Source organism: Scyliorhinus canicula, chromosome 5 (genome assembly GCF_902713615.1).
Source record: "Scyliorhinus canicula chromosome 5, sScyCan1.1, whole genome shotgun sequence".
In the NCBI taxonomy this organism is placed as follows: domain Eukaryota; kingdom Metazoa; phylum Chordata; class Chondrichthyes; order Carcharhiniformes; family Scyliorhinidae; genus Scyliorhinus; species Scyliorhinus canicula.
In genome coordinates, this window is record NC_052150.1 from 108,878,682 (window position 1) to 108,950,770 (window position 72,089).

At 47.0% G+C, this 72,089-nt stretch overlaps 1 long non-coding RNA gene across 1 annotated transcript; it reads right to left on the bottom strand.

The window, feature by feature from the left end:
- Positions 1-3,221: 3,221 nt before the first annotated feature.
- On the bottom strand, positions 3,222-58,887 carry LOC119966183. The gene is made up of 2 exons (XR_005460691.1): positions 58,676-58,887; positions 3,222-4,365 (listed from the first exon to the last, which is right to left on the bottom strand). It is a non-coding gene; the product is annotated as an uncharacterized LOC119966183 (long non-coding RNA).
- Between the last annotated feature and the right edge of the window lie 13,202 nt (positions 58,888-72,089).

Consider the following 72,089-nt stretch of genomic DNA (forward strand, 5'->3'; position numbering starts at 1 on the left):
CGGGCAGGGGGGGCTTCATTAGGGGCTGGGGGCACTGTGGGTGGGAAGTCCGGGGAGCACGATCTACCAAAGTGGGGCACTACGTTTCCGGTCCAGGTCTGCAGGCTGAGTCCGCCATGGAGCACGACTGTTATGGCATCCTGGACTGGTGCATGGTCAATTCCAGCCGCACATGCCCTGGACTCCCAACCATAAGTGAATTAACCAATAATTTGTACGTTTTTCTGAGATCTTTGACTCTCGACGGCACCAATGACTTACAGGCACCAGATGTATAAGTAAAACTAGGATGTTGTGGCCATTACGGAGACATGGATTTCACAGGGGCAGGAATGGTTGTTCGATGTTCCGGGGTTTAGATGTTTACAGAAGAAAGGGATGTAAAAGAGGAGGGGGAATGGCACTGTTAATTAGGGAGTGCACCACAGCTGCAGAAAAGGAAGTAGTTGAGGAGGGTTTGTTTACTGAGTCAGTATGGGTGGAAGTTAGAAACAAGAAAGGAGCAGTCACTTTACTGGGTGTTTTCTACAGAACCCCAATAGCAGCAGAGAGATAGAGGAACAGATTGGGCGGCAGATCTTGGAAAAGTGCAGGAGTAACAGAGTTGTTGTCATGGGCGACTTCAACTTCCCTAATATTGACTGCAACCTCCTTAGTGCAAATGGTTTGAATGGAACAGATTTTGTCAGGTGTGGACAGGAAGGATTCCTGACTCAATATGTAGATAGGCCGACTAGGAGGGAGACCATATTGGACTTGGTGCTCGGCAACAAACCAGGCCAGGTGTCAAATGTCTCGGTGGGAGAGCATTTCGGTGACAGTGACCACAACTCCTTGACCTTCACCATAGTCATGGAGAGGGATAGGAACAGACAGTATGGGAAGGTATTTAATTGGGGGAAGGGGAAATTATACTGCTATTAGACAGGAGCTGAGGAACATAAAGTGGGAACAATTGTTCTTGGGGAAATGCACAACAGTAATGTGGGGATTGTTTAAGGATCACTTGCTACGAGTGCTGGATAGTTTTGTCCCACTGAGACGAGGAAGGTATGGTAAGGTGAAGGAGCCATTGATGACAAGAGAAGTGGAGCTTCTAGTCAAGAGAAAGAAGGAAGCTTATGTAAGGTTGAAGAAGCAAGGATCTCACTCGGCTCCAGAGGGTTACAACGTAGCCAGGAAGGAACTCAAAAATGGACTGAGGAGAGCTAGAAGGGGGCATGAAAAAGCCCTGGTGGGAAGGATTAAGTAAAACCCAAGGCGTTCTCCACTTAAGTGAGAAATAAGAGGATGATCAGAGTGAGAGTAGGGCTGAGAGTAGGGATAGTGGAGGGAACTTGTGTCTCAAGTCTGAGGAGATAGGGGAGGCCCGAAATGCATATTTTGCTTCAGTACTCACGAGAGAGAGTGACCTCGTTGCTCATGAGAACAGTGTGAACTAGGTTAATAGACTCGATCAGGTTGATATTAAGAAGGAGGATGTGCTGGAAATTTTGAAAAGCATCAGGATAGATAAGTTCCCTGGGCCTGATGGGATATACCCATGGTTACTATGGGAAACGAGGGAGGAGATTGTTGCGTCGTTGGCGATGATCTTTGAATCCTCACTCGCCACTGGAGTAGTTCTGGATGATTGGAGGGAGGCAAATGTTGTTTCCCTGTTCAAGAAAGGCAATAGGGAAATCCCTGGGAATTACAAACCAATCAGTCTTACGTCTGTGGTGAGAAAAATATTGGAAAGGATTCTAAGAGATAGGATTTATGATTACTTAGAAAAACATAGTTTGATTAAAGATAGTCAGCATGGCTTTTTGAGGGGCATATCATGCCTCTCAAGCCTCATTGAATTCTTTGAGAATGTGACGAGACACATTGATGAAGGTCGGGCAGTGGGTGTGGTATATATGGATTTCACTAAGGCATTTGATAAGGTTCCCCATGGTCGGCTCATTCAGAAAGTTAGGGGGCATGGGATACAGGGAAATTTAGCTGTCTGGATACAGAATTGGCTGGCCAAAAGAAGACAGCGAGTGGTAGTGGATTGAAAGTATTTCGCATGGAGGTCGGTAACCAGTGGTGTTACACAAGGATCTGTTCTGGGACCTCTGCTCTTTGTGGTTTTTATAAATGACTTGGATGAGGAAGTGGAAGGGTGGTTTAGTAAGTTTGCCGATGACACAAAAGTTGGGGGAGTTGTAGATAGTGTTGAGGGTTGTTGCAGGTTACAACAGGGCATTGACAGGACGCAGAACTGGGCTCAGAATTGGCAGATGGAGTTCATCCTTTATGAATGTGAAGTTATTAATTTTGGAAGGTCGAATTTAAATGCTGAATACAGGATTAAAGGCAGGATTCTTGGAAATGTGGAGGAAGAGAGGGATCTTGGGGTCCACGTACATAGATCCCTCAAAGTTGCCACCCAGGTTTTATGGTTGTTAAGAAGGCGTATGGTGTGTTGGCTTTCATTAACAAGGGGATTGAGTTTAAGAGCCGCGAGGTTTTGCTGCAGTTTTATAAAACCCGGGTTAGACTTGGAATATTGTGCCCAGTCCTGGTCGCCTCATTATAGGAAGGATGTGGATGCTTTGGAGAGGGTACAGAGGAGATTCAGCAGGACGCTGCCTGGACTGGAGGACATGCCTTATGAAGAAAGGTTGAGGGAGCTAGGGCTTTTCTCACTGGAGGGAAGAAGGAAGAGAGGTGACTTGATAGAGGTGTACCAGGTGATGAGAGGCATGGATAGAGTGGATAGCGAGAGACGTTTCCCCAGAGTGGAAATGGCTGTCACAAGGGGACATAATTTGAAGGTGATTGGAGGAAGGTATAGGGGAGATGTCAGAGGTTGGTTCTTTAAACAAAGAGTGGTGGGTGTGTGGAATGCACTGCCAGCAGAGGTGGTGGAGTCAAGTCATTAGGGACATTTAAGCAACTCTTAGACAGGCACATGGACAGCAGTAAATTGAAAGGGTGTAGGTTAGGTTGATCTTAGATTAGGATAAATGGTCGGCATGACATCATGGGCTGAAGGGCCTGTACTGTGCTGTACTGTTGTATGTTCTATGTTCTAAAACACTTTTAAAAACTGTTTATTTATAAAAAGAAAAGAGATTAACATTAAATGGAAATAATAAAACAATGGTCTACATATCTAACTATTCCCCAAACCCTGTCCCATTCTCCACCCAGACACACACAAGACAGACACACAGTAGGCAGGAAGAAAAGGTTAAAAATAGTAGGAATTTATTTTTATTCGTTCATGGGATGAGGGCATCGTTGGTTGGGACAGAATTTATTGCCCATCCCTGAGAGGATTTAAGAGTCAACCACATTGTTGTGGATCTGGAGTCACATACAGGCCAGACTTGGTAAGGATAACAGACTTCCATCCCCAAAAGACATCAGATTACCAGATGGGTTTTTACGACAACCAACAATTCAAATCTCACCATCTGCTATGACTGGATTCAACCCCTGGTCCCCAGAGCATGACTGTGGGACTCTGGGTTACTTGTCCAGCGATAACATCACTATGCCACTGTCTTCTCTAAGCAGATTGAAGGGGCTGAGTTGCATCTTTGCTACTGAGATGGTAGTCTTTGTCATCGGCAATCTCAAAATCATTGACTAATTTAGGTCTTTTAAAATATGCTTTAAATCAGACCTCGCAGACTGCAGGAATTCCTCTGGAGAGTCTCCTTCACTTGTGCAGGACTCGAACAGATCGACTCTCAGTCTCACTCCGATCATACCAGAATTCTCGACTTGAGAGTACACAGCAGGTTCACCTTCCACTCTGCCTTTAAGATGCCTTTCCAGGCTTTCCAGCTGTGGTATAGAAAGAGAGGAAAGGGCTTGGATGTCAGACACTTTTTGGATTCTCAGGAGAGATATCAGCTTGGGCTTTCCCCAGCCTTTCTCACAGAGGTTTTTCTTGCACAGGCTTGGCTGGAAATAGTGTTTGCAGCATTTAAATCAGGAGATAAACCTTCCCAGAAGTATCCAGACCTGCTCACTCCAGTTGAGATATCAGAGAGAGAAGAAGATCTAGCCTTTCCAGGAGATATATTTAACAGGCTTCTACCCAGCTCCTTCTCAGAACAAAACTGAAAGCAAAAATGGAACCAGCCTTCTGCTCCAGATTCTTCTGAAAGCCTCTACCAACCCCAATCGAAAACAGAAAATGTTCCAGAATTTCAGCAGAGGGGATTGGCTACTAACCAAGTCCATCAAAATGAAATCACAAGCTACGTCACAGAGCACACCGCATCAAGGGATGTGCCTAAGCCAGTTCAAATAACAGCTTGCAGCAGGGATGTCCAGTTCAAAACAAGAAGTCTGTAGTTTTAAAAGCAGCCAGCAAGACTGGAATGAAAAAAAAACAGGATCAGAAAAGGATTTCTCAAGATTACATACACTAGTGTTTTTTTTTTAAACGTGAACCAGGCGTCATGATCACTGACAGGGAATAAGAAGGCAACCCTCCTCTCCACCTTGTATTAGGGTTGATAAGGGGACAGTTCCAGGTGGCCATGGGGGGGGGGGGGGGATATTTCAAGGGTGTGAGGATGAGGAGGGGGGTTAATCTGGGTTGGGGGTCATGGCTGGTGTGTGTTGTCCTGAAACCTGCAGGCTGTGTATTTTTTTAAGGTTTCAGAGCACAGTACCATGCTGCAGGTTGTGTTATCAGGAGTTGAAAATAAGCGCTGAGTTACTCAGCCATCAGTGGTATGAGGTATCTGTGGGTGTGGAACTCATGAAGTTGGGGGAAGGGTGTTATGAGACTGAGGGTGGCTGGCCTAATGGGCTGGTTGGATGAGACCCCCAAAAAGGAGGCAGGATGGTGATCAGCCTGTGTGGGTTGAAGGGGGGGGGGGGGGGGGGGGGGGGTTGCGTGGGAAAGGTGGGTAGGTGGGAAAGCATTGAGTGTTTGTCCAGAAGACTTAAGTATAAATGCCCGACAGCAATAAAATCTCGGGATGCTTCAGCCTGAGTGATTATTAGTCTTGGTTATCCCTGATTTAGAGAGCAATTGTACCCTCTAACATTCCTGAGACCCATGCTCATCAAAATAATTGACCACCATGAGTTAACCCTTAAGATCAGTTGGCCATATTCCCAAAGTCAAGGATATATTTGAAACTCATTTTTCAAGGTGAAAAGGTTGGTTGGAGTGATAAGAGAGGAAATGTGTAAGCTTAATTGCCATATCCCTGCACCTGTCAAAGAGGAACCATTAGCCCTCAAGGTATATGTAAGTGTCCCGTTGATTCTACCCATGAGGGATGGATGACCATTGGAACAGCATGTCAGAATCCCCAGCAATGGGGCGGCACGCTGGCGCAGTGGTTAGCACTGCTGCCTCATGGCATCCAGGTCTTAGGTTCGATCCCGGCTCTGCGTCACTGTCTGTGTGAAGTTTGCACATTCTAACCCATGTCTGCGTGGGTGTCACCCCCACAACCCAAAGATGTGCAGGGTAGGTGCTGTTGCTCGTTATGCTTTCCCTTAATTTGCTCTGTTTTAATAACCTTTGCTCTAGAGTCGCCATGGTATCTTTCTGATACCACCACAGGGTTTAAAACCAAGTACTGATCAATAACTCAATACACAAATTAGTAAGTTTGAAATTAATACACATTTATTATACACACAGTCAATTACTACTCATGCATAAACTCTATTTGCTAAACTACTACTGCTACTAAAAGCCAATACTTAGCTTCGAGTGGCCCACCAGGTCAGAGGAGCAATGGCCTTTGTCCGGTTCTGATTCTGCTGGCTTCGAGCTGGTATGGAATAGTAGCTAGGAGCGTCTATCTCATAGCGTGCGTTGACTTGAGACTTACTTGGTTGGTGCAGCTGCTAGGCAGGTCTCTCCTCACTGACAGCCAAGGCCAAGAGTTCTTTCGAGAGCTGCCAAGAGAGCGAACTGAACTTGGGGACTCTATCTTATAGGCCCCAGTGGTTTTGTGCCCTTTTGGGCGGACCCCGGACTTGGTCCCAATTAATTGGACCATGTTCCAATCGTTCTTATCGATTTTCTCCAATACCGGATTTGTTCCCCGATTGCTGCGCGGGCCCTAGGTGGTCGTTGGCCTGCCTTTGTCTTAGCTTCCGCTGGCGCCGGGGAGTCTGGCTTGGTCTCGATTGTTTTAATGTTGTTTTTTGTCCCTGGAGATAGCTCATTAATATGTTAATAGCTATTGGTTTCAGTTCTGTCTGGGTTCTGCAAATCTTAATACACAGGAAACCTTGCACCTGCTTGTGTTCTCTGGTGTTGTCCAATTTTCCCTGCACTCCTTGCGAGTGTCCATTTGGAATCGGGATGTGGCCACCCCAGGTGGCTACAGTGCATTGGCCAAGCTAAATTGCCCCTTAATTGGAAATAAAATAAACAAAATTTATAAAAACACCAAAAAACACTCTTGCAAACTTGGCACCATATGGCGTAGAAGGACACACGCTCAACGGCAGCCCTCAACGTCTACGTTATGGGATAATTCCAGGGCTCAAAAGGTGAACCGTGTAGCATCTCGCAGTTATCTGCCCACATTCATGAGGTCAAGGGTGCACTCTATACCAGGGCATCAGACTACATTATTTTCAAACTGGACCAGGCCCATCAGGAGGAGAGGGCTGTGGGATTTGGCACCATAGCTGGTATCCCACAGGCGCAGCGGGCTATAGATGGCACTCATGTGTTTCTATGCATCCCATGGCATCAGGAAAATCCTGTTTATTAGCAGGAAAGAATTCCACTCATTTAATGTCCAGATGATCTGTGACCATCAGCTGAGGATCATGTATTTGTGTGCACATTTTCCAGGGAGCGTGCATGATAGCTTCGTCCTTGGGCAGCTTCAAATCCCTGAGATATTTGAGGGTCATTCCAGGCTACATGGATAGCTTTCTGGGGACAAGAGTTAACTGCTGAAGTCTTGACTGATGATGTCAGTGCGGAGTCCTGAGTCCAATGCAGAAGCCCATTACAACAAGGCTCAGTGCCACCTGATCTGTGATTGAGTGGTTCAACAGGCTGTTTAAGGTGTGCTTTGAGCCTCGATAGGTGCATTGAGACCTACAGTACAGTCCCAAGAGGGTTTCCACATCATCATGGTCTGCTGTGCCCTACATAACTTGGCGCAGCAGCGGGGCAACGTTCCTGACGATGATGACCAGGAGGAGCAGAACGTTTCCTTTGATGAGGAGGAAGTCTAGGAGGGAATGGAGGGGGAAGCCGAGGAGGAGCTGGAGGATGAAGGCCACGCAGGGTGAGGGTTTGAATGGGCAGGATGCTGGTGCTTCCTGTCCTGGAAGCCTACCAGTGTCTGCAATATGGTCCAACCCTTCAGCCATGGTCGTAAGGAACTGAGCCAAGCTTTGTAGTTTACCACTCAAGTTTCTGATGTCTTTCCTCAAGGGTTCCACTGCTGACGCCATCCTCGCAGTGTTGACCTGGGTGCCACGCAATGCCGTGATTCCTCCTGCAACTAGAGGTTTTGGGACTCCTCTATTCAGCCTTGTAGTCACAGGAATCTGTTGGTATTCTCGGCTCTGCCTTTGCATTTCCATCTGCTAAGGGACAGATCTCTCCTAATGCATGGCACCTGGCTAGGGCACAGCTGAGCCCTGGGATCCAGCAGAGCTCCGACTGTCCAATCCCTGGGTCGCTTCTGTCTCCACCTGTTGTGCATCAGAAGTAGTATGATGCTTATCAGATAGTGAGCCAGAAGCCTGTCTGCTATGTTCGCCCACCAAGGTGTGTGTTTCTGCGATGGTGGAATGTGCAAGTGATAGCTGTGACGCATCATTCATGTCCTCCTCGGTGATCTCCTCCGAGGTGGTGTCGAGGGGGCCCAGGAAAGACTTCTGGTTGATGGTTGAGGCTCATCAGTTGATGTTCCTGAAAGGCAAGGGACATGGTTTTACTACATGGCTTGGTCAAGGTTTTGGACATCAAAAAACTCACTTGAGGCTGATTAGCTGGATGAAGTTGCAATAGCTCCTCACATTTCTGTTGCAGGCCAACCCTGGTGTATGTGCAGAACTGCTCCTGGTCAGGGCAGCATGAGGCACTGTGGTTAGCACTGTTGCCTATGGCGCTGAGGACCCGGGTTCGAATCCTGGCCCTGGGCCACTGTCCGTGTGGAGTTTGCGCATTCTCCCCATGTCTGCGTGGGTTTCACCCCCACAACCCAAAGTTGTGCAGGTTAGGTGGATTGGCCACGCTAAATTGCCCTTTACTGAGAAAAAAAAATAATTGGGAACTCTAAATTTATATTTTCAAAAAATGCTCCTGGTCCTCTCCTGCAAGCTCCACGGCTGTCTCCTCAGAAGGAGTCAAGATCTTTAGTTCAGGCATTCCAACTCCCATCTTCTCTCTCTCTCTCCGCGGCAATCCTCTCCTGCAGGGACATGAAAAGGGACTAAGTGAGCCGGACGCCTGGCAGGTCACATGTTGAGGACAACTGGTATGTGTGGGCACTGCACTTAAGCAGGTTGTGGTCCTGATGAGAAGCGTCAGGGGCTTTTGGGCTGATTCTGAGAGGTCGGGTGCTGGGAACTTACGCGATGGCAGCATGTGGGTTCAAGGTGACATCCCAGGGCTGATGGAAGGGTGGAGTGCCAAGAACGTGCAGACTCCGCCCAGACAGTGACCCAAGCAGGGAATCAAACCTGGCACCCTGGTGCTGTGAAGCCACAATGCTAACCACTGTTCTTCTCAGTGGAGTGCCAAGAACATTTACCCATGTCGATCATAATAGCTTTTTAATTTTTTTCCTACATTGAATCCTCATCCTCTTGGTCAGGTTGCTGGTGCTGACCAATGTTGCCACTAACTCCCAGGAGGGATTAGTAAGCTTGCTGGAGGTCTTCTTGCCAAAACCTTCAGTGGCAGGCGATGTTGCCGGCATTGCGTGGCACCCACGCCCACACTGCAAGGGTGGTGTCAGCCGTTGAAAGCCTGAGGCAAAACATCAGAGCCATGACTGGTCAATTCATGGTAAATTGTTGCCTGCCTCTCCTCCATGTCATCCAGCAATCGAGTGAGGGCGCCCTCCGAACATCTGGGAGTTGGCCTTCTTGCTGGCTTGAGTGAGAGTGCAATGCCCCCTTGATTGAAATGCTCAGATGCCCCAAGGGTTGGCAAATTCAACACATTGCGCCAAGCATGTCGCTTTTCACATGGGGAAAATACTTTATTTCTAATTGTTTAAAATTTGGGATTCGTTTTGGGACCGGTGGGATTCGCACCGATTTTCATGCCGAAAATGACACGTTGCCATGGTTTCCAGAAAATTCCGCCCAACATTTCATGTTGATGACCTTTTATCAGAACAGTAGTGAAATACTATTGGGCAGCACGGTAGCACAGTGGTTAGCATTGTGGCTTCACAGCACCAGGGTGCCAGGTTTGATTCCCTGCTTGGGTCACTGTCTGGGCGGAGTCTGCACGTTCTTCCTGTGTTTGTGTGGGTTTCCTCCGGGTGCTCCGGTTTCCTCCCACTAGTCCCGAAAGATGTGCTGTTAGGTAATTTGGACATCCTGAATTCTCCTTCTGTGTATTCGAAAAGACACTGGCATGTGGCCACGAGGGGCTTTTCACAGTAACTTCATTGCAATGTAAGTCTACTTGTGACAATAAAGATTATAAAAATAAAATAAAAACAGTTGGGGCTAATTTTCACGTTCACTGGCAAACAAAAGAAAGAAAGATATGTGTCAAGCTACACTTTCACAGATTTCATTAGTGAACAAACTGGTATATATTAATCAGAATTTTCAGCAGCCTCATGGCTATAGCTAGCTTCCAAACAGTAGCTTGTTCCCAAAACGTCTCTGTGCCTCAGAGCCTCTCTCACCATGGGGTGTGATTTCACACTATGAATCCCGATTGTCACACAGACCATGTAACACTTCTTCTGCTGTGTTGACCTGAAAGGGGTGATCATCAGATCCCTCCCCCTTTAAGTCCTTTATACAATCTTTAAAAAGTAATTCACTCAGTTCTAAATTCTAACTAAACATTATGTACATTAGTCGGACAATTATAAATCGCATCTTTGAAGGGGTTTCCTATTTCTTGTGGAGCGGCATAATTCTGTTGTCCAAGATGCTTCTACAGTAATTAACATCAAGAGGAACTGCAGGGCGGCATTGGCGGAGTGGATAGCACTGGGACTGCGGCGCTGAGGACCCGGGTTCGAATCCCAGCCCTGGGTCACTGTCCGTGTAGAGTTTGCACATTCTCCCCATGTCTGTATGGGTTTCACCCCCACAATCCAAAGATGTGCAGGTTAGGTAGATTGGCCACGCTAAATTGCCCCTTAATTGGGAAAAATAATAATTGGGTACTCAAAAATTTTTTAAAAGAGGAACTGCAATAATGAGTACCCCTTCCAAACAGGCGATTCATCGCTATTTGCTTCCATGGGGACAGCAATAACAAGTCATTCACATATTTTGGTGGGCGGCATGGTAGCACAGTAGTTAGCACTGTTGGATCACAGCTCCAGGGTCCCAGGTTCGATTCCCGGCTTGGGTCACTGTCTATGCGGAGTCTGCACGTTCTCCCTGTGTCTGCGTGGATTTCCTCCGGGTGCTCCAGTTTCCTCCCACAAGTCCCGAAAGACGTGCTTCTTAGGTGATTTGGACATTCTGAATTCTTCCTCAGTGTACCCGAACAGACGCCGGAGTGTGGCGACTAGGGGATTTTCACAGTAACTTCATTGCACTGTTTATGTAAGCCTACTTGTGACAATAAAGATTATTATTTTTTTAAAAGGGTTCGAAAACATGTTTTGATTGCAACACTGACTGCTGGAGTGCCTCTCGACTCATTAAGCGGTCTACATATTGAGGAAAGATTCATCCCTCCATGTTCACTTGGTATGAAAGAGATCTGGTCTTAGAGATAATAATGATCCAGTGTCGAAGTTTCTCAAATATACGGCTTCATTTACCATAAATGATTGTGCTGTAATATACGAACAATGGCTTGCTTTCTGATTATTTTGGCTGACTTCGATCCTCACTGTTAAATTTGGAGACACGTGGCTCAGTCTCGTTCTGAGATGACTAGTAATTCTGCTGGTTTAACTCCCGCAATTGTATCTGGAGTGGTACGATAGCGAAGGAGGAATTTGATCTTCAAGCTTCCTTCTGATCGTTTCTTACTAATAATAATAATTAGAATAACCTTTATTAATGTCACAAGTAGGCTTACATTAACACTGCAATGAAGTTACTGTGAAAATCCCCCAGTCGCCACATTCCGGCGCCTGTTTGGGTACACTGACGGAGCATACAGAATATCCAATTCACCTGATTTGCACGACTCTGGAGACTTGTGGGAGGAAACTGGAGCACCAAGAGGAAATCCATGCAGACATGGGACAATGTAAAGTGTCAACCATTGAATTACTGGTGGAATTTCATGACGCCAAAGACTATTGATGGTCCTTCCTTCTCAATTTATGAGTAGCCTTTTTCAGCCTTTGGGAGGGTTCTTGATACATACCCTATTGATCTTTCAGAGCCATCATCCAGCTCATGGAATAACACATCACTAATCCCATATTGAGCGGCATAACAGGTCAATATCAGTTCTTTAGATGCATGCAAGTGCAATGTAAGGTTTGAAGAATTCAGCAATTGCTTTACTCTGTTGTAAGCTTCCTCTGGGGGAGACTTCCAAGACCAACAATCGTGTTTTTAGCAGAATATGCAAGGGAGCCAATACCATCAATAAGTTTGGTTAAAAAAAACTTTCATTGTAGTTTGCAATCACCAAGAACAATGTGAGTTCAGTTGTGTTTGTCGAGGCAGACACCTTTTTTAAAATCATGTTGGCCTTGTATTCCACAGGGTGTAATCCTTGTGATTTACAAGGTGCCCCAGGCAGGTCACCTCAGTGGCTTGAAAGGTGCACCTCCCTTTGCTGAGGTAAACTCCAGTCTCCTGAAATCTCTTTAACACACCCTCTATGTTTGCTAGATGCTCGGCCTCTATCAGTCCAGTTTTAAGGACATCATCACAGTATACTACAGTCCGCAGTAGCCCCTGTAGCAGACTCTCCATTGTCCTTTGGAATAATGCACATGCTGAAGACACACCAAAAGGCAGGCCTGTGCACTAGAACAAGCCTGTATATGTCCAGGAAGGCCTATATGTATGTTTATCGTGACATAACCCCGGGTAGCATCATCTAATTTGAGTTGCTGGTGCGCATGACTCATATCAAGCTTTGTGTAAAATTGACCTCCAGCCAGCTTTGTAAATAGGTCTTGAATTCTTGGGATTGGACATTTATTCAACTTGGCGGCCTGATTAACTATTAGCTTATAATTGCCGCAAAAGTGGATGGTCTTGTCTGGTTTCAATATGGAGCCTGTAGGTGATGCCCATTCTGAGAGCCGAATTGGCTGCATCATGCCCGGTACATCCAACCTGTTTAATTTAATATCCACTTTATCTTGTAAGGCATATGGTACCGGTCTTGCCCTAAAGAATCTTAGCTTGTAGTCCTTTGATTTTACCTAATTCATCACAGAAGACGGTCTTGCATTTTCTTATCAGTTTGGCCAGGCCCCTGCCTGACCCACTTCAACTTGATTTCTTTCAGGCGATCACAACTGAGAAGGTTTGGTCCTTCACCTGTCACTATTATCACTGGGGGCTGGGTAGACTGTTGTCCATAGCTTACAGGTACCATTGTGGTGCCTGTTAGTTTTAATGCCTCTCCCGTATGTCTCCAATTTGGCAGAAGCATTCTTCAAGTCCAATGGTTGGATCCCTCCCTTAGGTATTGAACTGTATGCTCACCCATCACAGTGGCTGATGCCCCTATATCCATTTCCATCGTAAGAGATTTCCCATTTACCTGTAGAGTTACAGTAATTGGGTCTATCTTGCCTGTTTTCGATTAAACAGAGAGTGAATACCAGAATCACTGGTGCTTGGTTCTTCCATATTGTATACTTATAACATCTTGGTTGATTGATTACTCGCCGATCTTGACTTAGCTCTGCACTGCTTTATCAAATGTATTCTTTTGTGACAACAAAAACACTCAGCCTCCTTCAACCAACATGATTTGGGAGTGTAGTTACCTTCACATCATTATTGACTGATTGTCTATTACTGACTGGTTACTTATTCTGTACCTTTTTGTTTTGTTGGAGATTGAAATGGTTTCCTGCTTTGCGGCTCATTTGGAGGTCTTGGCACCATGGATGGCTGCAGATTCCTGCTCTATCTGGTGAATGGCACCATTCTATGTGCTCTGCAGCTTTTATGCACCCTTTTCTGCACTTTCCATGGCCAGCGTTATCTCCATTACTTGTTTTACATTTATGTCAACCTCAGCAAGCAAACTGTGTTGAATAGCATCATTGTTCACCACATAGACTAATCTATCTCGAAACATGTCATTTGGGGTGGCTCCAAAATCTATTCACCCAAAGAGAGGCATTCTGGTGAGTACTTTTTTTCCAGAGTTCGGTTAAAACAGGATACTCACAGGTGTTGGGCCAGAGGCAGTGTCAGGATTATTTATCATCATTACCAGATGTAAAAATACACTTTCACGGGCATCATTACCAAACAAAAAAGGTATTTTTGAATAGGAATTGGACAGCAGCCTCATGGCTGTAACTAGCTCCCAAAATGTCTCTCTGCCTCGGAGTCTCTCTCACCATGGGATTATTCCATACTTTGGAGTCCTGATTGGCCACATAGGCCACGTGACCGTACTCTGCTGTGTTGTCCTGAAAGGGGACAATCACCACAACTTGTATTTAAATTGTGATTTTCACAACAATCAGATGTCTCAGACCTTTTTACAGCCAGTGAAGCACTTTGAAGTGCAGTTCAAGTTGTAATGTAGGAAAACCTAACAACTAATTTGCACACAATCTCCCAGAAACAGAAACATGATAACGACCTAATTTTTGTGATGCTGATTGACTGATCAGTAATATCCAAGAACACCGAGAATAACTCCCTTGCTCTTCATTAAACTAACCAAGAGATCATTAACATCCTCCCAAGCAGGCTGATCTGATCTCAGTATAACATCTCATTTGAAAGGCACAGCTTTCAAAAGGACAGCACCTCCTCAGTAATGCACTTTCCAATAATTTATAATTGGCCTGAGTATCCTCGGGCTCCAGAGAAAGAAGAATTATTATTTTTTTAAATTTAGGGTATCCAATTTTTTTTTTCTCCAATTAAGGGACAATTTAGTGTGGCCAATCCACCTACCCCGCACATCTTTTGGGTTGTAGGAGTGAGACCCACGGAGACACAGGAAGAAAGTGCAAATTCCACACGGACAAGTACCCAGGGCCGAGATCGAACCTGGGACCTCAGCACCATGAGGCAGCAGTGCTAACCACTGTGCCCTTGAGGAAGACAAATTATTACCATGTTTCCTACTTAAATATTATTCACAGTGGTCATCCTTCAGTTGCCTACAGGTATCATACTCTGGGATTTCTTCACTAAACCTCTCCAACTCCATCTTTTCATTTAAACACTTGAGACATTCTTGAAAACCCACCACATTGACCTAGATTTTGGTAAACACTTGCACAATTTTGCTTCTTATCTTGGTATCCAATTGTTTTTATATCCCTTATATCTTTGTGAAGTGCCTTAGGATGTTTTTTATATTAAAGTTTCTATATAAATGCTAGTTGAGGAAAAATAGAGTTGATGACTTCAGAGAATAAATTGGAGCGAAGACACTTAAAAAAAATAAGAGCCTCAAGGAAATACATACAGCAGTTATTCAGATTAGCCAGTCCTTGATAGTACATACCCTTCACATGGGAAAAAGGTAGTCCTGCCAATGTTCAGGAATAGTTCACGTTTTACTCCCAGGTTTATGATAGCATCTTGAAATTTACTCAGTAATACCTTGGATCGGGATGAGGGCAACCCTCGCGTTAAGGTGCAAAACTGGGGAAAGGCAAATTACGAACGCATTGGACAGGAATTTAAGAATTTGGATCGGGTGCAGCTGTTGGAGGGTAAATCAACATCGGACATGTGGGAGTCTTTTAAGCGACAGTTGATTAGGATTCATGAAAGTCACGTTCCTGAAAGAAGAAAGGATAGGTATGGGAAGTTTAGGGAGTCTTGGATAACGAGGGATATTGTGAACCTCGTCAAAAAGAGAAAGGAGGCTTTTGTACGGTCAAGAAAGGTGGGAACAGTCCAAACCCTTGAGGAATATAAAGAAAGTAGGCGGAGTTTTGAGAACTTCGGTAAGGCCGCACGTAGAATATTGCGCACAATTCTGGTCGCCACACTACCAGAAGGATATGGAGGCTTTGAAGAGGGTGCAGAGGTGGTTTCCCAGGATGTTGCCTGGTCTGGAGCTATGTGGAGAGGTTGAATAGATTCGGACTATTTTCATTAGGCAGGCGGAGGTTGAGGGGTGACCTGATAGAGGGCTACAAGATTATGAGGGGCATGAATAGAGTGGATGAACAAGCATTCTTCCCAAGGGTGGAGCGGTCAGTCACCAGGGGGCATAGGTTTAAGGTCCGTGGGGCAAAGTTCAGAGGAGATGTGTGAGGCAGGATTTTTACGCAGATGGTGGTGAGCGCCTGGAACTCATTGCCACGGGAGGTTGTGGAAGCAGATACATTAATGGCGTTTAAAAGGCATCTTGACAAACACATGGATAGGATGGGTACAGAGGAGTACGGCATAAGGAAGTAGGGAGGGTTTTGGCAAAGGTTGGTATCATGACCGGTACAGGCTTGGAGGGCCGAAGGACCTGTTCCTGTGCTGTATTGTTCTTTCTAATGTTGATCTCCATATTGTGTAGAAATAGCATATGCTGTAATTTTGTGCATATTCCATTCTCTCCTAAACTGATATGATTTCACTCCCAGACAATGGTTTTCTTTTGTCTCAATTATCATTTAATTTGTGCCACTCTTTTTTGATTAGCTGGGATCATGTAGCAATTTCTCATCCAAGAGGACAAACTGGGAATCAGCTTCAATCCTGTTGTAAGTCGTCTACCACTCTGTAATCAGCTGCCATGAGGTTTGTGTGAACAACCTCGGATAACATGCATACAGGTTTTCATTTCTTCTTCCCCGTGGAGGCAGACCTTCTGCAGACAGCATGGATGAGTTAAACTCAGCATGTGGGAATAACAAGCAAACATTCATCCTGTAATCTGCTGCACAAAGTCTTGAAATACCATTATGCGACACCACCATACCAGCTGTTATCAATGTGCATGGCCACTCCTCCAAAATTGACATTTCATTCTTCAATTCCAGTTAATAATTAAGCGTATTATAGGAACTTCCATTTTTTTAATACAAACCCTGCAGTGCAGAATGAGACCTTTCAGCCCATTGAGTCTGCACCGACTCTCTAAAAGAGCCCCCTACCGAGGCCCACTCCCCTCACCGTATCCCTGTAACCCCACCTAACATGCACGTCTTTAGACACGAAGGAGCAATTTAGCTCAGCCAATCCACCTAATCTGCAGATCTTGGGACTGTGGGAGGAAGCCAGAGCACCCAGAGGAAACCCACGCAGACATGGGGAGAAAGTAGAAACTCCACACAGTCACCCAAGGCTGGAATCAAAACTGTATCCCTGGCGCTATCATTCATACATGTGGATCACTGAAGTAGCATTGCATACAAACCCATGACTTTGGAGCCCAATTGCTACATACCAAAAACAATCTCAGAGAAGATTAGAGTTGCTGGCAGGAGATTCATACAAATGCAAGCATCCACTGTCATTTAGGACTCCTGAATTCAACATTCTACAAGAGAATGCCTTTCAAAGAAAGAGCACAGCATGTCTGCTGTTGACAACCTCTGAGTATGACAGTATCTCCAATGAACTATTACTGCTGCATCGGTTAAAAATAGAAATATTAGCACACAGTCAACATCATTAATAAGACTCAATTAGAGGACGATCATCAGGAATTTCTGGTGGAGTCCTCCCTTTCGCTTTGCAACATTGGTGGAAATGGAGGACATTCGAACTGCACTTGATCTCCGCAGAATGACGATTTTGATTGGCTTGTTCAACGTGATATCAGCGGAAATCCTGCAGAAACATCGCTTATCTCCTTTCTCTGAGGTTTCCAGAGAAATGGTGAAGGCAATCGGTAGAGCACATTTATTAAAGAATAAATTTCATGAAACATTCTACCTGGTCTAAATGATAAAATTGACTTTTTCTCTTATAGAGCAGGAGGATCTTTATACATATAAAGCTGCAACAACGGGATCAGCATGGATCCAAATCAAAACACTACGAGAGGTTTGACTGTGCATTTCTATCGCAGCACGGTAGCACAAATGGATAGCACTGTGGCTTCACAGTGCCAGGGTCCCAGGTTCGATTCCTCGCTGGGTCACTGTCTGTGCGGAGTCTGCACGTTCTCCCTGTGTTTGCGTGGGTTTCCTCCGGGTGCTCCGATTTCCTCCCACAGTCCAAAGACATGCAGGTTAGGTGGATTGGCCATGATAAATTGTCCTTACTGGCCAAAACTGGTTAGGAGAGGTTATTGGGTTATCGGGCATAGGGTGGAAGTGGGTTGGTGTAGACCCGATGGGATGAATGGCATCCTGTGCACTGTATGTTCTATGTTCTAATGTGCAAACTGCACAAGGACAGTAACCCGTGGCCAGGGCTGGGATCGAACCAGGGTCCTCTGTGCTCAGCTCTGCGCCACCGTGCATGTTCTTCAAATTTATTTCTAACTTTCTCCAGTTTCGTTGAAGGGTCGTCAACCCAAAACATTGGCCGTGATCCAGCAGACTTGAGTTAAAGTCTGTTGAACAGCACGTTTAGCGGGTTGCTTCTCAGCGCTAAAGACTCCGCTATTCAACGGCACTTTGTCATTTGTTTTTGTTTTTAACTTGGCGAGTAATTCTCCATCGAGGCCACTCTTTAAATCATTTCCTGCACTGGCGAGCTCATTTTTAAAGGCAGCCCCGATCTTTCAAACCGCCTCTGCGCTCCCACCTCAACATCAGGATCCCCCACTTCACCCAATTTACCTCTTTCGGGTTCTCGAGCAACCCCTCACCCCACATCTTGTGGGCATGGGCCCCCTGGGTGCACCCCTGTTATTGGCAACCTGGGCCCCTTGACAGTTTCCCTGCCACTCTGGAAGTGCCACCTGGGCACCTTGACACCACCAGCTTGGCACCCTGACAGTGTCCCTACCAGTCTGGAAGTGCCACCTGGGCACCCTCGCAGTGCCATGGTGGCACTGTCAGGATGCCTGGGTTGAATTCTCAAGGTGCCAGGCTTGCAGTGCCAAGGTGCCCTCATGCCAGGGGGAGTGCCGAGGTATCACCCTGTCCTAGAACACCCGGGGCCTCAACTACCCAACTCCTAAGGTGACATCACAACTGGCTCATGACTTGGTAAAACCAGTACCAAACAGCGCCAGTTGAGGCCTCACTTGGGAGGCCGGTCAATCGTGGCCCCAGGTGAATTGGTCAAGAGCATATTTAAATGAGCCAAATATCTTGCTAACCATTTTTTTTCCAATTGCAAAATGACTACTTGAATTGCTGAATCAAATTGAAATGTGTGCAGCAACAAATCTTTCACAAACATCCAGCTGTCATCTTTCACAGTTGTAGAATAAAAGAGTTGTGTTTATTCAGCACCGTTTTTTGTAATTATTATTATGACAACTGCACTTCCTAAAGCATTTAACAGCCAACGAAGCACTTTTGAAGTGTGGTCACTATCGTAATGTAGAAAACACATCAAAACCAAGGGCTCATCTCGCCGCTCAGTTAGACATAAAGGTCACATGGCACTAAAAATAAAGCAATGTCAAAGTAGGAAATTGACAATTTTTAAAAAGTAATAATGATCATCGTTAGAGTGCTAGAGGCACAGAGTCTGTTTGCTTGGAGGTTAGTCAATTCCTGAAAAATTCCCAGCCTCTGGCCTACTTTTGTAGCCGCAGTATTTATGTGGCTGGTCCAGTTTATTTTTCTGCTCAATAGTGGTTTCCAAGATGTTAAGAGTGGGGTATGGTTAGATTTTCTCTTGTTGGCGCTGGTTATTGCCTGCCACTTGAGGCTGGCATTTGCCAGTTATCAAGTCTGAATTAAGCCTGAACGTTGTTCAGGTCTTGCTGCATGAGGGGACTGAGAGGAACTGAAAAATGATGTATTGTGATATTAAATTAATAAAGCATACCAATGATATTTAATTTTATAATATTCCGAGTTGAAAAAAAGTTGCATATAAATTGTGCAAAAGATGTACATCTAATGTAAGATTAACAATTAAAATTTCTATTCCATTCCATGAAAATTGTCTCTTAATGGCTCAGTTAATCAGAGGTCGTGTGTTCTATCTTTAAATCTGTGCTGAGCTAACTGTGGCTGGGCTACAATTGGGCTCAGCATCCCTAGACTGGGAGAGAAATAATACTATAATAAGCGTTGCTAATTCTGTCTAATACCCTAGGAGAGCATACGTATGTAGATGTCATGTGAGGACAGGATCAGGCTCAGATGGGGAAGAGCTTACTGACAGTGTCATATGTGATTAATGGTCATATGCAAAAGATCCTGGGAGTCAACTAACATCCACAGAGACTCTGCAGGAATCAGCACCTTCACTCTAAGAGAGGCATATACCCTTTTTAAAAAAAAAAAAATTATTCCTGGAAACCTTGCTCGCTTCTCCTCTGCATTTTCTTAACCTTTTTAAGCCAGTTTTCTCTTTTCCAAATGGTGACATTCATTTCTATTCATTATTTTCACATGTCATTTTGTAGTTTTATAGTTTTGCATTAATAATTAACATAACGTTCTTTGATTTTCAAACAATGTTCATTACTTAGTGAGTTCAAAGCAGAGCATCCCGTTTGGTTGCCCAATTAGAGTAAAATCAGCTCTGACTTAAAAGAAGTAAAAATTCAACTGGAATATGCTAAATTCAGCTTTGATATTGTGCAGTAATTAGTTTTGAGCCCAAAAGCACAATTAACAGTTCATGATCATCTCTATTTTACTTTGGGTGGAATGATCCTTTATTTTTCAAGTGTCATGCTCTGACTGAAACTCGGCATGCAGCTCTCCAGCTGCGGAGTCGAGTTTTAGTCCAGATTTTGAGCCTCTCTGAAAAACAAAATTCAGGGTGCGATTTTCACCCCACGTTGGCCATCAGCTGGTGGGGCGACATGGGCAGAAAATCCCGCAAGAATCAAAAAACACAATTCTCGCTGGCGAGATCACACTTTCCAATTTTCCATGCCCCTCACTGGTGACTTGGCAAAATTTCCACTCAGAAAAGGCAGGAACATCATTTAAATACATTTTAATATACTTCCCGCCCCCCCACCCCTCCCCCCCCACCCCCCCCCCCCCCACCACCCACCCCCACCCCCCCACCGCCTCATGATTCCCCCTCACTGAATATTCATACCTAGCCGACATGACATCACGACAGTAAGGTTTACAATGGGCTCCGGAAAGTGTGAATCAGTCGAGTGGATCCCTCCGGGGTCGCTAAGGTAAGTTTCGCCTCCGTGGGGAGAGCAACATGCCAGCACAGGTTGGTACTGACCCAGCACAGGCTCGAACTGCCAATTTGGCACTGCGAGGTTTGCACTACCAAGTCTCGACCACCAGAGTGACGGCATAAACCAGGCCCCCAGATTCTCTGTGCTCTGAGTGCCAGAAAACCTGGAGTGAAAACTCGGCAGTGCAGCTGGAGAGCTACACGCTGGTTTACAGTCTGAAACAGTAACAAGTCTTACAACACCAGGTTAAAGTCCAACAGGTTTGATTTGAATCAGTAGCTTTCGGAGTGCAGCTCCTTCATCAGGTGAGTGATGAAGTAAATTATGGTCTGAAAATGAAACCCTGACAAATTTTGGGACAATCTCACCCGGTATTTCTTTCACAAATTTGCACTTATTGCTGTATCCGATCGCTAGATGAACAATATACTTGAGCAGAAGCCATTCAAAACATCACTGAAGTCTCCTTCTTCTGAAATGAACTCACATTAATTTCTTGAGGGATGGAAGGATTGATATTCTTCCACATAGATCTAATTTTGTAAAAATTGTTTCTGATCCCATAAATAATTCACTCTTTGATATCACTAACCATATTATCCCTCCTCATCCATCACTACCTGTCTGCAGATTTTGACAGAGATGACTACACCATTCTCCTCCAATGCCACTCCTTCATTATCCAGCTCAGTGGGACAGTCTCACCCAGTTCAATCACTATCTTTCCATGATGTGGAGATGCCGGCGTTGGACTGGGGTGAGCACAGTAAGAAGTCTTACAACACCAGGTTAAAGTCCAACAGGTTTGTTTCAAACACGAGCTTTCGGAGCACGGCTCCTTCACGGATTCACCTGAAGAAGGAGCCGTGCTCCGAAAGCTCGTGTTTGAAACAAACCTGTTGGACTTTAACCTGGTGTTGTAAGACTTCTTACTATCTTTCCAGACATCTTCAGAAAATCACTATATATGTTTTTTCTTCTGACTTCGAGATCATTATTTCTGTCGTTCTCCTAAAGATTGAAAATTTGTCCTCCAATGTCCCATCTACATGCCCCTCAAAAATAACATCTGAAAACAAAGCATCAAATTCCACATGTGCATTGATATCACCCAGCTCTATCTCACCACCATAACCCTGTTTTGATCATTCCACTCTCTGATTTGTCATGCTGCTTGATTAGCATGCTGTATTAGGTGAGCAGAAATGTTCCTCAATTAAATATTGAGAAGAAAAACCATTGTCTTTGGCCCATACCACAAACCTCTGATCGCTGGACACTGACTCCACTAATCTCCCAGTTAACTATCTGAGACTGAACCAGACCATTTGCAATCTTGGCTCGAATTGAACCTGAGCTGAACGTCTGACTGCATATTCTCTCAATCATTAAGATAGCCTACCTCTACCTCTGATCATTGCATTTTCATCCCTTTATCAACTCATTCACTGCTAAAATCTTAAGCTTTTGCTAACTCTAGACTCCTCAGTTCTAATGTTCTCCTGGCCATCTTCCCAACTTCCAACCTCCATTATTGTAAACTCATACAAAATTCTGCTGGCCCTATTCCAACTTGTACCAAGTCTCTTTCATTCATCAACTGTGCTCACTGACCTACATTTGTTTACAGTTGGGAACGCCTCAATTTTAAAATTCTCAACTTTGTTTTCAATTCTCTCCCATAGAGCCACCCCTCCCTCTTGCTGTAAACTCCTCTAGCTGCACAATCCTCCGGGATTCTGCACATTCACAATTCAAACAGCCTGTGCTGTGCTGGCCAGTGTCTATGAGAAGTTCTTGAGCACCAATCAGAGTCTGAGTGAATCAATGTCCCTATCAGTAGACAATGGAGAGCGATATCAGAAAGTGATTGGTTGAGTTCCCTTAGATTGGAAAAAAGCTGATTTGAAGTCGTCGAAGTGACTAGGAGGGAAAGAGGCAGCAGCCAAGGTGAAGATCTCCTGTGTTTTTGCGAAGAAAGCTGAAGATCTTTACAAAAAAAATTGCAGTTTTATTTGACCTTGACCTAGGGTTGAAGAGGACAGGTCCATAGCCAAGCAGCTTGCAGCAAGGTGAGGTCATCGAGTGAGGTGCCGTGCAAGGTGTTGGTCATCGAGGGGAGCAACGGGCTGACTCAACCCCCAGGCCGGGATTGAGGAGGGTTGGCATGCAAAGCCATAACCAGGCAACCTGAGCCAGCAGCGAGGCAAGGTCATTGAGGGGGGAAAGATGACACGACACTTAGGCCAGACTGAGGTGGGCTGGACAGGCCATAGTCAAGCAACCATCAGCAAGCTGAGGTTGCCAAGGTGAGGTGCAAGGTGGGACAAAATTGGAAGGGGGTCAAAATTGCAAGAGGGGTGGCACAACTGGGTGAAGGGACAAAGCTGGGATGGGGAAATAATACTGCAATGGGAATAATACTGGGAGTGAGGGGGCAATGCTGGGAGAGGGTTAAAGCTGAGAGAAGGGACAAAGTTAAAGTAGGGAGCAAAACTAGGATGGAGGTAAATTGGGAGCGAGGGGGCAAAGTTGGCAGGGGGTAAAGCTGGAGAGAAGCCAAATTGGAGGTTGGGGGACAGAGCTGGAGAGGAGGGAAAGCTTGAGGAGGAGCAAAGTTGGAGGGGGGCAAATCTGGAAAACGGGAAAAACTAGAAGGGGGCAAAAGTGGAAGGCATGTTTTTGCAAGTTACAAAGAATTAAAACAGTTAAGCAGTGACCAATTTGTATATTTTTGTGGCTTGTGTTCTGTGGGTCGAAAGTGGGCAGGGTCAGGAAAGGCATAACGTCATTGGGGGGGGAGTGAAGTGACATCATTAGGTGGGGCATCAGAAAGGAAGGTGAGCACATGCCCCACAAAGTGTAAGTCCGCCCCTGCTCTGGGCATCTAAATTGGCCCTTGCCTCCTGTGAAAACCTGGAGACCAAGTGAAAAATTCCAGTTGGCATCCTTGCATTCTCTAATTGACCTTAAATGGCCCTTAATTTCTTGAATTTACCACCTGCCGCACCCCCACCCTGCTCCCACCCCACAAAGTCCCATCTGTGCAATGGTGCTATTTTTAGTCCTCACTCACAGTTTTGGCAGCTGAATATCCAATCCCTTACACTTGCCGCCTGACCTGCTGAGTATTTGAAACATTTCCAGTTTTTATTTCAGATTTCCAGAATCTGCAGTATTTTGTTTTTATACTATGTATTGATTGATTCATCCAAGATAATTTCTTTTCCACATGTGGCATACTCATGATTGTAACAGCACTGGTTCTCAAAGTGTTTTAAGCTATTTCATACCCCATGAAGGGCATTTTCAACTTTTAAGTCTGTTCCTAACCAGATAGTTAACCAAAACCTTTTCAACGAGAGCTAATCAACACTCTTACTCTCTTTGATGGGAGTCTTACTTGGCACAAATGTGGTGGGTTGAGGCAATGGGAGAAATGTGAAGGATTTTTAAAAATGCAACGGGCGGGATTCTCTGATCCTGAGACTAAGTGTTGACGCCGTCGGAAATGCCGTCGTATTTCCCGACGACGTCAACACGGCCCCAGGACCACCAATTCTGGCCCCTACAGGGGGCCAGCACAGCGCTGGAGTGGTTCACGCTGCTCCAGCTGCTGATCCGGCTGTGGAATATATGCCGGGGGATGTGCGAATGCGCAGTGGGTCCGGCGCGAACCCACGCATGCCAGTCCCATCAGCGTGCATTCCGCGCATGCGCGGTGTCTCCCTTGTCTGCGCCGACCCCACGCAACATGCCGCAGGAGTACAGGAGCCACATCGGATGCCACCCCGGGGTCGGACTCCACCCCACCCCCCACAGGCCGCAACCCAACCCTTCAATGCTGAGTTCCCGCTGGCTGAGAGCAGGTGTGGACAGCGCCGGCGGGACTCGACGGTTCCACGACAGCCGCTTGGCCCATCCCGGCCCGAGAATCGGCGGACCGGCCGCGTAGAGCGGCCCACGATCGGCGCTGCACCAACCACGCCAGCGCCAATGGCGCCGATTCTCTGCTCTGCGAAGAATCCCGTGCCAGCATCGGGGTGGCGTGGCGCGATTTGTCCCTTCACCCAGATGGGTGGTGAAAGCAGATTCAATATTAACTCACATAAAAGAACTGGACATTTACTTGAAAAGGAGAAATATGCAGGGCTGTAGGGAAAGAACAGGAGAGTGTATCAAAGATCCCAAACAGAGATGATGGGCCGAACTGTCTTTTTTTGGTTTATGTCTTTGAGTTCATGTATCTACAGATATGTCTATGAATAAATCTGGAGAACCTCCTTCGATAAAGCAGGAGGCTCCTGGGAATACACAGGCAAATAGTCAGAATATTGGAGCACTGCTGCTGATTTAAAAATTTGCAACAGCCCTTAAATCATAGCAAAATGAAGACTTGGAATATCCTCACCTCTTAACGAGTGCAGATTTTGTCAGTGCCACTGAAGTTTGACACCTGTAAAGTGTACGATCCCGTGTTTCAGCAGTAAGATCACTGACCTGAAATGTTAACAGTGTTTCTGTCCTAACAAATACTGCATATCTGCTGTACGTTTCTAATATTTTCTTTTTGTATTTTAGATTTGCAGCATCTGCAGTATTTTATTTCTGTCTAACAGTCCATGTAATCTCCACCACCAGTTCTTTAAGAACCAGTCCGAGTGTTCAGAATGCCTCGAGCTCTAATCCACAACAGACTGGCTTATTTGGTTTGGACTTTCAGGGGACCGGGTGAGAGATCCTTGAGAAATAATTCACTGCCACCCAGAGATCTGATCTCATATGTATTGCTGGACACACTGAGCGTCCACAATTGGAAACATGGCTGAAAGTGGATGAGGCAGTGGTCTTTAAGCGCAGTAAGAAGTCTTACAACACCAGTTTAAAGTCCAACAGGTTTGTTTCAAACACGAGCTTTCGGAGCACTGCTCCTTCCTCAGGTTAAGCGCAGTGCCACATCCTGCCATCCGGGATTTGCCCCCAACCCATGCTCCAGTACGAATGACAGTAAATGTAACAAAAAAGGAGTAGATCACCCACTGCGGCCTTGCTTAAAATCTTCAATTATTGACTGCCCCGCCCTACTCCTGTGACAATGCCCTTTGAATTTGACCAGATAAATAAATTCAGTTTGAACTTGATCATTTGGGTGGTCAATTTACAACTGACTTAGGTCTGAAGATAAAACTTAGTGGGCGGGATTCTCTGATCCTGGGGCTAATTGTTGACGCCGGAACATTTTATGACGGCATCATCTGGCCCCTAGGATCAGTGATCCTGCGCCACACAGGGGGCCAGCACATCACTGGAGTGCCTCACGCAGCTCCCGCTGCCGATACGGTCGCCAGCACAGCCGGCGCGAGTTTGCGCATGCGCGCCACGGCTGGCATGAATTCACGCATGCGCAGGGGTTGCCTTCTGCGCGCCGGCCCCCGGGCAACATGGCGGAGCCCTACAGGGGCCCAGCACGGAAGAACATAGCCCCCCCCCGGGATAAGCCCACCCCCTGATCGGTAGGCCCCGATCGCGGGCCAGGCCACCATGGAGGCTCCCCCGGAGTCGGATTCACCCTCCTCCACACCAGGATGGCCCCCGCAGCATGAACGCCAAGGTCCCGCCGGATAGGACCAACACGCGAATGGCACCGGTGGGACTCGGCCGAACTCGGCGGGCATTCGGCCTGTCAAGCGCGGAGAGTCGCCTGGGGAGGGGGGGGGCGCATTGAGCGGCCTCTGACCGGCACGCCCGGGCGCCATTGGCGCCGATTCTGACCGGAGATTCATCGGAGTGTTTCGCGTAATTCGCGTCCCCCCCCCCCCCCGCCGATTCTCCGGCCCGGCGCGTGGTCGGAGAATCCCGCCCAGTACCTTCCTTTCTTGAGGACAATTGCCACGTTGTTGCCAATAGCCTGTGGACTTTGGAGAATCCAGCAAATAAATGGGGGAACCTCATACTTTGCTGTTTCTGATCAAAATGAACAAGTTAACCTTGATGGGTGTGGCATGGTGGCAGAGTATTTAGCACTGCTGCGCACAGCGCCAGGGACCCGGGTTCAATTCCGGCCTTGGGTGGCTGTCTGTGTAGAGTTTGTACATTCTCCCCGTGTCGTAGCGGGTTTCTTCCAGTTGCTCCGGTTTCCTCCCGCAGTCCAAAGATATGCAGATTAGTGGACTGGCCATGATAAATTGTCCCTTTGTGTCCAGGAATGTGCAGATTAGTTAACGGAGTTGCAGATATAGGGCGGAATGGGTCAGTGCAGACTCAAGGGCCGAATGGCCTACGTCTGTTCTGTAGGGATTCTATGATTCTATGAATTCCTATTTGAAAAACAATAATTTAAAAAATAAAGAATGATACATCTCCACACTACAAATGGTCTTATATTGTAGAGATCCCTCGGGATAACATTGAAAGGAACTGGAGGCAGAAGAGGTGAAATAATGGTTACTTTGACTGAAAAGTACTTTGACCCTGTGATTCAATGTTTTTTGCATGCATGTTTGCAAAAGGTGGAACAGTTCTATAGCCAGAGCCAGGAAAGGGTATATCTTGAAAATTGCCAAGTGTCTGTGCTTATGCCTGTGAGCCTGGCTTTTTGATAGTGGTGGGTGTAGATTGGTGCAAATGAATCTTTTTGGTGATCCTTTTTTGTTCTCTTTTATTAAATCTAATGAAAGACAGCAGCGAATTTAATCACCATAACTTTCTAATCAATGCTATTCAATAAGTGCAGCTATAAGAAATCTCTGGTCACTGGCCTTTGAATGTTTACTCATGAGTCCCCGGCTGCCGTGCACAGTAAGCAGCAGGAATTTGCACAGTAACCAATTTATTGGTTATTAGCATCAACCTAATGAAAGCGCTGCCTATTCTACATCAGAGAAAGGAATGTTAGTGAACAACCAGGTCTGCTCTTTCCAGTGTTGTTTTATTCAACAGTGACCTTATTATCTGCCCAAATTCCATATCCCGCTCGCGCATTTCGCAATTAGTCCCCGGCTGCTGGAGGTTTTTGCCTATTTCAAAGACATTTTCAGAACAATAGCAAAATTTATCTGTTCTGAACTGTTTGAAGTAGATTTAATCCTTTTAGTTTTCCTGTTCAGTAATTAGTTAAATCTAAATCCCAGTTGATCTGGCCAAGCGACATAAGAAATAATGTTAGGAAAATTATGTACGGCCAGCAGTAGGCAGGAAACTTCCAAATCAGTCCTCCCGCAAAAAAAAAGTATAAAATGCAAAGATATGGATACTGGCTGTATGGCAAAATGGCATGATTACATTGCCTTCTCCAACTCAGAGGCACTGGCTGCCAACTCCAATTAACTCGGCAATATCCTTTGTAGCTATTTCAATTCTAACGACTGCTGAAAAAGCTTCTCAAAAGCTCAGTTACATTTTATTTTGAACTGGACAACCAAGCTGATCCCAGGTTTAAACATGTTCCCTGCTAGAGGATCTGAGCACATCCTGGGAAAGAAAGAAAACCACCTTCCTGCTGCTGCTGGTGCTCCCGGGACCTCAGCTAGATGTGCACGCATATATTGCAAGGTCAGGGTTAAAGGATTGTGATGCTCCTCCTCAGCAATAATGTGATTGATGTGACCATCAATTCACAAGACATGAGATTGGAAGTGAACAGTGGTTTTAATAATCTTATAACAGAGCCTGCCTGCGACGAGATGAACTGCTGATCTTTATCCTTCCGGTTAGTGGGAGGAGCCATGGGTGGAACCATGGGCGGAGCCAAGGGTGGAGCCCAGCACAAACTCCTCATCTCCCACTATGGGCAGAGCCGTGCAACTGCACCTATACAGAGCTCACAAAGACACAATACATATAATACAACACAGTGTGAATTACTAGGATTAGAATTCACCACATTCACCCCCTGTTAAAAAAATAAAGTCCGGCGGGCGTGATTGGTCTACAAATTGAGCCGGTCCGGCGGCTGAGTCATCCTCTGGCATCGGCAAAGCACCGGGGTTGCAGCCTCTTCTGGTGGCTGGGTGGTGGCGGATGGTGAGGGTACGATGGCGGACTACCGGGGTGATACCGTCCGAGCTAGGTACCCGACTGGTTCGACTGGCGATGGGGAGCGCCGGGAGCTCATAGGCGTGGGGGCATGGGGCACGGGCAGTGAACCTGTAGGTGCAGGGGCGCAGGGCGCGGAGGGTTGGGTGGGGTGTAGTGTGAGGGGTACCTCGGCAGTAGTGGAGGTAGTTGGATCCTGCAGGCGCCGGGTCCCGGAGGGAAACAGTGTCCTGACCGCCGTCAGGGTATTCGATGAAAGCGTATTGGGGGTTCGAATGGAATAATCGCACACTTACCATGAGTGGGTCAGTTTTGTGTGCCCGGATACAGAGCCCACAAGGACAAAACAGATTAGGGCGAGAGAGGGCGAGGGCGAGGCCGAGGACAAGGGAGGGCGCCACCAAAGGCGAGAGAGGGCGACACCGAGGGCGAGAGGGGGCGACACCGAGGGCGAGAGAGAGAGAGTGCAGGAGAGCGAGTGCGGGAGAGCACCGAGGGCGAGGGAGGGCGACACCGAGGGCGAGAGCGGGCGACACCGAGGGCGAGAGAGGGCGACACCGAGGGCAAGAGAGGGCGACACCGGAGGCGAGAAGGGGCGACACCGGGGGCGAGACCGAGGGTGTGAGAGAGAGAGTGCAGGAGAGCAAGTGTGGGAGAGCACCGAGGGCGAGGGAGGGCGACACCGAGGGCGAAAGAGGGCGACACCGAGGGCGACACCGAGGGCAAGAGTGGCCGACACCGAGGGCGAGAGGGAGCGGCCACGAGGGCGAGAGAGAGAGTGCAAGAACACGAGTGCAGCAGAGCAAGTGCGGGAGAGGGCCCGAGAGAGCGGGTCCAAGGGAGCGGGTCCGAGAGAGCGGGTCTGAGAGAGCGGGTCCAAGGGAGCGGGTCCAAGGGAGCGCGTACGAGAGAGCGGGTCCGAGAGAGTGGGTCGGAGAGAGCGCATCCGAGAGAGCGCGTCCAAGAGAGCGCGTCCGAGAGAGCGGGTCTGAGGGAGCGGGTCCAAGGGAGCGGGTCGGAGAGAGCGGGTCCGAGAGAGCGGGTCCGAGGGAGCGGGTCCGAGGGAGCGGGTCCAAGGGAGCGGGTCCGAGAGAGCGGGTCCGAGAGAGCGGGTCCGAGGGAGCGGGTCCGAGAGAGGGGTCCGAGAGAGCGGGTCCGAGAGAGCGGGTCCGAGGGAGCGGGTCCGAGAGAGCGGGTCCGAGAAAGGGTCCGAGAGCGGGTCTGAGGGTGCGGGTCCGAGAGAGCGGGTCCGAGAGAGGGTCTGAGAGAGGGTCCGAGAGCGGGTCTGAGGGAGCGTGTCCGAGAGAGCGGGTGTCCGAGCGAGCGAGTGCGAGAGCGCGAGCGCGGGTCCGAGAGCGGGCCCGAGCGAGTGAGTGCGAGAGAGCGGGTCCGAGCGGGCGAGTGCGAGAGAGTAGGCCCGAGAGAGTGGGTCCGAGAGCGCGGGTCCGAGTGAGCGAGTGCGAGCCCGAGAAAGCGGGAGGGGACGCCGAGTGAGGTTAGCAAGGAGTGGAGGTTAGGGGCCGTGTGAGCCCAGGGCGAGGGAGATAGTTTGCCGTGCAGGGAAGATAGGGAGCGAACAGTGTCTTACTAGATCAGGAAGTACGAAGCACTCGGTACTCCCGGAGTCGAAGAGACACGGTGTACTGTACCCATTGATTTTAATGGACATCATCGAACTCTGGAGGTGCTTCGGGCGCGACTGGTCCAACGTGACTGCGTTGAGTTGCGGGTAGTCGGCAGCTCGATCAGCTGTGCTGGAGAGGCCCAGTGATGACTGTCCACTGAAGTCGTAGTCTTCGACGTGAGTATTAGAGGTTGAAGAGGATGGAGCCCAAGATGCCGCCCCCATGAGTCGCACATGGCCGGCCGCATGGAGGAGGATTGCCAAGATGGCCGCCCCCATGAGTCGCACATGTCGGGTGGCGGCAGAATCGGCATACAGGCTGCAGCATTTCGGGGCTGCGGGCCTGTGAGTTTTGGAAGCAAGTGCTCTGGGCTGCGTGAGAGTTTGGAGAGGGGGATTTCTTCGCCAGGCAGACCCGGGCATAGTGTCCTTTGCGACCGCAGCTGCTGCAGGTCGCGTTACGGGCCAGGCAGTGCAGCCGTGGGTGCTGGGGCTGTCCACCAAAATGGCACACTGGGGCTGCGTAGTGGATGGGTGGCCGCGCGGTGCAGACCTGAGGCAGTCACTGGTCGGGGGCCCAGGATGGGGTCGCTTGGTCCGCAGGGAACAAGGTGAGGCTGCGAAATGAGACCTCAATGGTGGTAGCCAATTCTACCGTGTCCTCTAAGTTCTGGGCCCCTTTTTCGAGTAACCGCTTGCGCACATAGTTTGACCTGAGCCCTGCCACGTACCCATCTCGGACAGCGAGCTCCATATGCTGTTCGGCTGATACAGCTTGATAATTACAGTCCCGAGCCAAAGCTTTTAAATCCCACAGGAATTCATCCAACGACTCCGCGGGGCGCTGGGTCGTAAAAATGTGGTGCGCGTAGACCTCGTTGATGGGCCTCACGTACATTCAATCTAGAATGGCTAGGGCCTCTGTATACGAGGTAGTACTGTTAAGTTGAGTAGAGATACGGTGGCTCACCCTTGCGTGCAGTAGACTGAGTTTCTGCTCCTCTGTAGTTTCTGATGTGCTTGATTCAGACAGGTAGGCCTTGAAACTTCTGAGCCAGTGTAGAAAGATTTATTTCGCCTCTGCAGCCTGCGGGTCGAGTTCTAGTCGATCAGGTTTGAGGGCTGATTCCATAGCAATTTTCTTCAAGTTCCCTAAGACTATTAAATTGATGTGACCATCAATTCACAAGACACAAGATTGGAAGTGAACAGTGGTTTTAATAGTCTTACAACAGAGCCTGCCTGCGACGAGATGAGCTGGCAGCAGGCTCACAACTGCTGATCTTTATACTTCTGGTTAGTGGGAGGAGCCATGGGCGGAGCCAAGGGTGGAGCCCAGTACAAACTCCTCATCTCTCCCTATGGGCAGAGCCGCGTAACTGCACCTATACAGAGCTCACAAAGACACAATACATATAATACAACACAGTGTACAGAGCTCACAAAGACACAATACATACAATACAACAGTGTGAATTACTAGGATTAGAATTCACCACAGTGATAATATTCACAATCCCAGAATCAAATGTAAAAAATAGCCACTTGACCAAGAGACCAGCAGTAATTGGTAACCTGTTCAATTCTAAATGAGAAAAAGGCTCAGGTCGGAATTTTGAGCTGTGACACGGAGTGGGAAACAAGGTAGGTGGGCGCACTAATTGTCTGGGTGGAAAAATGTCTTCCCAATGGTGGGGTGAAAGTTGGGCGGCGGCAGATTGTGCTTCTTGGTAGCACAGTAGCATGGTAGTTAGCACTATGGCTTCACCACGCTAGGGTCCCAGGTTCAATTCCCAGCTTGGGTCACTGTCTGTGCTGAGTCTGCACGTCCTCCCCATGTCTGCGTGGATTTCCTCTGGGTGCTCCGGTTTCCCCCCACAAGTCCCGAAAGACGTGCTTGTTAGGTAATTTGGACATTCTGACATCTCCCTCTGCGTACCCGAACCCTCACCGGAATGTGGCAACTAGGGGATTTTCACGGTAACTTCATTGCAGTGTTAAAGTAAGACTATTTGTGACAATAAAGATTATTATTATTGTTATTATTATTATTGATGGCAAGCAGCAGGAAGCAGTTTTTAATGCATTGACATGTTATGCATAATTATTAAAACACAAGTTTCTTGGAGTAAATTATAGATTTGCAATTAACTCCACAGCAAATGAGAAACACGTCTTCCGATTGATGACTTGTTAATGGTAGTCTGCAATAGACTAATTATTCCTTCTGGTGGATTTGGGCTGAGTAGGAGCTGCTTTTTCTTGGATAGGAAGCTTTGTTGACCAGGGGAGAGAAGGTATTGGTGCATTGAGATTGGGTGTCAGCTGTGCAAGGAGGAGGGGGGCATGGCTGATGAGATGGGGGGGGGGGGGGGGGGGGTAGAGGATTCTGCCAGCCTTGCAAAGGCTCATGGGGGGCCTGAAGCAGGAAGCTGGACTACACAGGAAAGGCCAATCTCTATAGACAGGAGAGCAAGCGTGATTGTGGGGAGGTCAAGTGTTATAGATGGAAGATTAATGGTGAGGGCTTGAAAGTCAAGAGTAACAGAGGACAGGTCATAGGTAATAGAGGGTGGGCCAATGTCAGTAGTGGATGGCAGGTCAAGCGTGCCGACAGGCTGATCGATAAGGGTCAGCACGAGAGTGAATAACAGTTGTCAGGGTGATGGAGTGAGGGTAATGTCAATGGAGAATAGTTGACTGAAGATGGATGCGAGGTGATGGTTTCTAGCTCCAGGATCAGTGTTGGAGTATCCAGGGACATGGCTGTATCAACAGAACGAGATCTCCAATGAACAGGTCAATCTAGAGTGGTCCACAGTGAGGTGGGTGGAGACCAAGATGCTAAGTATAGTCAAAAGTGCTCAAGTCAGGGGGAGGGCCTTAAAGACTGTGCTGACCTTTGCCTGCCTTGTGTCTGTAGTTCACCTCAGACAGACAAGATGGGTCAAAGTGAGCCCAGTGATGGTACAATGGCACATAATCAAATATACCACAGGTGGAATAACTAGCTGCAAATGTCAGAGAAGTAATGTCAGAGACAGTTGAGGATGTCACAGATTTCTGTCATTTACCTACGCCAGCTCTTTCAGGGAGAGACATGACCTTGTGGGTTGGGAGACAATCCAATGCAAATATCTTTAAAGGTCACCATTGCATTCAATTTCAACATCACTGGATCTTTGCAGGGATCCACTGAGGACATGTGGCATCTCACAGTCAGCTATTCAGGAATGCATCAGGGAGGTCACCAAAGCCTTGGTCAGAAGAGCCCAAAAAACCTATGAGATTTACCACAAACCCTCGAGGCAAGCAGCCAGAGCTGTGGGTTTCACTGCCATCGCTGAATTTCCACAGTTACAGGGAGTAATTGATCACACATGTGGCACAGATAGCTCCCAGGGATTATCCAGTGGCTTTCATAAACCAAAAAGGCTTTCACTCACTCAGTATGCAGCTAGTGTGTGACCATAGCAAACAAATCCATTTAGCTCACTTCCCAGGGAGTTCTCACAATCCTCATTAACTCACTCTCAGATACCCCAACTGTTTTCTTCCTCTCAGCAACTGAAGAGGTTGCTCCTGGGGACAGGGGAGATCTGCAGAAGACCTGGATCAGGGTACCTGCGTGGAACTCACAAAGTCCAGCAGAGGAGAGTTACAATGCGGTTATGCCTCAACAAGAGCAAAATAGAAGGTGATGTTCAGCTACTTGGGTTGTTCAGGTGGAGCACTGCAGCATCCATCACACAGAGTCCCCATTATGGCCTGCTGCACCAGACACAACTTTGCGCAGCAAAGGAGTGAGGAATCTGCAGACACAGAGATGAAGGAACTGGATTCCTCCTCAGTGGAGTTGGTAGAGAAAGAGCCTGATGATCCTGAGGGATTCCAACAAGAGTGAGGCCCTTGTAAGGTCATAGAAACATTGAAAATAGATCAGGTGCAGGCCATTCAGCCCTTTGATCCTGCTCCGCCATTAATTATGATAATGGATAACAAGTTCAATACCCTGATCCCACCTTTGGTTTGTATCCCTTGATCCCTTTAGCCCAAGAGCTATATCTAATTCCTTCTTAAAATTACACAACACTTTCTGTCGTAGCGAATTCCACAGATTCACCATTCTCTGGGTGAAGAAATTTCTCCTCACCTCAGACCTAAAAGGTTTACCCCTTATTCTCAAACTATGACCCCTAGTTCTGGACACCCCCCCCCCCCCCTCCAAAATTGGGAACATTCTTTCTGAATCTACCTAATACTGTTAAAATGTTACAACTATTTATGAGATTGCATCTCACTCTTCTAAACTCCAATGAATATAATACTAACCAACTTAGTCTCTCCTCATATGGCAGTCCCGCCATCCCAGGAATCAGCCTGATAAATCTTCACTGCACTCCCTCCATAACAAGAACATCCTTCCTCAGATAAGGACACCAAATCTGCACACAATACTCCAGGTGTGGCCTCACCAATGCCCTATACAATTGCAGTAAAACATATCTATTCATGTACTCAAATGCTGTTGCTATGAAGGCCAACATACCACTTGCCTTCTTTACTGCCTGCTGTACCTGCACGCTTACTTTCAGTGGCTGATGCACGAGGACCGAAGGTCTCACTGAGTATCCACCTCGCCCAACTTACACCCATTCAAATCTGTCTTCCTATTTTTGCTACCAAAGCAGATAACCTCACATTTATCCACATTATACTGCATCTGCTATGCAGGTGCCCACTCACTCAGTCTGTCCAAATCCTGCTGAAGCATCTCTGCATCCTCCTCACAGCTCACCCTCCCACCCAACTTTATATAATCTACAAATTTGGAGAAAATATATTTAGTTCCTTCGTCCAAATCATTGACATATAATGTGAACAGTTGGGGCACAGGACAGGTCCTTGCCGTACCCCTCTAGTCACTGCCTGCCAATCAGAAAAAGCCCCATTTTATTCCAACGTTTCGCTTCCTGTCTGCTACCTAGCTTTCTATCCATCTCAAGACATGACCTGTAATCCCACGTGCTTTAATTTTACATATTAATCTGCTATGTGAGAAGTTGTTGAAAGCTTTCTGTAAGTTTAAATAAACCACATCCACCAGTTCTCCCTGGTCAAATCTATTGGTTACATCTTCAAAGAATTCCAGTAGATTTGTCAAGCATGATTTCCTTTCGTGAATCCATGTTGACTTTGTCTGATTACACCACTGTTTTCCAAATGCTGTGCTATGAAATCCTTGATAATGGACTTCATCAACTTCCCTACTACTGACGTTAGGCTCACTGATCTATAGTTCCCTGTTTTCTGTCTACCTCCTTTTCTGAATACTGGGGTTACATTTGCTACCCTCTAATCTAGAGGGTAATTCCAGAGTCCAATTCCACCAGAGTCCAAAGAATTTTGGAAAATGACCACCAATGGATCTATTATTTCTAGGGCCACTTCCTTGTATACTCTGGGATGAAGATTATCAGGCCCTGGAGATTTGTCTGCCTTCAAACCCATTAATTTCATCAAAACCATTTCTTTACTCATACTAATGTCGTTCAGCTCCTCACTAAAACTTGTCCTTCTCAGAACTTGCGGTACATTATTCATGTCTTTCTTATAAAGACAGAAGCAAAGTACAAATTTAGTTCCTCAGCCATTTCTTTGTTCCCTGTTATGAATTCCCTCTGTTAGCACTGTTGCTTCCCAGCACCAGGGACCCAGGTTCTATTTCCGGCTTGGGTCACTGTCTGTGCGGAATCTCCACATTTTTGCCGTGTCTGCGTGGGTTTCCTCCGGCACTTCCGGTTTCCTCCCACAAGTCCTGAAAGTCGTGCTTGTTAGGTAAATTGGACATTCTGAATTCTCCCTCAGTGTACCCGAACAGGTGCCGGACTTTCACAATAACTTCATTGCAGTGTTAATGTAAGACTACCTGTGATACGAATAAAGATTATTATTATTAATATTATAAGGGCCTGAGCACTACATGCTGGCTTGCCAGACAGGTTCAAAACCCTTGAACCAACAACGGGTGACAAACATAGAAACCTGCAGATGTCCAGGGACTCAGAGATGCCACTGCTTCCGAGACCACATATTAGATAGCGTTTTCATAGCCTTGCACCACTCATCATTGGTGGTCCCTTGTAAGTTTGCCATAATCATTCAATACAAATGAACAAATTTTTTAAACAGTGTTCTTCAACCTTTTTTTCCGGGGACCCATTTTTACCAACCGGCCGACCTTCGCGACCCACGCTGGCCGACCTGTGCGACCCACCATTTTCACTTACCTTGTTTGCTGCTGACAAAAATGGAGGAAATGGTTTTGGGTTCCTTTGGCCCTCGTACACGATCCTCCAATGGAACCTGTAGGATGAAGGTGAAGCCTTCCGGTGTCGGAAAGTATGGAGTCTCCATCTGTCCAAAGTTCTGCATTTTTCTGGTAAAATTTTATCAAATATAACCCCCCCCCCCCGAAGTTGTAAAAAAAATGAATTAAAAAATGAAAAAATAAAAATTAAATGAATAAAATAAATGAATAAAAAACCCCCGAACTTGTAAAACAAATAGCTGCGACCGTTTTTTTTTAAAAAGCGGCCGCCTTGCGCATGCGTGCCCGATCATCAGTGCGCATGCGCATAGTTTTGCGCATGCGTGCCGATGATTTGGCACGCATGCGCAGTGCGGCCGCATTTTTTTTTACATGTTCGTGGCCATTTTGAAAGCCGCTTGCAGCCGGTGTTTTTAACAGCCAGCTGCTGCGGCTGTTGCGCGCAGATTTGCGCGATCGGGCGCACCGCAACGGACGGCTCCGCGACCCTCCCGACACCTTCCCCCGACCCACCGCGGGTCACACCCCCAAGTTTGACAATGCCTGATTTTAAACTATGTATTTAAACATAACTTTTCAGGTCCATTGAATGAATAAACACTGTGCCGCCTTCGTACCATCAGAATTGTTTTCAGTTTTCATTTCCTAACTCTGTGCCTTGGTGCAACCCCAACATCTACATGTGATGTGGAGGGGCAGCTTGTAGAATGCTGTACCTCATTAACTAAGAAGACCTTGACATCTGGTAGTCTAAGGTCTAGACAGCTCTGACCTGCTAAGGGTCTCCTGCAGAGGTAAGGATTCACCCTCTTTGGCCTCACCCGCTGGAAACAATGGGGTCATTGGCAGAAATAAGGAGGAGCGACTGCTCACCCTTGGAGCTCCATGAAACGATAATCCCAAGGTGTTTGATTGGTGTGCCTCCTACCTGTCTGTGCATGATAGCATGTCTCTGATTCCAGGACAAGAAAGGGCACCTGGACGAAAATGAAGGTGCCTTGTTCCCCCTCTCGCTAGCCACTGATATATGGAGCCTATTGCCAGAGTGATGAAACGCAGGTCCGAGTGCATATCTGGCAACCATTGAGTGTTCTGCTGGACCTGGCTCTCCACTGAGGTTACCAGCCTCTCCCCACAGGAAGACTTTCACTCATATGCCAGAGTCATGGCAGAATATAAGACTTGGATGCACTCCTCCAACCTTTAGTCATGGTTGCACACGTGTCGCGTCTTTTCGTCCGGCGTCACTTCGTCCAACGACACTTCGTCCACGTCTTTTGGTCCAACGTCTTTTTGTCCGCACGTCTTTTGGTCCTACGTCTTTTTGTCCAATTATCCAATTACAAATTTAGCTGGACTTACCTGGTGATTTTTCTTAACTAGAAATAACTGCAAATTATCTTCGATGTAGTGCAGTAACACAGACAATATGGAAAACATTGCAAACATTGTTAGAAATACTTGTTTAGAGTTCGAATGCTCTTATTTGACTGTTAAGTGCATGAAACTAGAAAGTATTTGCGCGTACAGTTTTGTGGGGTTGCGTTTAGGTGAAAGGCCAATGTCTGATCAACGGGACCAACCCTTTCCCACAAAACTTCATAAAATGTAGCCGATTTAATTTATTTTTAAAAATCTGCGAGGGACATGCAGAGCGTTGTCACTCACGCCTGTGAACTTCTGTTAAATGAACGTTTGATAGTTCATTAAGGGAGGCATATGCAGGATGAGACCGAAATGTCAATTCCGGTGATTGACATTTTAAAATATATCCATCATTTGGGGCACTGGGGCCTGGCATATTTTAATGCAAAGGTCTTTGCAAAATGTGAAATGACAGCTTTGCGTTTCGCAGATATTAAACTGATTGTCGGAAGGAACTTGGTTCCCGTAAGTACACTAACACAGCAAAATCTGAATCAATCCGTACATGATCGGAATATACATTATTCAATATAAGATTTCAACCCTCTGCTAGGTAAAGTGCAAACACCCCTCTTGTAGAAAACACATACGAAAGGTGTATCACAAGGAATGGCGTGATTATGACAAATTGCAGCATCGGTTTTTAGTGATGTCCCCACTGCTAGTTACAGAGCCGGATCAAATTTAGACTGAGTAAATGTTCTGTTTATATAATCCCTATTTCAATAATCCACGCAGAGATCAACTCTGGCAATATAAATCAAGTTACAAAAAGTCTTTGACAAAAAAAATCATCCGACAAAAAAACGTAACAAGTCACAAAAAGTCTTTGACGAAAAAAATCATCGGACAAAATGACGTTGGACCAAAAGACGTGCGGACAAAAAGACGTTGGACCAAAAGACGTGGACAAAGTGTCGTTGGACGAAATGACGTCGGACGAAAAGACAGCACCGGTTGCACATGGCCTCCGGCATCTCTGCCATTTGTTCCTATGTTCCTCTGCTGACTCTGCATCTACAGCAAGTTTCTTAGAGCCATTTCTAGAGGCAAGTCATCAGCACAGGTCTCAGCATGGGCCTTAATTTGCTCCAACAGTTACCCAACTGTCAGATACATCAGCTGTCACATCCTCCCGCGACTATAGAGACTTGAATGTGGTGTGCTCCCCGATTGTGACCCCAAGTCTAATCACAAAATGCGAAACCGCCATGGAGTAGGTGTAGCTGAATGATGTGATAGTGCATCCGCTTACTGGCCTGTGTCATCATTCTCAGAGGTAGAGGTCTGCACACTGAATTCACTCTCTCTCCTAGCTATGAGGGCCTGGAATGGAGAACACAAAGAATTAGCTGACGATTGTGTACAGTCACTTTTCCAATCGCTGAATCACATCTGTATCCTCTCTGTCCAATACTGAACACCGGGTTGGACATATCCTCACTCTGATGCCCTGAAACTCCGGCCTCTCCATCTGCACAGTTCTGCAGCCTCCTCTTTTGTGGGCCTCAATGTTTGGATGACTGTGACAACCCCACCTAATATTGATGGATCTCTGGAGTTATGTGCTCTTTTTTCATAGAATTTACAGTGCAGAAGGAGGCCATTCAGCCCATCGAGTCTGCACCGGCTCTTGGAAAGAGCACCCTACCCAAGGTTAACACCTTCACCCTATCCCCATAACCCAGTAACCCCACCCAACACTAAGGGCAATTTTGGAGACTAAGGGCAATTTATCATGTCCAATCCACCTAACCTGCACATCTTTGGACTGTAGGAGGAAACCAGAGCACCCGGAGGAAACCCACGCACACACGGGGAGGATGTGCAGACTCCGCACAGACAGTGACCCAAGCCGGAATCGAACCTGGAACCCTGGAGCTGTGAAGCGATTGTGCTATCCACAATGCTACCGTGCTGCCTTTTGTCCTGCAGACAGATAGAGGAGTGTCATTTCAATGGGTGCACAAGGCCTTTTTGAGCCTGCAGGCTTATGACAGTTCCTGCCAAATCCCACAGTAAGTGTTTAACCCAAGCACTCTCCTGAAATTGTTCCAACTTTCATACCATGAACTGGCTCCCACATATTTGGTCCACCCCTTCCATTTGGTGCTGATGTTTAGAACAGCCGGGATAATGATGCTGGATTGCAGGGGGCGGAATGCCTGTCCGCAGTGCTCTTTAAACATGATGCCAACACCTTTTACTCTATGGGGTAATAGCAGGACTGGCGATTTCCTGCCCACCTCCACAGGATAATTGGCTGGGCCCATCGCCACTGATTAGATAATTGAGTGGCCATCACATGATTGTGCATGGCTAACCATTCTGCCTCCGAATCAAAGTCACCTGTCAGGACACTAAACACTACCACAAGATTTCGGCTTCAGTTTCAGAAGAGAGGAATGGTGTAGATAGAGAGGATAAAATTGACAATCGAAAACTAAGTAGGAATAAATAAAACAATAGAAACCCTATTCACATAAATTTGCTACTTTTAAAAAATTCATTTAGGGCTGTGGGCTTCGCTGGTTAGGCCAGCATTTATTACCAATCCTAAGGTGCCATTCAGAGGGTGATAGTGAGTTGCCTTCTTGAATTGCTGCAGTCGTTGAGGTGCACATACTCCCACTGTGCTGTTAGAGAGGGAGTTCCAGAATTTTGACCAGCGACAGTGAAGAAACAGATATATATTTCCAAGGTAGGCTGGTGAGTGACTTGGAGGGGAACCTCCAGGTGTTGGGGTTCTCAGGTATCTGCTGCTTTTCTCCTTCTAGACGGTAGTGGTTATGGGTTTGGAAGGTGCTGTCTAAAGAAACTTGATGAGTTACTGCAGTGCATCTTGTAGATGGCACACATGGCTGCCACTTCATCGGTGGTGGAGGGCTTAAATGTTTGTGGAAGGGGGAACAATCAAGCGGGTTGCTTTGACCTGGATGGTGTGGAGCTTCTCGAGTGTTGTTGGAGCTGCTGTCATCCAGGCAAGTAGAGAGTATTCCATTACACTCCTGAGTTACTCGCCGTATGATTCCTTGCCTTTGACCTGCTCTGGTCGCCACAGTATTAAAATGGCTAGTCCAGCTGAGTTTCTGATCAGTGGTAATCCCCACTATGTTGATTGTGGGGGATTCAACCATGGTAATGCAATTGAATGTCAAGGGGTTATGGTTAGATCCTCTCTTGTCGGAGATGGTCATCGCATGGCACTTGTGTGGCATGAATATAATTTGCCACTTGTCAGTCCAAGCCTGGATATTGTCCAGGTCTTGCTGCATTTGGACATGGACTTCTTCTTTATCTGAGGAATTGCGAATGGTGCTGAATATTGTGCTGTCATCCATAAACATCCCCACTTCTGCCCTTATGATGGAAGGGAGGTCATTGATGAAGCAGCTGAGGTTGGTTGGGCCTAAGACATTATCCTGAGGAACACCTGCAGTAATGTTCAGGAACTGAGATGATTGATTTCCAACCACCACAACCATTTTCCTTTGTGTTTGATATGACTCCAACCAGGAGAGTTTCCTTCCGATTCCCATTGACTCCAGTTTAGCTAAGGCCCCTTGATGCCATATTCGGCCAAATGCTGCCTTGGTGCCAAGGGCAGTCACTCTCACCTCACCTCTGGCATTCAGCTCTTTTGTCCTTGTTTGAACCAAGGCTGCAATGAGGTCAAGAGGCTGAGTGACACTGGGGGAACCCAAACTGAGTGTCCCTGAGCAGGTTATTGCTGAGTAAATGCCGCTTGATAGTACTGTTGATGACTCCTCCCATCACTTTGCTGATGATGGAGAGTAGACTGATAGGACTGTAATTGGCTGGGTTGCTTTTGTCCAGTTTCTTGTGTAGAGGACACACCTGGGCAATTTTCCACATTGCTGGGTAGATGCCAGTGTTGTAGTTGTACTTAAACAGCGCAGCTAGGGATGCGGAAAGTTCTCGAGCAGAAGTCTTCAGTACTATTGCTGGAATATTATCAGGGCCCATAGCCTTTGCAGTATCAATGCTTTCAGCTGTTTCTTGATATCACATGGAGCAAATCGTATTGGCTGAAGACTGGCATCTGTGATGCTGGGGACCTCCGGAGGAAACCGAGATGGGTCATCCACTTGGCACTTCTGGCTGACGATTATTGAGAATGCTTCAGCCTTTGCACAAATGTGCTGGGCTCCTCTATTATTGAAGGTGGGGATATTTGTGGAGCCTCCTCCTCCAGTGAGTTGTTTAATTGTCCACCAGCATTACGGTCGGATCTGGCAGAACTGCAGAGCTTAGATCTGCAGCGTTCATTGTGGAATTGCTTAGCTCTGTCTATTACTTGCTGCTTATGCTGTTTGGCACACAGGTTGTCCTGATTTGTAGCTTCACCAGGTTGACACCTTGGGCGGAATTCTCCACAAGGCCCGACGCCGTCGTGAAACCCGGAGATGTTCATGACGGCGTCGGAGACCGCTCCTTGCCCCCTATGCCCCCCCAGGGGGGCTAGGAGGGCCGTGCCGTAAATCTCGGCCGCAGGGCCTTGTCACTGGCGTCAAGGACCGGCGTGCCGAGAATGACGTGGCCGGTGCGCCTAATGACGTCAGCCGCGCATGCACAGGTTGGCTGGCTCCAACCCGCGCATGCGCGGCTGACGTCACGACGGCTGACGGCTCAAACCTGCGCACGCGCGGTTGCCATCTTCCCCTCCGCTGCCCCGCAAGACGTGGCAGCTTGATCTTGCAGGGCGGCGGAGGGGAAAGAGTGCGTCCCATTGAGACGCCGGGCCAACGATTGGTGGGCACCGATCGCGGGCCAGTCCCCTCCTGAGCACGGTCATGGTGCTCACTCCTCTCTCCGCCCTCCACAAGCCCCATACTCACCTTTGGCGCGCTGTTCACGCCGGCAGCGACCAGGTGTGGTTGCCGCCGGGGTGAACCGGTCGGGAATGGCAGGCTGCTCGGCCCAGCCGGGTCGGAGAATCGCAGGCCACCGTTTTTGCGATTCTCCGAGCGGCGTGTCGCAAAACGCGACACGCCATTTTGGGGGGGGGGGGGGTGGGAGAATCGCTGGGGGTGCCAGAGCAGCCCTCCCGCAATTCTCCCCCCTGGCGTGAGAGCGGAGAATCGCGCCCCTTATTTTTTGGAAGCTTGATGTTGCTCCTGGCATGCTCTCCTACACTCTTCATTAAACCATGTTGATCCTCTGGCTTGGTGGTAATGGTAGAATGGGGGATATGCTGGGCCATGAGGTTGCAGATTGTGGTGGAATACAATTCTGATGCTGCTGATGGCCCACAGCATCTCATGGATGCCCAGTATTGAGTTACTAGATTGATTTGAAGTCTATCCCATTTAGCACAGTGGTAGTGCCAGACAACACGAACAGGGTATCCTCAATGTGAAGAGATCACTTTGTTTCCACAAGGACTATGCGGTGGTCACTTCTACCGATACTGTCATTGACAGATGCATCTGCAGCATGCAGATTGGTGAGGATGAGGTCAAGTATGTTTTTCCCTCTTGTTGGTTCTCTCACCACATGCTGCAGTCCCAGTCCTTCAGGACCCGGCCAGCTTGGTCTGTGTTGGTACTATCAAGCCACTCTTGATGATGGACATTGAAAACCCCCACCCAGAGCATGTTCTCTGCCCTTGCCACCCTCAGTGCTTCCTCGAAGTGGTGTTAAACATGGAGGAGTACTGATTCATCAGCTGATGGTGTCTTGTACGTGGTAATCAGCAGGAGGTTTCGTTGCCCATGTTTAACCTGAAGCAATGAGATTTCATGGGGTCGATGTTGAGAACTCCCAGGGCAACTCCCTCCCAACTGTATACCACTGTGCCGCCATCTCCACTGGGTCTGTCCTGTCTCACTGGCAGGAATGGTGATAGTGGTGTCTGGGACATTGTTGGTAAGGTATGATTCTTTGAGTATGACTGTGACCAGATTCAGGCTGTTTCAGATTCTGTGAGACAGCTCTCCCAACAAGTTAGGAGGACTTTGCAGGGCTGGGTTTGCTGTTGTAGTTTCTGATGCTGTCCGGTTTCATTTTCATCGTGGTTGAATACAACTGAGTGGCTTGCTAGGCATTTCAGAGTCAATCACATTGCTGTGGCTCTAGAGTCACATGTGGGCCAGATCAGGTGAGGATGGCAGATTTCCTTCCCTCAAGAGCATTAGTGAACCAGATGACAATCAACAATGGTGTCATGGTCATCATTAGACTTTTTAATTCCAGATATTTATTGCGTTTAAATTCCATCACCTGCCGTGGTGGGATTCAAACCCGGTTCCCCAAATCATTATCCTGGATCTCTGGATTACTACTCCAGTGACAATATCACAATGCTACCGACTCCCCACTCCGGTGTACTTAAAATCAGAAGGAAGTAATTTCTGGGAGTGCATTGCAAGGTTGCAGCACATTTGATGATGTCATCAGCTCATATGCTAATCAACCAAGTTCCAACATTGCTTTATGTACAACAGTGAACAGATTCCCACATCTTTTTACGATTTTGTCAGAATGAAGGGTAGGATTGCTTTTATGATCTTGAATGCACAAACTGAAATGGTGGTGGAAGAAAATGTAATAGTTACTTTCAAATGGGAGTTGGAGATATTCTTGAAAAGAACATATTCCAGGGCTCTGGGGGGGGGGGGGGGGGGGGGGGGGAGGGGGGGGAGAAGAGCAGGGAAGTGGGACTAATTGGAAACTTTCAAAGAGCTGACACAGATACAGTGGGCTGAATGGCCTCCCCTGTGCAGTAAGGTTCTTTGATTTTTACATGTTAATGTATGTTTATGTGTTTCCCTTCAGTGACATGTAGTAAATATAATTCTCTCAGAGCATTCCTGGTATTATGCAAGGAAAATTTGGATCCCTCATTATTCCAACATTATATTTTCCATCTGATTCCACATGTTTTTATATTTCTCCCAGATTCAGCTGTTAATTTACTAGTTCACCTTTGGTTCATCCAGGAAACTCCCAGATTTAATTTGTAGCAGATGGTAATTTACCTGGGGCTACATTAACACTAACTCTACAATTGACAATAGCATACCTGGGTTTGGTAAATTAGTCACGTATTGACTGCTGATCCTTATCCAGTGACCCCTTTGAAGTGTATGTCAGATGATGGAAGTGATTTGATTTGAATCAATTTGAATACCCTAACAACAGTCACTGTTATGACTCACTAAGAGTAACTGGAGGAGTTAATATTAGTAAGAAAAAAGTACTGAATTAAATTAATGGGACTAAAAATGAACAAATTCCTAGCACCTCATGGCCTACATTCTAGGTTCTAAAAGATATTTGCAGAGATAATGGATGCATTGCTTTTGAATGAGGACAATTTCAGTGGCTTCAATGTTCCTCTATTATTAGGTTTGACAAAGGGTCACCTGGACTCAAAAAGTTAGCTCTTTTCGCTTCCTACAGATGATGCCAGACTTGCTGAGATTTTCCAGCATTTTCTCTTTGGTTCCTCTATTATTAGTTGGGTGGAGAGCTAGTTTGTGATGCAGAGCAAGACCAGCAGCGTGGGTTCAATTCCTGTACTGGCTGAGGTTATTCATGAAGGTTCCGCTTCTCAAACTTGCCCCACGCTTGAGGTGTAGCAATCCTCAGGTTAAATCATCACCAGTCATCTCTCCCCCTCAAAGGGGAACAATAGCTAATGGTCATCTGGGACTATGGCAACTTTACTTTGCTTACTTGCTAATTATCATTGAATCATAGAAAGCTTGCTGTGCAAAAGGAGGCTATTTGGTCCATCGAGTCTGCCCTGACCCTCCGCAAAAGCACCTTGTCCCCATAACCCTACTTCACCTTTTATTTGGACACTAAGGTGCAATTTATCATGGCTAATCCACCTAACATCCCACATCTCAGGAAGGACATACTGGCACTGGAGCGTGTCCAGCGGAGATTCACACGGATGATCCCTGGAATGGCGGGTCTAACATATGAGGAACGGCTGAGGATCCTGGGATTGTATTCATTGGAGTTTAGAAGGTTAAGGGGAGATCTAATAGAAACTTACAAGATAATACATGGCTTAGAAAGGGTGGACGCAAAGAAACTGTTTCCGTTAGGCGAGGAGACGAGGACCCGTGGGCACAGCCTTAGAATTAGAGGGGGTAAATTCAGAACAGAAATGCGGAGACATTTCTTCAGCCAGAGAGTGGTGGGCCTGTGGAATTCATTGCCGCGGAGTGCAGTGGAGGCCGGGACGCTAAATGGCTTCAAGGCAGAGATAGATAAATTCTTGATGTCGCGAGGAATTAAGGGCTACGGGGAGAATGCTGGTAGGTGGAGTTGAAATGCCCATCAGCCATGATTGAATGGCGGAGTGGACTCAATGGGCCGAATGGCCTTACTTCCACTCCTATGTCTTATGGTCTAATGTCCAAACTCTACACAGACAGTCGCCCAAAGTCAGAATCGAAACTGGGTCCCTGACGCTGTGAGGCAGCTGTGCTAACCACTGTGTCACTGTGCTGCCCATAATGGCCAGATCTTTCTTTTTTATCTCCTGTGTCAACAAAGAACAGGCTGTCACCTGTCTTTTCAGACACAAGATTGGTGACCATCAGCTTCTGCGGCTGAACATTCTCCAGAATTCCCTTCAATTTACTCATGCGTAACCTGCTCTATTTCTTCTTCTTGTTCTTGTTGAGCTGCCTGCCCTTTACACCAGGTGTTCCCTTCTGCCTCCATGAGGCTTTGCCTCTGTATTGGTACGGCAGGAATCCCAGTGGAAGAATACGATAACTCTGTTGGGAGATGGAGGGAGCTGTACTTGATGACATACAATGAAAATATTACATAATTGACTTAACTTGGCAGCTTCTATTCGTTGGTGCATTCTTTGAATGGAAAAACAATACTTTATCACTGTCTCAGAATACTGTAATAGTAGCAGCATTTTTCCGACAGTGGTAAAATACATTGCCACAAAAGCACAGAAATGCTGTCACCATGTTTACTAGTTTACTTGGGAATTAAGAAGAACCTGGGTAGCATAAGTTTGAAAGTACGAGAGTCCCAGAATGTGAGCTTATTTTTGGTAAGAATTAATATACACAGCATTGTTTTTTATTCTCGCTTTTTATCCATGACCTATCTCAAAAGACCATTATTAATGTGGAAGAGAAATAGGAGCAGCAGGAGAATATATGGCCCCCTGTGGCTGCTCCATCATTCAATAACATTGTGTCTGATTTTCTACCTCAACTTCACTGTCCCCTGCTGATCTCCATTTCCATGATTCCCTCAGAGTCCAAAAATCTATCAATTTCAGCTTCAGAACATAGAACGTACAGTCAAAGCTGGCTGCTGCAATTCCAATGCTGGAGTTCCTTACTAAAAGATCTTGGGTGGAACTTTCTGGAAAAAATGGCAAAGTGTCAATTCTGGCATGAAAATCGGTGCGAATCCTGCCGGCCCTGGTGATGCAGTCCAAATTGCAATCTTTAGGCACTTCAAAATGATTTTCTTCCACACATGAAAATCACCCTGCCCGAGGCACCCTGGGGAGTCTCTGAACACTTTAGTCAAAGAGGCGCTGCATTTGAATGGCTCCATAGTAGCTGCTCACGGTCCAGTCAGGAGGATGGCAGTGAGAAGACAGCTCCCAGATTTTCGGCTGGAGCACCACCCAGAAGAGCCTGGGAGTGACCAGTCCTTCTGAATCCCCCCTTCCTGATACCGGCGCATCTCAGGGACAGTGTGCAGAACAGGGTGACGTGGCAAAGCAGTGCCACCCGAACGTAGATCGGGGCCCTCCAGGTCCCGGCCCTCCAGAGGACACCCCTGAAGGGCATCTCATGCAACAGGGCATGGAAGACAGCAGGCCGCCTGCACCTCTGATATGAATCCTGGGAACATACCGAGACATGGTGGGAGGATTCGCAAGGGTAAGGATTTGCAGGGGCAATGAGTGGGCATGGCTGAAGTTGGGCACCATAGTTGGGGTCATAATGAAATGTCACAATTGCATTTCACAATCTTAAGGCCTCATGCTCTTTGACCCTCCTCCCACTGGGGTAGGTCTTCACCCCAACTAGACTTGATATTTCCACAGACTCTCAATGTAAGGGAAATGGTCAGGTGCACTACAACAAGGAATAGCATACGTCCTGAAAGGACTTTGGCATTAATCAGTGAAACTTAGACCCTCGCCCCTAAAACACCTCTGGGACAGGGATTTAAGCCTGAACCTCACTCGCACATGAGCCGGGGAGTCTGGCAATAGCAGACAGGAATCAGACATAAGCAAAGGTTCAGAAGCAGCAGAGCTCTCCTCACTGCGAGTCATCGTCACCCTCCTGCATTGACAGGCTAAGCAGGCACAAGGGCTCCCCGGGCCCAGCACCCTGAAGATCTGTTTTCAGGTGGATGCCCTCCCTTGGTTGCGGAGGGGTCATGCGAGGTGTTGTAGAGCGGTGTGAAGCAGGAAGCAATGAGGGCATCCATTGTCTTCCTCCCCATTTGAACTCTCATCTCTACTTGGCCACCATTCCCTAGCTGCTCTTCAGCCTCTCCCTCCACTCATTCCTAGACTTCCTTCTCATCAGGAGAAATGTTCTGCCCCTCCTGGTCATCTGTTTGCCCCACTGCTGCACAAAGTTATGAAAGGCACAGCAGACCACGATGATGCGGGAGACCCTTTGAGGACCCATTGAACATATGTCAATGCAGCGGAAGGGCATCTTCCAAAGCCTGATACACCTCTCTATCACAAACCATTTGGACTGTGAGCCTCATTGTACTGGGCCTCTGCATTGGGGGCTCCACAATGGCATCACCGGCCAAGACCTCAGAGGGTAAACCTTGTCCTCAATGAGCCATCCCTGCAGCCTGCGGTGGTGCTTGAATATCCCAGGTACATGACACTGGCTAAGGATGAAGCTATCATGCACGCTCCCTGGAAAGGATGCACACATGGGCATGATCCTCATCAGGTGGTCACAGACCATCTACACATTAAGGGAGTAGAACCCTTTCCTGTTAAGAAAGGGAACTCCCTGATGCCATGGGGATCATAGAGCCAAACGAGTGTCATTACTGGCTCCCTGCACCTGCCTCCTGTGATAGGTTGCAGCCATGAAGGGATTTGCGCCCGTGGCTTACAGACCCATAGAATAGAGCCCCTTATCTGTTTTAGCCACAGATGCTCCTTGGCCCGCTGAAGATTTCCATCACTTTCTGTGTTTATTACTTAAATAGCATTGTTCTTGAACAACATTTTCCTGGAAGAGTATTAAGTACGCCCGATATCCAAGTACATGCATACTGATTAATTAATCACAATGCTGAGTTCTAAAACTTTAATACCAAACAGAGTGTTTTAAATATAGTCACTGCTCTTTTTCAGTATGTACTAATGATTGAATTTGGATGAGCAATTTGTTAATCATTTAAACCAATGGGGGATGAGACCTCATTACACACAGCCTGCTGATCAGGTAATAATACTAGGAATAAGAACTTCATGCCAGAGAAATTCACTGCAACAGCTAGGGAAGTACCCATAATGTTTGTGTTGTGAGCCTTGAGCTGCGACTGGCAGATGTGTACTGATGCTGCTGTGTGAACAGTGTCAGGCACTGTACATCTGGCACGCTGTAAATCAAAGTTTTCTTTCTCCTTTCCAAGAAACATTTCCCTTCACAGTTATAACTCAATAATGATATCAATGCAGCATTAAGGCAGACACATTGGAGTGTGTAAGCTGTGTTATTGAGGCATTGTTAAACTTTCATTTATAGAACATCTTGAACACTCAAAATGTCCCAAGATGTTGTGAAGTACAGAGAAGATGAAAGTTATTCACGGCAATTTCATCTTCTAGTTTAGTTTCCAGAATATTTTTTGTTCCGGCTCTCACACTAGCAACAGTTGTTGGGTTTCTGGCTTGATGTAAATGAGTTTGTCTGGCTTTAGGTATTTTAGAAAGAACTTTCAAAACCATATCCAGTAAATTTATTTTAAATTCATGGAAATAGATGAAATCACACTGATCCTTGTGCGACACAGTGGTAATCCATGGGCTGGACAACATTAACATCGGACTGGCAAGCTACAATTAATTTAAGGCTTCTTAGCTCTGACGGCTGTTTACATGAGGTATGAGGATTGATGTGATATCCTCTACTTAACAGATTGATGTTTGTTATTTATGCAATTGTAAAATTGAAAGAAAGAGAGGAATTATTCTCTATCTAGGAAGATTAGAGCTGAGTGTGTGATCATCGAGGCATAGGACAATGGGATGATCGATGGGATTAGGGGCAGGAATTTTGGAGGTTGACCGGGGTGGGAATTGAGATGGGTGGGTGTATAATTTTGCCCTGTTGGCCAGTGTGCTGGTTTGTCAGCACTATCCCGTCCCGAGTCATTTTTGGGAAGGCTCAGTCAGGGGAATTTCCTAGTCAGTAAGGGGTTCACAAAACAGCATCTGAAACATGGGTAGTTAAACAAGATAGGCAGCACAGTCGCACAAGTGGATAGCACTGTAGCTTCACAGCACCAAGGTCCCAGGTTCGATTCCCTGCTGGGTCACTGTCTGTGAGGAGTCTGCATGTTCTCCCCGTGTGTGCGTGGGTTTCCTCCGGGTGCTCTGGTTCCCTCCCACAGATTCCAGAACTTCACATAATACTCTAGCTGTGGCCTAACCAACATTTTATACAGTTCCAGCATAAGCTGTCTAATCTCAAGTTCTGTGCCTCGGCTAATAAAGGCCAGTATATCATATGCCTTCTTAACCACTGTATCCACCTGCCCTGCTACCTTAAGGGACATGCACACCAAGGTCCCTCTGATCTTGGTGCGTCCCAGTATACTGCTGTTCATCATGTATTCACTTGTCTTGTTAGTCCTGCCCAAGTGCATCACCTCACACTTATCCGGAGTGAATTCCATTTGCCACTGATCAGCATATCTGGCCAGCTGTAATCTAAGCCCTCTGCTTCCGGCCATTCAGCCAATTCTGGATCCAATTTGTCAAATTTCCTTGGATCCCATGGGCTCTTACCTTCGCCATCAGTCTCCCATGTGGGACCTTATCAAAAGCCTTGCTGAAGTCCAAGCAAGCTATGTCAAATGCATTGCCTGCATCTATACACCTGCTCACCGCTTCGAAAAATTCTATCACGTTGCTCAGACATGACCTCCGCTTAACAAAACCATACTGTCAGTTCTTGATGAATCCCTGCTTCTCCAAACGTAGATTAATTTTGTCTTTCAGATTTTCTTCCAACAGATTGCCCACAACTAAGGTTAGACTGACTGGCCTGTAGTTTTCTGGTTTATCTCTTCCACCCTTCTTGAATAATGGTACCACTCGGCTATCCTTCAGTCCTCCGCCAACTCTCCTGTTGCCAGCGAGGAACTGAAAATTATTGCCAGCGCCCCTGCTATTTCTTCCCTTGCCTCACTCAGCAGCTGGGATACATTTTATCTGGCCCTGGAGGTATATCTACTTTTAAGCCTGCCAGACCACTCAGAACCTCCTCTCTGTCTATGTTACTTTCTTTAATTTTATCCAAATCCTTGTCTCTGATTTCTATTCCCACACTGTCCCTCTCATTCGTGAACACCGACACAAAGTATTCATTCAGAACCCTACTTATGTCCTCCAGCTCCACACACAAATTACCACTGTGGTCCTTAATGGGCCCTACTCTTTCCCTAGTTATCCTTTTACCCTTAAAATACTTGTAAAACAACAGGTTCTGGGTTCAAGTCCCACTTTAGGGCTTGAGGAGGAAAACAAGGGAAATAAGTACTGAGGAAGTACTGCACTGTCAGAAATCGGATCTTAACTGGTCCCTTAAACTTAAATAGAGACAGTTATATTGGTATGAAGCAAGAGGTGGCTAAGGTAGACTGAGAAAATAAGTTAAAAGGGTCAGATATTTATGGAGATATTTGATAAATCTCAAAGTACATCTGATTGAGAAAGAAAGACTCTCATTGGGATTTTCTGGCTGTTGCCACCGGGATTTTCCAATTCCACCAATAGTGAATCCTGCTGTGTGTTCCTTGTTGGCGGTGGGTGTGAATAATGTGGAATCCCATTCAAGAAAGGACGGAGACAGAAAGCTAGAAACTATAGGCCAGTTAGCCTTACATCTGACATAGTGCTGGGACCTCAACTATTTACAATCTATATTAATGGCATGGGTGAGGGAACAGAGTATCATCAGCAAATTTGGCTTCAATAAACAAAGATGTGTATGAGAGCAAGTTGTTAGGAGTACACAAAGAGACTATAAAGTTATATAGATAAACTAACTGAGTGGCAAAAATTTGACAGACGGAGTATAATGTGGAAATATTTGAGGTTGTCCACTTTGGTGGGAAGAATAGAAAAGCAAAATATTTTCTAAATGGAGATAGACTACAGAATGCTGTGTCCAGAGGGATCTGATGTCCTTGTGCATAAATCACTAAAGGTTAGCATGCAGGTACTGTGAGTAATTAGATTGGGCCTATACTCATTAGAGTTTAGAAGAATGAGAAGTGATCTGAGCAGGTTTGATAGCGCAGATACTGCGATGATGTCTCCCCCCTTGGGGAAATCTAGAACTGGGAGGCACAGTTCAAAAATAAGTGGTCTCCCACGGTGATGAGGAGGAATTCTTTCCTCTAAGGATTGTCAATCCTTGGAAGTCTGTACCCCAGAGAACATTGGGTGCTGAATATACTCAGCACCATTGAATATACTCAAAACTGAGCCAGACAGAACATTGATCTACAAGGGAGTGAAGAGTTATTGGGGGCATGTGGGCAAGTGAAATTGAGGCAATGATGTTTTTCAATGGAAGAGCAAGCTCGAGGGGCTAAATTGCCTACTGCTGTTCCTATGTCTTATGTTCTTATGTCTTTCAGATGAGATGTCAAACTGAGGCCCCATCTGCCTGCTTGGATGGATGTAAAAGATCCCCAAGGCACTATTTCAAACAAGAGCAGGGAAGTTATCCCCAGTGACTTGGCCAATGTTTATCCTTCAATGAACATCGCAATAAAGCAGATTATCTGTTCATTGTCACATTGATGTTTGTGAGAGTTTATTGGGCACGTGTTAGTTGTCAGCTTGGCTGCACCGCATAAAAATGTTCATTGCCTGCAAAGCACCGAGATATCCGGTGGGTATGAAAAGTGCTATATAAATGCAAATCGTTCTTATTTTTCCAATCATACTGTTATACCAAACTGGTAAATGGTGTACACCAAATTTATTGTATCCTCCTGCATATTACTAAGCTGTTTTTTCTTGAAATATCTTGAATATCAAACAGTTTAAATGGGAAATGTGGTGACTGGTGGACTGAGCCACTCTGTTCGAGTTCACTGTGAATTGAATAGGCTGCCAAGTTTGTACAAAGCAGGTGTGGTGTAATGTTTGTATGCATCACGCTGAAGTGTGGCAGCATTAAACTTCAGCCTTATTAGAAGGAAAATTAGTTTGGTTAAATATTTTCAGATAAAGCATAAGGGTTTAATTTCTTCCAGTAACGTGTTGCGTCTTAAATCACCCATGTCATATTTTAGGAGCATAACACAGCAACAACTTAATTTAAATAAAGATATTTACATTAGTTTTTTTATCAGTCAATTCTAGATTCAAGTTTTTTTTTCTTGAAAAGACATCAAGAACAAATACTCCAATGTTAGCCCCCTCCAAAGCATAAAATATTCAATGCCCAGAGATTTTTTGAAAATGCTTAACCCAGGGGTGGGAAAACTATGGCCCGTGGGCCGCATGCGGCCCGGCAAAGGTCTTTATGCGGCCCACCAGGTCATTAAAAAAAAAAAAAATTTTTTTTTTTTTAAGGTTAATGGGGGTGTTGTTGGGTTACTTACTGGTATAGGGTGGATACGTTGACTTAAGTAGGGTGATCATTGCTCGGCACAACATTGAGGGCTGAAGGGCCTGTTCTGTGCTGTACTGTTCTATGTTCTCTGTTCTATATGAGGCGCCCAGAAACATAACCGGGTGAAGTAATTATTTTACTTAATATACTATGCGATCCTTTAAAATTGTGAATTTCTGAATGTGGCCCTTGCACGGAAAAGTTTGCCCACCCCTGGCTTAACCTATTTGAGAATTTTCTTTAAGTCTAAATATAAACTATGCTAGTGGATATTTGAGTAGCTCCTGCCTTCATTAATAAAACGGTTAATGGTATGCAGCATATTGAAACAAGAGTTCAAAGTGCATAACTAGGATTTTATGAGGCTGAAATTTAATGCTGCCTCAACTGTGCGGTCTTGTACATGAAGTACTTCTTTAGATGCGCCTGCTCTTTAATAGTTTGGTACTCTGTGAACTAAAGCAGATGTATGTGGCTCATTGCACCAGCAATGCACACATTCAGTATAAACCCCCTTTCTTTTGAAGGCATTTGAAATAGAACCAATTCTGTAATGTGCTGAAGACCTGGTGCTGTTTAATACAAACAGTTATAATATAGATGGTATATTTGGAAATCCCAAGCTGCGGGGCGACAGTGGCGCAGTAGTAATCCCATTGGTCTAGTAATTCAGAGGCCCATGCTAAAGCTCGGGACAAGAGTGCAATACCTACCATGGCAACTGGCGGTATTAATTTCAATAATAATCTGGAATTAAAAAGATAATTAATGGTGACCATTGTCAGTGGTCATAAAAACCCATCTGGTTCAGTAATGTCTTTTAGGGGAGAAAATCTGCCATTCTTATCTCGCCTGGTCTAGAAGTGACTTTGCCAGTGATGCCCATATATCATGAAAGAATAAGACTTCTGTTGCTGGCAAGTGGAATACGGTGGGCAGGTCAGGGCCTTTCATGCATCAGTGCACAATGGATGGGCTGAAGGGCCTCTTCTGCACTGTAGTATTCTGTGATTCTACCTCCAAATGTCAGAGGTTCAGTGTCAGAGAAGACTGCATCCGTCCCAAGGGACAGTGGACCATATGTGCCAGGTGATGCAAGAGTTGGCATCACATGGACTGGGAGGTAACTCGCTGCCTGTGGCCCTGAAGGTAGCTGCCGCTCTGAACTTCTATGCCAGCATGTTGTTTCAAGGCTGCCTGGGTGACCTGTGCAGCATCTACCAGTCTGCCGCACACAAGCACATAAGGAAGGTCACGGATGCATTATTTGCAAGGACCCACATGTACAGCAACTTGGAAAAGGACCAGACGAACCAGGATGCCAGGGACATGGGCTTCGCCTGCGTAGCAGGCATGCACCAGGTAAAGGGTGTCATCGAATGCACCCACATTCCCCATGGTGGCGTGGATAGCCATTTATAAATCACAAACGATACCACTCCCTCAATGCCCAGATCGTCTGCAACCACGATACACATTATGCAGGTTTGTGCCCATTGTCCAGGGAGCATCCATGACAGTTATGTTTTGGGGCACTCGCAGATCCCAGATGTGTTTAAGGGAGGGCAGTGACCGGAGAGATGGCTCTTCAGGGACAAAGAGTACCCACTCAGGAGATGGCTGATGACACCAGTGCAGAGGGCCCAAATACCGGCAGAGACCCGCGACAATGAGGCTCATCCACCAAAGCATGCGCTGATCAAACAGGTGGCTGGCCTGCTCAAGATGCGGATCCTGTGCCTCTGCCAGTCAGGGGAGCCCTCCAATATATTATTGCATTATAGTGGTCAGCCGCACTCTGCACAACCTGGCACTGCAGCAGGCTGAGCAGCTGGATGAGGAGGACATGCAGCAATGCCACATCTCCTCAGATGATGAGGATGTCAAAGAGTGTGGTGTAATAATAATAATAACTGCTTATTGTCACAAGTAGGCTTCAATGAAGTTACTGTGAGAAACCCTAGTCGCCACATTCCGGCACCTGTTCGGGGAGGCTGGTACGGGAATTGAACCCTTGCTGCTGGCAGTGTTCTGCATTAGAAGTCAGCTGTTTAGCCCACTGTACTAAACCAGCCCCGTGGAGGAAGAGGAGGAAGAACCTCAGGAGATGGCCAAAGCCCACATGGGGCGCAGGACTTGGGATGCTCTCATGGACTCTCGGTTTGGGGATGAGCAGGACTAAGGTGTGAGGACCTCTCCCACCATGGGATCTTACATCTTCTCACTACTGTCGTGCCTGCGGGAGGTCATCATGATGGTGGAAACATTAGTGGACAGGGCGCTATAGAGATTGGCCAGCACTGAAGGATTGTTACATTCTGGTGCTTGGCCGGTTGAAATGATGCACGTCTATGTCTTGATCAGTATAGTATTTTATTATAAAACAAATGTGTGGTAAAGATAACTATAAGAAATATATTACAAACTACCAATACTGATAAATTATTCTAGAGCTATTGCAAGTATGATGATCCACTAACATGACTATCTCCTAACTCCGCAAGGTATAGTGTCGCATGGTACATTTACACTGCCACCTGCTGGTCGGAGGTCATTTACATCATTATATACATGATTGCTTATGCATTGCATCACAATGATGATGGCTTGCAGTGAGGGCAGAGTGATGCTCCACTTATCCTCTGCAAAATGTCTGACTCCTGCCTGACAGAGAGCTGAACATGACCTGCCATTGAACAGGGTGATCTATGGGCCCAGAAAAAGTGAATGTCACATCTCAGCTGCTACTGCCTCTCAACCTACTGACAAGGTGGGAAGAGTCACACTTTTTCAGCAGATGCCATCCTCATTACGAGAGAATGCTGGAAGACATGAGAGGCATGAGCATTACTGTTGGGGGGTTGACCCTTCCATGGATGGGGGGGGTGAGGCTGCAGGTTCCATGCCAGTAGCAGGGCTGCTTTACGGCATCGTCAGTTTGGAAGGTGGGAGAGGCATAGCGTTGCCATTCACACACTGCTCAGGGATGAAATGCCGAGTGTGTGCGGGGGGGGGGGGGGGGGGGGGGGGGGGTTGTGGAGCATGGCATCATGACATGACATCATGGAGGTTCTTTAAGGGTGAACTATGGGATTTTTAATACAAGTGAGTTATTACGATGGTGACTTATCTCCACTAGTGCCAAGGTTCACCTATGCCCACTCAGTGACTGTCGCTTCTTACTCTTCCACACCCTCCTGCTATGTCTAGGTTTATCCTCAGGATCCACAGCTTAAGTTGAGGTGACCTTCTGACTTCCACGCCCTGTTGCCTGAGATGACCTTGATTGGCATCCCCTGGGGAGCCTAGTCTTCGAGGTTTCCCAGCCTACTTTCGGGCTGTATGGATGCTGCAATGTTGCCCTCCTCGGTGCACTGTGCTGGGGGAGTGTCGCTCACAGGAATGAGGTGTCAGATGGGCTAGACACCCCTAGAATCACCTGGGTGAAAAGATCCGGGCTGTGATCCTGCCAATCATCTTCCCTTCGGGTGCTTGGGCACACTGCATTCTTCCATGGGATAGAGGGGCAGCTGGAGTGAGATCCAGAAGCCTCACCATCATCTGGCACTGACACTCGTAGATTTCCACAGTGACTGCACCAGGTAGTTGAAGTCCTGAACCTTGGGACTCATGCCCTCAGCCCTGGAGGTCATGACTGAAACGATGGAGCTGATATTCCCCACCTTTGAGTGCATGTCCTGCACCAAGTTCTCTTTGCAATGTTGGCCTCATTGCGTCGGAGTGATGGAACCATCTCCTCAGATAGAAGCTACTGGGACTTGTCCAGTTGGTCTTGCAGCCTAAGAAGAGATGCTGTCATCCCTATTGATGCTTGCGACTCTGCCTTTGTATCTTCTGTAGCTCTGGGAGGACCGGACCCTGTGGCACATCATTGGACACGGGGCGGTTCTCTAGGATATTCCTGCCTCCACCTGCTATGGATCAGTTATGAGGTACTCATCAACAAGTGATCCAGAATCATGCCTACTAGTTACTGCTGTGCAAGTATCTACGATGGGGAAGGGTGCTTTTCCATAGAATCTCTACAGTGCAAAAGGAGGCCATACGGTCCATAAAATCTGTACCATCGCTCTAAAAGGGCACCCTATCTAGACCTACACTCCCCCCTATCCCGTAACCCCATTTAACCTTTGGACACTAAGGGCAATTTTATCATGGCCAATCCACCTAACCTGCACATCTTTGGACTGTGAGAGGAAACCGGAGCACCCGGAGGAAACCCACGCAGACACGGGGAGAATGTGCAGACTCCGCACAGACAGTGAGCCGAGGTCGGAATCGAATCCGGGTCCCTGGCACTGCGAGGCAGGATGCTAACCACTGTGTTTTGTTTATTAGTGTCACAAGTAGGCTTACATTAACACTGCACTGACGTTACGGTGAAAACCCCCTAGTCGCCACATTACGGCGCTTGCTCAGGTACACTGAGAGAGAATTCAGAATGTCCTATTCACCTAACAAGCATGTCTTTCGGGACTTGTGGGAGGAGACTGGAGCACGCAGAGTAAACCCACGCATACACAGGGAGAATGTGCAGAGTCCGCACAGACAGCGACCCAAGCCGGGAATCGAACCCGGGTCCCTGGTACTGGGAAGCAACAGTGTTCACCACTGTGCTACCATGTCACCCTTTTGTGAGGGTGACAGCTGTGACGCTCTTCGATGTTCATCTCTGAGGTGTCTCCCTTGGAGCTGCTCGGGTCTGCAGTCCCCAGTGAGCATGAAGATGGTTGGGGCTGACCGACCTGCCAGGGAAGGGAGATGGAATTAGTTCATCACAGAGGCTGACTGAAAGGAGAAAATTAACTCACCTGAGGCTTGCATCATGGGTGAATGTGTTCTTACTTTTGTCTCTTGCCCCCACCTTGTCTTCTGCACAAATGTGTTCCTGTTCCTCTCCAGCCAGCTCAAGGGCTCTCTCTTCTAAGGACATCAGGGTTTTCAGCTCAGGCATGACCTCGGTAGGCTGACCAGCTCACGCCAGTTGTGCTTGAATTTGTCCTGCAATGAGATAGATGAGGAGTCGTGCTACATCATAAGTTCATAAGATAGGAGCAGAATTAGGCCAATCGGCCCATCGAGTCTGCTCCACCATTCTATCATGGCTGATATGTTCCTCAGCTGCTACCTAGAATGTTACAGACCAAGAGCTGGATTGCAAAATCAGTCAGAGCATTTCCTCCCAAGAACACATGACCCAGGAGCGGGAGTCGGCAATTTAGCCTCCCGAGCCTAACACCCTCAATGTGATCATGGCTGATATCAATCCTGGCCTCAACTCCACTGTCCTGCCCATTCTCCATAACCCTTCAACCCATTAGCAATTAAAAATCTGTCTAACTCCTCCTTAAATTTACTCACTGTCCCTGCATCCACCGCACTCTGGGGTAATGAATACCACAGATTCAGAACCCTTTGGGAAAAATAGTTTTACCTCAAATCTGTTTGAAATTTGCTACCTCTAATTCCTAAGATTATGACTTCTCGTTTTAGAATGCCCCACAAGAGGAAACATCAGCTCCACATCTACTTTAGCCACACCTTTTAGTATACCTCAATTAGATCTCACCTCATTCATCTAAACTCTAGAGAGTATAGGCCTAAACTGTTCAAACTCCCCTCATATGACAATGCCCTCATCTCTGGAATCAATCTAATGAACCTCCTTTGAACTGCCTCCAAAGCCATTACATTGTTCCTCAACTAAGTGGACCAAAACTGTGCACAATACTCCAGGTGTGGTCTTACCAATGTCTTGTAGGGTTGCGACAACACTTCTTTACCTTCATACTCTATTCCTTTTGCTATAAATGCCAACATTACATTTGCTTTCCTTATTATCTGCTGCATCTGCATGCCAATCAGAGGCTGGCAATTCCTTTTTGCCGTCAGTGCAACCGGGTGGACACTGTCAGCGGTTGGTAATGCAGACGCTCCAGATCAGTAAGAGATCCAGGCCACAGGTGAGTGAGTGAGTGCAGGATGGGGCTTCCAGGAAAAGGCCGCTGGCAGGGAGTGGCTCTCAGTGGCACTTTTCTGATGCTCCAATTCCCCCCTCCCCCCATCTCCCCAAGATTCTGCAAGGAAACATGACAGGGTATTGATTTTTGCTCTCCCCTTGTGGCGATTCACCCACCCACCACTGGTTGAATACCAACAGAGGCAGGATGAAGCCCTGAAGTGTGTATTAATTGTCAACTTTAGCGGCTCAATTAGCTCCAGGGTGGGAAGACCATCCATGAAATTTCCCTCCCTACGCCTAATCAAGGCAGAGGTTGGAAGATGGCGGGATCCCCACTCTGCATCAAATACTCCAATGTAAATTCAAACCTCGCCACATGGGAGGGCTTTAAATTTGTCAAATGTGTGCAAAGCAAATGCCTATAAAGAGCAACTGGCTGAGTGAGCAGTTAATCTGCGTAACTACTTGAGAGAAATTGAGTGAAGGATTCCCTTTGATTCTTCAAAGAGTGCCACTGGATTTTGTAACGTCTGCCACACCACAGTCACAAGCAAAATAACTGGTTTAATGTCTTGTACAAAGAACTGCATTCTTCAATTTAGCAATCCTTTAGTACTGAGTGACAGCCTAGATTATTTACTGATGTGGGACTTTGACCTCTGACATTCGATTCTGACGTGAGTACAAGTGAAATATTAATGAACAGAAAAAACACTGCTGTTTTTAGTAGTCAGATGCATTTATGTATATTCCACTGATCCCCTGATGACAAATGTTTCTTTTTTGTAGTTTTAGAAACTCCACTAGATCAGGTAGGCAGTCTGAGGCCTTGGGTGATGCTGCTGGCCTTCATCCAAGCAGTCGGAGGTCTGCTGAATCCCAGGACACAACTAGGTCCCAGCCAGAGTCCGTGCTTCTGGACAAGGTTCTCCCAGAGCTGATGCAGTATAGGACAACGCCATGAGATTCAGGAGGGGGTGTCGCCGATATTCCAGTGACTACAAGGCCGATTGGAGTCCCAAAGGTTGAAGGCGCAGGAGATGGTGCCGACGATGCATGGCACTGAGATTGGGAGAATGGAGGGAAATGCTGGGGGAAGGGTGGTTGAGTTGGGGACCCAGCTTCATTCCAGTAGACTGTGGAGACGATGAAGACCTCCTTAGTCCTCCTAGCATGTTGGACCCTTGCTGTTGCCTGCGTTCCACCCTCCGGCACCTCCTCAGTCTCGTCCTCCAGCCCCTCCTGGACTGCCTCATACTCCTCCTCAGCCATGGCCACGTGTCCCTCCACCACCTCCTGCTCCTCCACCTCCTTCAGCATGTCACCCCACTGCTGTGCCAGATTGTGCTCAAAGCCCCTAACGCCTACCCAGAAACTGAAATGCTTCAGCCCCCCCGACCATGCCTAACCCCTCTGAAGCGTGTGACCCCCCCCGCCAACCCCGAGCACTGGGGCAGCAGCTCCGGTGCCTTTGAGCTGCATGCGATAAATGGAAAGGGCTACTCATCTCCCCACTTCCCTTTGGTAGCCATTGCACCAGCTTCACGTTTTTGAAAAGGAGTACTAAACAACGCCTGTGTGACCTCCCACTGGGGAGTCAGGTAATTCTAGGAGGCCACTGCATTCAACTTCAATCTCATTAATGAGTTTGAAATACTTGCAAATTAGGGTTAATGATATTCTCACCAGAACTAGTCACCCGGAGCAGGCCGGGTCAATCGTAAAATGGTTCACGCCCAGTGCAAATCTCGATGTTGCCCTCTCTCTCTATTCACCCGGCACACTCGATCTGCATTGCGCGCAATGCGGTCGCTGAATCACACCCAACATTTCTGTCCACTTGCCAGATCTCCAATGGCTCAATTTATACATGCAGCTCAAGCCCAGATGGTCCAGGTACAATTTCCAATCTTTGCTTGGTTGGCTGATCGGAGTTAGAAAAACAAATTCAGCGAGGGTTCACTGCAGTGAGAGCACTGCATAATGAAATAATAATGTGTAGAGAAAAAACAAACTGGATACATTGCTTCCTTTGAAAATAAAGATAGCATTAATATGTATAAATATTTTTATTTACTATCAGAGGACAAATGACAATTCGGCGCACATGTTCAGCCAACAGTTATTGTGCTCACTCACTGAGGGTGGCTATTTAAGCATGGTACAGAAGGGTGCTGAATATCTGTGGATGCAGACCTAGATTTTAGAGAAGAGAAAAGAGAGAAAAATGAAAAAAATAGTTCTCTTGGCTAGAGGTCCCTTCTAAAGGCAGATTCCAGATCCTCTCCCTGACCCAAGTAAGGGACCTGATACCCGACAATAGATGCTATATGCTGAGTATATGTCAATAATGAAAAAATATGGGCTGACTATAACCAATGTTCTCCACTGTCCCACATGCTTTCTTTACATTTCACAGGATTGATCCCCATGTCATGCAGGAACAGGAGGAGCAACAGCAAATGTTGTATTTTCACTCCACGCAGTTTGAAGGCATGGAATCACATGCCCTCGTGCACAGATTGCTGAAATATTAAAGGATTCAATTAATGAAAACAACTGCACTAATGGTATGGAGCTTTTTTGTAACGAATCAGAAGTTTGAAGATGCTGCGCAGAAGCACACCCACTCTAATTATTCTCCTGATATACCTGGTCTATTTTCAAATCCACTTGAGTAAAGGGCACAAGATCATGCAATGACATGAAAAGGTCTATATGGCAGGGTCTAGAAGCTCCCAGTAAATCTCTATCCAACATCTCAAGCAACCCGAACAACATGAGTAAAGTGAGGAAGGAAGGCTTCGTAAAGCCAGGGGCTCAAGATGAGCAAGTGCCATTAATATATGCAGTAGAAATTTCAGTGAATGACAGTCTGTAAATCTCACATGGAGGCACAGCAGGTAGTGACAGTTACGTTGCAATGCATGGAAGCTCACGTGAAAAGCAAGCAGTGTGCACCAATTCAACTCATGAGGGGCAACACTGCAGGAGAGATTGCTGATCGCATTGGTGGTAGAATTCTGTGCTGCTGCAGATCAGTGGAGTCATAAGACGTGCCTCTGTTGCAGTGTGAAGCAAGATATTTGGCAGCAATCCTGTGCAAACACCAAGCCCAGTACATTAAACAGTCTCCATGTTTATCAGTTGAACACAACTCCCAATTCTTTGAATGCAAGATGACATCATCTCTCGAAGCTTGTGGAACTGATTTTTGTGCATTATTACCATTGTTCACAGCAAGAGGCCTTTGATCGCAGAGGTTGATTTCGCACCCAGTCGTCTCTAGTGAATTACAACAGCCCAGAAATTACGGGAATGGTACAACTCATGCTGAGCAGCAGCAATTGGATTTTTTAAAACTCACTTCCTCAGATTGTGTTATTTCTGTGATGTAAATTGCGTATTAACAACTCAGAAACAGGAACAGCACATCTGACACCTTGGGTGGAGTTTTACAGCCCCTCCCACCAGCGGGATTTTTCAGTCCCGCCGAAGTCAATGACTCACCGCATTTTAAAGCCTCATCCCAACTGGACCATAACCCTTGAATGTTGGACCAATAGCCCAACTCTTTAATCCATTCAATTTAAGGGTACAGAAAGAATCTCCATATTTTCATACTTCCCTGTCTGGGGCTACACGTGAGAACTAAACAAGGCTGTTACGACATTCTTTTACCTTAAAGGGCTGCCACAAGATTAACTTGTATTAATGAAGCAAATCCAGTAATTTCATGACACGCAGTGGGCATAAACCCAGCAAGGTGGTAATTTTTTTTTCCGTTTTATTGCGGCCAATGCTGGAGCAATGGCAATCATCCAGCAACTTCTGACAAATTGGAACAAATGAAATGTCTTTTACTGGGGTTTTTACACACTAATAATGGTGGGCACCACCATACTACAAATACCACATCGGCTGTTGCTCCTTTTGAAGAATTCAGTGTTGTTTGTCGAGCAATTTCTGGGCCAACATAAGAAGATAGCTGAGTACAGCAGAGTGCAGACACAAAGCATGAATTATTTGTTTCAACCTGCCTATGGCATTTCAGTACAGCACAAATTGCAGTATAATAGCATGCTTACCTATCCTGCATGTCTAATTAAATATTCTCAACAGAAAAACACCAAATAAACCCTGACTCGGCATTAAATAGTGGGAATTAGTGCCAATTTCACAGAGTACAAAATCTAGAACTGAGCTAAAACCACCTGACACTTCCAGCACATTTGTTTTTCTTATCCATCCCTTGTGGCAGCAAGCTCCAGGTCTGTAACAATGGAAAACATGCTCAAGGGAAGTCAAATTTCTCCCACAACTGATTTTAGCAAACAGAATAATGCAATATTTCTTGGAAGGCATTTCACGACCAGGATACCACAAAAACACAAAATAGCATGTAGTTTGCAAATATCATTTTTTATAACTTCACTAGCTAAGCATTAGGTTTTGTGTATTGCTATTTTTTCAAACTGTTTAGTCTTACTGCTTATGAACATCATCACTACTTAGTCAGCATGTCACACTGATTTACTGTGCTAAAGTTAATTTATATTGAACTATTAATCGGGTGAACTGAAAATTTATGCAACTTTCATGTCATTGCTCTGCTATCAAATATAATGATTAGACTCAGTAAGTGGCATATTTTACTTTTTAAATAGCTGGGAGGGAAAATTATATACAGAACACAATACCCTTTTCAATTAAATCCAGGTTTTGTGGGGGTAACAAACTGATTTCTGTGTGCTACTGTGGTTGCTAACAGTGTTTAGCACTGTTGCTTCACAGCGCCTGGGCCCTGGGTTCAATTCCTGGCTTGGGTCACTGACTGTGCGGTGTCTGCACGTTTTCCCCGTGTCTGCGTGGGTTTCCTCCGGGTGCTCCAACAAGGGAAGGTGTAGCTTTGGTATCTGTGGAGAGCCTCCAAGCTGCGACTTTATTCTTGTTGGTTGTGTGGAGGCCAGTTATATTTAAATGTCAGAGCAAGCAATTGTGTAGAGTTTACATGGGGCTTGATTTGTGAGTTAAGCCTGGTTGGGGCTGAGATTGGAGGAGGCAGGTGCTATAAATAGCATTGCCGACCTGTGTGTTGGTTCCGCAGCTCCATCCTGCCCAGAGGCAGGATGGGGCTTGGCAGGACAACCTGCCCAAACACAGCCGGTAGCTGATTTGGGTAAGTCATTTGCGAACAGGTTGAGTATCAACCAGAAAATCCCTCCAACACATGCCAACGGTAGGTAGTAAGAACAGGAGAGTTCCCATATCAGCCATCTGATGGAAAGGAAGTTGCAGTCTCTGCCATCACTGTCCAGGGCCAGACTACAGCATGCAAGCAAAAGAGTATATTGCCACAGCAATCCAAACTCCCTAAGTGATCTGTAACACACAAAGACCAATTTTGTTGTTCCCTTCCAGATTCCCACAGGCAACAGGGACCAGTTTAACTGCTTGTAGGTGGTTTCCAGTGGCAGACGAGGGGACCAGCTCCCAGCAGGTCTAGAGATGCTGTCTAGGTGGAGCATTAGCCACAGGCCACCCTGCAAGAAGCATCCCCAACAGTGGTGGCCGAGACACAAAAGCCATATTTAATTTAACTTTTACAATGTTTACGAGGGCTCCATTCTTTTCCTTTTCTAACCTTCCATTGCAGCATGCCAGCTTCGAGAGCTCACCCACTGTCTTTAATTGGAAGACAAGCCCACCTTCTGGCCATTGATTGTAGTGTGGACGCTTGACCCACATTTCAGCCTGAAGGGTGCAGAAGCCCACAGGAAAAACCCTGACCCATGAATAAACAGCCCTAGACTAAAGAACAAATGCCTATGTTATGATGGTTATACAATTTAGATTAGTGCAGTAATTCTTCCATGTGACAAGCTTGAGTTTTTCTTCAGTACAACAACTGCTTCCAAAGTATTGTATCGTTTGTAAAGAACATTGCAATGTCATGAGGTCACAATAGGTACAATATGAATGCAAGCTAGTTTCCTTCTTGATCTTGACTGTCATTAGGGAAATAAATTTAAACAACTCATTGGAGGAAAAGGACAAAAATGAGGGTAAATATGCCACCCAGCAACAAGTTTTATTTTGTACATTCAAGGGATATAGGCATCGCTGGCTGGGCCAGCATTCGTTGCCCATCCTAGATTACCTTTGAGAAGGTGATGGTGAACCACCTTCTTGAATGCTGCAGTCCATGTGGTGTAGGTACACCCACAATGCTGTTAGGGAGGGAGTTCCAGGATTTTCCCAGTGACAGTGAAGGAGTGGCAATATATTTCCAAGTCAGGATGGTGAGTGACTTGGAGGGAAACATGCAACTGGTGGTGCTACTATCATCTGCTGACCTTTTCCGGTTTGGAAGTTAAAAGAATGTATCACAATAGAGGTAAAAGAAAACCCACAATATATTTCCACAAAAATTCTGGTATTAACTATTCCCTCTTCAAAAGCACCAGTATATCCTGATGTTGTCAGTGAATTCATTTACTTTGTTACCTTTTGTTACGACTGGGTGAGAAAATTCCCAATTTTGTTGCAATCCCAGAGGAAGAATAAAAATTTGGGTCCCCTCTTTTCCAACTTCCTCAGTTGGTAGCAGAAAAGGCTTGTTTAAGACTGTTTCCTCCCGGATATCTTTTCCTCATTCAAATGTATGATCTTTTCTAAGGAGCCAATTTAACCAGACTTTTTTGAATCACAGAAAGAGGTCACGGGTTAATCAAAAAATATCAGAGTCTGTTCTGTGCGAGATTATTGGAGTGATTCCAGCGCTTGTAGAACCGGACATGACCCCGCTATCTAACGGCACTTTGCTGCTCTTTCAAGCCCCCGGTCGGAACTCACTGCCTCCCCACCCCCCACCGAGGCCATACTTAGCGCCATTTCCTGCACTTGACGAGCTCCGACGAACGGAGCTCCTCAGTGCAGGAAAAGATTGAGGCGCCATTTCTGAATGGTGCCTCGATCTCTCGACTCATAAAATTTCATAGAATTTACAGTGCAGAAGGAGGCCATTCGGCCCATCGAGTCTGCACCGACTCCTGGAAAGAGCATCCTACCCAAGGCTGACACCTCCACCCTATCCCCATAACCCAGTAACCCCACCCAACACTAAGGGACACTAAGGGCAATCTATCATGGCCAATCCACCTAACCTGCACATCTTTGGACTGTGGGAGGAAACCGGAGCACCCGGAGGAAACCCACGCACACACGGGGAGGATGTGCAGACTCCGCACAGACAGTGAACCAAGCCGGAATTGAATGTGGGACCCTGGAGCTGTGAAGCGATTGTGCTATCCACAATGCTACCGTGCTCCCCCCCGATGTGACCACCGAACCACCCCAATGCCCGAGCTCACAATAATGGGGTCCGCGGACTCCCGCACCCCACCTCACACAGGCAGGGCACCACCGGGCCCAATCCCAAGCACGGGCAAAATGCCGTCTGGAACCTTGGCACTGCATGCCTGGCACCTTAGCAGTGCCTCCTCAGCCTGGCAATTAATGGGGACCATGGTAGCACAGTGGTTAGCACTGTTGCTTCACAGCCAGGGACCTAGGTTTGGTTCCCAGCTTGGGTCATTGTCTGTGCGGAGTCTGCACGTTCTCCCAGTGTCTTCATGGGTTGCATCCGGGTGCTCGGATTTCCTCCCACAAGTCCCGAAAGACATGAGGCGGGATTCTCCGTTTCTGAGACTAAGTGTTGACGTCAACGCAGAATTCGTGGACTTTCAGGACAGCAAAACTGGCACCGAACCTGGACGATACAGGGACTGTGGAGGGGCTAGCACCAGCGCCTCGTGGAACACAATCAATTCCAATGAAAAAAGGTGTGGGATTCGCCGGATTCGTGATTGACACTCGAGAGGCTGACAAGCTGCAGCTGCACATACACATTACACTCCCCACACACTCTCATCCCAGCCCATCAAGATGGCAGTGGTTGTGCTGGAGCGAGCCCATACAGCTGATGAGTCGGCTGGGCCAGACGACACCTAGGGGGGTGCCCTGGGACAGTCACCTGTACAACCCATGGCACTAAGTTGACAGTGGGCTGTGAGCAGTGTGTGCAGCAGCATGGCTGCCTTGCCGGCTGCGGTAATGGTGTTCCGTTTTTATCCATCCCGACCTCACAGACCACTTCCTGGTCACCAGCTACCCCCCCCCCCCCCCCCCCCCCCCCCCCCGGGCACTGGCAGAAGCCCCCCGGCCACCGGCACAAGTGTCAGCAAACTATGCCGATGTTGGACATTTTCCGTACGCCTCTCTCTCTCTCAGCAGGCACGACGGCAGTTTCATGATTTTTAAAAGCACAAGTGAACCACGCCATCGGAAATTCGGCCCATTGGAGATTGTGGATGCCCCGGAGAATACCGGGTTGGGCCCGCTACTGATGTACAAACGGTTATTACTGTACGTGCATCCCAGACCGCATTGACGCCACTGTCGAGGTGATGGAGTATCGTGATTTGGTGCCTGCTGCGATTTTCGCGTCGGAACCTATTCCCACCCAATCATGTTTCACAAACTTACCGTCCGCCAATGGAGAATCCTGCCTGTGCTTGTTCGGTGAATTGGAAATTGTGAATTTTCCCTCAGTGTACCTGAACAGGCGCCATAGTGTGGTGACAAGGGGATTTTCACAGTAACTTCCTTGCAGTGTTAATGTGAGCCTACATGTGACACTAATAAAGGTTACTATTAGTGCCACCTGGAGACTCTGGCAGTGCCTGGGGGAAGTGCCAGGGTGACATGATGACAGTGCCAAGTGTCCGGGTGGGCCCAGCAGTGTGACGTTGCCATCCTTCCCAGAGGCTGACCACCAGGAGGCCACCGATCATCTGGGAGACCTCCCCGACATGCCGTTTCGCCAAGTCCCCATTTTGTGGGGACAAGTGCTAAACGGCGCCTGGCTTGGTTTCCTCGGCGAGGCAGGGTGATGCCCGGTGGCCAAGCGATCTGGCGTAGACATAATTAAGTGGGTTGTTAAACTCACTTAACCTTTCGAGTCTGGGTCTCCTGCCCATTGTGGGAGGGATTCAGATCGCGATGTCTCGTAATATCTGGTTAGATCTCGCGAGGTGCAACAACCTTCAGGATCCAGGGAGAGGGCTCTCCCGGGACCTACTGGCAGTGTCACAGCCCGATTCTGGTGGGATGTGGCCAGTAAATAGCACCCAGTATGTTTATTAGTTGGTAAACCCCGAGCGAAAGTAATAGACAACACACACACAAACACACACACTCTCTCTCTCATGGCACACACACGCACATAAGCACACACCAGAAATGAGAGGTTAAGAGTCCAAGCAAAACTTTAAAAAATATGTAAAAGGCAGTCTTTGACTTGTCTGTGAGGCATAAATGGTGATATGCTGCAGCCAAATAGTTAGGTGATTTCGGTCAACCCACTTTTGCAGATTCGCAGTCTGTTGGAGACACTGTTGGCTTGTCCCAGAGGTGACCGACCGGCCTGTCTCTTCAAGGGTAACAGAAGAGATTCTTCCTGCTTACTGTTTCCAGCAAAAGAGAGAAAGAGAGACTACTTGCTTCTCTTTGGATACTATTGGGGGGAATAGCCTATCAGGGGAAAACAGCAGCAGCCAGAGCAGTGGCAGCACGGCTGGCTCTGATGTTCAACAGGGAGGGTCAAAGCGCAGAAGAGCAATAGTCATTGGGGACTCTATAGTCAGGGGCACAGATAGACGCTTCTGTGAACGTGAAAGAGACTCCAGGTTGGTATGTCGCCTCCCTGGTGCCAGGGTCCAGGATGTATCCGAACGGGTAGCGGACATCCTGAAGGGGGAGGGCAAACAGGCAGAGGTCGTTGTACATATTGGTACTAACGATATAGGGAGGAAGGGCCATGAGGTCCTGCAGCAGGAGTTCAGGGAGCTAAGCAGAAAGTTAAAAGACAGGACTTCTAGGGTTGTAATCTCGGGATTACTCCCTGTCCACGTGCCAGTGAGGCTAGAAATAGGAAGATAGATCAGCTAAACACGTGGCTAAACAGCTGGTGTAGGAGGGAGGGTTTCCGTTATCTGGACCAGTGGGAGCTCTTCCGGGGCAGGTGTGACCTGAATAAGAAGGACGGGTTGTATCTAAACTGGAGAGGCATAAATATCCTGGCCGCGAGGTTTGCTAGTGTCACATGGGAGGGTTTGAAGCTAGTATGGCAGGGGGGTGGGTACCGGAGCAACAGGTCAGAAGATTAAAAAATTGAGAGAGAACTAGGGAATAGTACCAGTGTGGTTCTGAGGAAGAGCAGACAGGGAGATGTTGCTGAAAACAGCGGGACTGGTGGCCTGAAGTGCATATGTTTTAATGCAAGAAGTATAACAGGTAAGGCAGATAAACTTAAAGCTTGGATTAGTACTTGGAACTATGATGTTGTCACCATTACAGAGACCTGGTTGGGGGAAAGACAGGATCGGCAGCTAAACGTTCCAAGATTTAGATGTTTCAGGCGGGATAGAGGGGGATGTAAAAGGGGCGGAGGAGTTGCGCTGCTGGTTAGGGAGAACACCACAGCTGTACTGCAGGAGGACACCTCAGAGGGCAGCGAGGCTATATGGGTAGAGATCAGGAATAAGAAGGGTGCAGTCACAATGTTGAGGATTTACTACAGGCCACCCAACAGCCAGCGGGAGATAGAAGAGCAGATAGATAGACAGATTTTGAAAAAGAGTAAAAGCAACAGGGTTGTTGTGATGGGAGACTTTAACTTCCTCAATATTGACTGGGACTCACTTAGTGCTAGGGGCTTGGACGGGGCAGAGTTTGTAAGGAGCATCCAGGAGGGCTTCTTAAAACAATATGTAGATAGTCCAACTAGGTAAGGGACTGTACTGGACCTGGTATTGTGGAATGAGTCCGGCCGGGTGGTAGAAGTTTCAGTAGGGGAGCATTTCGGGAACAGTGACCACAATTCAGTAAGTTTTAAAGTGCTGGTAGACAAGGATAGAGTGGTCCTAGGGTGAATATGCTAAATTGGGGGAAGGCTAATTATAACAATATGAGGCAGGAACTGAAGGACCTAGACTGGGGGCAGATGTTTGAGGGTAAATCAACATTGACATGTGGGAGGCTTTCAAATGTCAGCTGAAAGGAATTCAGGATCGGCATGTTCCTGTGCGGAAGAAGGATAAATACGGCAAATTTTGGGAACCTTGGATAACGAGAGATATTATAGGCCTTGTCAAATAGAAAAAGGAGGCATTTGTCAGGGCTAGAAGGCTGGGAACAGACGAAGCCTGTGTGGAATATTAAAAAAGTAGGAAGGAACTTAAGCAAGTAGTCAGGAGGGCTAAAATGGGTCACAAAAAGTCATTGGCAAATAGGGTTAACATAGAACATAGAACAGTACAGCACAGAACAGGCCCTTCGGCACTCAATGTTGTGCCGAGCCATGATCACCCTACTCAAACCCACATATCCACCCTATACCCGTAACCCAACAAACCCCCCCCCCCCCCCCCCAAACCTTACATTTATTAGGACACTACGGGCAATTTAGCATGGCCAATCCACCTAACCCGCACATCTTTGGACTGTGGGAGGAAACCGGAGCACCCGGAGAAAACCCACGCACACAGGGGGAGGACGTGCAGACTCCACACAGACAGTGACCCAGCCAGGAATCGAACCTGGGACCCTGGAGCTGTGAAGCATTTATGCTAACCACCATGCTTAAGGGAAACCCGAGGCTTTTTACATGTAAATAAAAAGCAAGAGGGTAGCCAGAGAAAGGGTTGGCCCACTGAAGGACAGCGGATGGAATCCATGTGTGGAGCCAGAGGAAATGGGTGAGGTACTAAATGAATACTTTGCATCAGTGTTCACCAAAGAGAAGGAATTGGTGGATGTTGAGTCTGGAGAAGGGTGTGTAGATAGCCTGGGTCACATTGAGATCCAAAAAGATGAGGTGTTGGGCGTCTTGAAAAATATTAAGGTGGATAAGTCCCCAGGGCCTGATGGGATCTACCCCAGAATACTGAAGGAGGCTAGAGAGGAAATTGTTGAGGCCTTGACAGAAATCTTTGGATCCTCACTGTCTTCAGGTGATGTCCCGGAGGACTGGAGAATAGCCAATGTTGTTCCTTTGTTTAAGAATGGTAGCAAGGATAATCCAGGGAACAACAGGCTGGTGAGCCTTACGTCAGTGGTAGGGAAATTACTGGAGAGAATTCTTCGAGACAGGATCTGCTCCCATTTGGAAGCAAATGGACGTATTAGCGAAAGGCAGAACG